This window comes from Nicotiana tabacum, chromosome 2, assembly GCF_000715075.1.
Source record: "Nicotiana tabacum cultivar K326 chromosome 2, ASM71507v2, whole genome shotgun sequence".
In the NCBI taxonomy this organism is placed as follows: domain Eukaryota; kingdom Viridiplantae; phylum Streptophyta; class Magnoliopsida; order Solanales; family Solanaceae; genus Nicotiana; species Nicotiana tabacum.
In genome coordinates this window covers 86,039,013-86,111,101 of record NC_134081.1, presented here as the reverse complement: position 1 = coordinate 86,111,101, position 72,089 = coordinate 86,039,013, and the positions used below count along the sequence as shown (strand labels likewise).

The 72,089-nt window shown below is 36.7% G+C and overlaps 3 protein-coding genes and 1 long non-coding RNA gene across 5 annotated transcripts; all 4 read right to left on the bottom strand.

The window, feature by feature from the left end:
- Positions 1 to 32,757: 32,757 nt before the first annotated feature.
- Positions 32,758 to 35,250, bottom strand: LOC107816227 (uncharacterized). Its single transcript, XR_012698472.1, has 2 exons — positions 33,306 to 35,250; positions 32,758 to 33,202 (listed from the first exon to the last, which is right to left on the bottom strand). It is a non-coding gene; the product is annotated as an uncharacterized LOC107816227 (long non-coding RNA).
- A 2,339-nt stretch (positions 35,251 to 37,589) lies between these two features.
- On the bottom strand, positions 37,590 to 39,108 carry LOC107816228 (nuclear/nucleolar GTPase 2). The gene is made up of 4 exons (XM_016641927.2): positions 38,827 to 39,108; positions 38,403 to 38,536; positions 38,115 to 38,229; positions 37,590 to 37,863 (listed from the first exon to the last, which is right to left on the bottom strand). Exons 1-4 carry the CDS (start codon positions 38,984 to 38,986, stop codon positions 37,814 to 37,816), a joined length of 459 nt encoding a protein of 152 aa, XP_016497413.1. The 5' UTR covers positions 38,987 to 39,108; the 3' UTR covers positions 37,590 to 37,813.
- Positions 39,109 to 40,062: 954 nt separating this feature from the next.
- LOC107816229 (uncharacterized) lies at positions 40,063 to 43,862 on the bottom strand. 2 transcript variants are annotated; one of them, XM_016641929.2, is made up of 5 exons: positions 43,671 to 43,862; positions 41,723 to 41,923; positions 41,458 to 41,508; positions 40,794 to 40,845; positions 40,063 to 40,464 (listed from the first exon to the last, which is right to left on the bottom strand). In XM_016641929.2, the coding sequence occupies exons 2-5, from the start codon at positions 41,849 to 41,851 to the stop codon at positions 40,271 to 40,273; spliced, it is 426 nt and encodes a 141-aa protein (XP_016497415.1). In that variant the 5' UTR covers positions 41,852 to 41,923; positions 43,671 to 43,862; the 3' UTR covers positions 40,063 to 40,270. The 2 variants fall into 2 exon arrangements, with proteins under 2 accessions (XP_016497415.1, XP_016497414.1); XM_016641928.2 differs by having other exon boundaries at positions 41,723 to 41,904; positions 43,671 to 43,825.
- A 7,091-nt stretch (positions 43,863 to 50,953) lies between these two features.
- On the bottom strand, positions 50,954 to 55,999 carry LOC142167054 (uncharacterized). Its single transcript, XM_075227208.1, has 9 exons — positions 55,885 to 55,999; positions 55,199 to 55,440; positions 54,421 to 54,666; positions 54,160 to 54,333; positions 53,803 to 54,006; positions 53,079 to 53,751; positions 52,334 to 52,845; positions 51,243 to 51,310; positions 50,954 to 51,086 (listed from the first exon to the last, which is right to left on the bottom strand). Exons 1-9 carry the CDS (start codon positions 55,997 to 55,999, stop codon positions 50,954 to 50,956), a joined length of 2,367 nt encoding a protein of 788 aa, XP_075083309.1.
- Positions 56,000 to 72,089: the final 16,090 nt, after the last annotated feature.

Here is a 72,089-nt window from a genome sequence, read left to right as displayed (position 1 = left end):
CGAGAGGCTTGAGAGGTTTATGACTGAGTGAGGCCGATGGCCTAATTTGTGAGGATATTTATGGGATCGGGCTGCACGCCGCAACATGTAGATATCAGCCAAGGGCCTGATTGTGAGGATGAGTATAGATCGGGGTTGCCCGCCTGCAACATACTTTATTATTATAGCACGTGAGTTGTCCGTGCAACACGTGAGTTGTCAGTGCAGATTATAGCGCTTGGGCTGAATGAGCCCCACCAGAGTCTGTACACACCCCTAGTGAGCGCAGGTACCTACTGAGTGCGAGTGCCGAGTGCTGAGTGACTGGGAGGCATGAGTGATTATGAGGTATGCCCGAGTGGCAAAGAGTGATTGTGAGGTATGCCCGAGTGGCACGAGTGACTGTGAGGTTTGTCCGAGGGGCTGTATATGAGTGATGTTTTGCCCGAGGGGTTGTTTATGATTTCATCATTTTTGCTCACCTTTGCATTTTTCCTCTGTCTGAAAACAGTTGAAAAATATCTTTAAATGATTTTTACTGGAACTGGGTTAAACGAGATGTTTTGATTCAAATCCTGATTTTAAAAGCATGTGGTATTTTACTGAGATTTCTCGATATGAATGTTATATGCTTTATTGCACGTCACTACTGCTCAGTCTTTATTTATTGTTATTACTTACTGACTTGGCGTATTCACGTTACTCCCTGCACCTTGTATGCAGATTCAGGTATAGCTGGACACGGTAGCGGTTATTTATTGTTCTGGTTGTAGATTTTCTTGGAGATAACAAGGTAGTTTTTTGGCGATCGCAGCCCCTGCTCTTCTCCCTCTTATCTTCCTCTAGTTGTATTTAGCTATTTTCCAGGGTGAGTTAGCCTTGGTATTGTTAGACAGATTGTAGAAGATGCTTATGACTAGTGACACCCCGATGTCGGGCTTTTCCTTCCGCACTTTTATTTTGATTGGAACTCATTTACGAAGGTTTTTATGTTAAATAATATTGGAATTATCTTTGAAATGAAAATATTATTTTGTTTTAGAAATGAGCCGGCTTGCCTAGTTCCATGATAGACGCCATCACGACAGGGGTTAGTTTGGGTCGTGACAAGATCCGGCCCACCAATACAATAACTAGCCCCACTGAAATGAAAATGAACCCCCCCATTTTACAGCAGCCCTAGTTTTATTTCTCTTTTTCTATTTCGACATTTTGTAGATGGTGAAGGTGCGAATGCGCATGAAGTTTGGTGATTTAGGGTTCGACGAGTTCAAAGGTACCATCTTTCTTCATGAAATTGTTCCTTTAGTCGTATTTTAGTTGATTTGTTGTGCAATTTTGTTGAATGTTGTTCTAGCTTGTATATGGTTTGTGTTCTAGGGTTTCGATTGATTTCTTAAAGGTGGTTTAGGGTTTCTTATTTTTTTATTGTTTACATTTTCTGTTGTTATCTAGACAGAATTGTGAAATTTGACTACTTTTTATTTGTTAGTAAAGCAATGGGTCCTTTAAATCATTTGCATGTCGGACATTTTAGGTATTGTTTGTTATGTTGTGAATTCTTTATTAAGGGAGGCCCCTCATAGTTCCACTTTAGATGTAGGTTTTGTTTTTCTTTATTGTGTGTGTGTGTGTGTGAGGGGGAGTGGCTCATATGTTGTTGTCGTATATGTTTATTCGTATTTTTTATGCTTTTTTTGATACTTCCTTTGTTTGCTTACTTTTTTTCTTTCTTTTCTTTGTTGCATGCTTGCAAAAAGTTAGAGATGGTATTAATTGGCTTAATATTTAATTATGGTGGTGATTGGGTTTGCAAGCCACAAGTACTATATCCAAAGAAAGTGCAGCACATTAAGAAAGGGTGTGACCCAGACCTTCTCTCTTTTGTTGATTTAGTCAATGAGTTTACAGAAAGTTTGGGGTTTGTAGGGGTTCAACAACCAATAGTTGAAGGCCCTTCTGGTACATTTTATGATATTGAAGGGGATGAGGGGATTATACATTTGTTAAAGCTAATTTGTATTTAATATATTCAACCTGTTTGTTGTTAATGAATGTGATCTCCATTGCATAGTATTTCCAATATTGTACACCATAATGTATTCAGTTGTGCTATGGATGAGGTTGGCACTAATTGTAGCTTGAGTTATATAGGGTCTGACTCTAGTTCTGATTCTGATGGGTATGATTCTGAAGAACTAAAATTGTTAAAATCACAAAAAAGGACATAACTGAACAACTTAGTGAGTACAAGAAGTTGCATAAGGGTATGCTCTTTAAGGATACAATAGAAGCTAGAAAGTGTCTTAAGTTATCTTCTTTGGCCAATAAGAAATAACTGAACTTGGAGAAGAGTGACAAGACTAGGGGGTTAGGTTTATATGCACAAACACAAAAGACTGCCCTTTTGTTTGTTTAGTATCCAAGGAAGGGGGTGCTGGGGTTAAAATTAAGACCCTAAATCCAAACCATACTTATGGCATTTCATTTGATAATTCTACTATTGACTATCACACAATATCTCAATACTTTAAGAGGGATTTACAAGATGATCCAAACTATAAGGTAAGGGAGATGAGGGCTAACTTGAAGAGGATATTTGAGTTAAATATTAGTCATGGGATGTAATGACCTGACTGGTCGTTTTGAGTTCTAGTGCGTTGTTCGGCAGTTTGAGGCCTTGAGTAGCGTTACTTCATGTATTATGACTTATATGTATAGTCTGGTTTGAATTTTGGGAAGTTCAGAGTTGATTCAGAAGGAAAATTCTCAATTCGAAAGTTTTAAGTTGAAAGAGTTGAGTTAAATATTAGTCATGGGATGTAACGACCTGACTGGTCGTTTTGAGTTCTAGTGCGTCGTTCGGCAGTTTGAGGCCTTGAGTAGCGTTACTTCATGTATTATGACTTATATGTATAGTCTGGTTTGAATTTTGGGAAGTTCAGAGTTGATTCAGAAGGAAAATTCTCAATTCGAAAGTTTTAAGTTGAAAGAGTTGACCATGGTTTGACTTTTGAGTAAACGACTTTCTAATAGAGATTTGAAGGTTCCAATAGATTCGTATGCTGATTTTGGACTTGGGTGTATGTTCGGGTTCAGTATTGGGTGGCCCGGAAGTATTTCGGCGCTTATTGTGAAAAGTTGGCATTTTGAAGGTTTTAGAAATTTCTAAGTTGATATGAAGTGGACTTTGGAGTTATCGATGTCCGTTTGGGGTTCCGAGCCTTGGAAAGGTTCGTATCATGATTTGTGATGCGCACGTAAAGTTTGGCGTCATTCTGGGATGTTTAAGTGTAATTCGAACATGTTCGGCGAAGTTTGAACGTTTGTAATTTGAAAGAAATGTTTTGACCGTCAATTCGTAGTTTTGATATTGTTTGACACGATTTGAGGCTTCGACTAAGTTCGTATTATATTTTAGGACTTGTTGGTATGTTTGGATGGGGTCTCGTGGGCTTCGGGTGAGATTTGGATAAAAACCGGATTGAAATTTGGAATTGAGGGATGTTGTTGTTGTTGTTGAAGTCTGGTGTCATCGCACCGACGGAAGGAGTGGACGCAGATGCGGTGGGTCGTCGTAGGTGCGAAATTTGTGGAGGAGACCTAGGAGCTCAGGTGGGAGGAATCTTCTGTACCTGCGAGGTCGCAAATACGGATGAGAGGTCGCAGAAACGGAATAGGCCGAGATGGCCTTGGGGCGTAGAAGCGCTTGTTGCCCGCAGATGCGTGAGCACAGGAACATCACTGTACGAAATGAAATACAACTAAAGTACTACTACATCACTGTACGAAAGGAAATACAACAGTAATGAAAATAAGGGAAGGTGACTCCAAGGCCTGCGGACGCCGAGCAGGCATACCTTGAAGTCTCCGGTAAAAACGGCTAGCAGGAAATCTCTATCGATCGGCATAAGCTGACGTACCTGGATCTGCACAAAAAGATGTGCAGAAGCATAGTATGAGTACACAACAACAGTACCAGTAAGTATCAAGCTTAACATCAGTAGAGTAGTGACGAGACCAGGTCAAGATACCTACTAGGATATGAAATAGACAGTATAAATATATAATACGGATAAGTAATGGAAAGTGAAGAATAACTGATACGGAACAAGGTAATAGCAAGAACTAGTAGTGGAAGTTAACAATAGAAATAACATAAAAGAATCAACTAAAGTGTTACAACGATCATGTACGGACTACAACTGCTAGAATAATAAAGAATGAAGCAACAAGAAATATTCCTTCCTCACCACTTTGCAACATAAAACAAAAACACAACGAGGTACCGCCTCGTGTATAGTGAAAACAAAATGAGGTACCGCCTCGTATTTATATTTCTCAATTTCAATCACAATATTTCCTTATATCGCCGCGTGAGCCTTACATATGAAAATAGGTTTTGAAAACAATTTTCCCGAAATAGCTACGCGCACTTTAGTCCACCTTATGACGCCGCATGGCTTCACGTATTTTCCCTACAAGCAATCACGCACATAAATCCCACCTTATACCGCCGCATGCACATCAACCCAAGCCTTATACCACCGCATGCGTATCAATATCATATCACAATAGCAATTCGCACCTCAAGTGCCCATATATCACAACTTACCAACAACAACAATATCAATGTTTCCTCAACAATAGCCCATGGCTCCAACGCAACATATACGAGAAAAATCGACAACAACAGTTGATAAAAAATGCTCAACAAGATAAATGTTTCAACAATAACTAACATCGTCTCAACGTATTAACGATTTCCACAACTTCAACACCAAATATATCGGCAATGGGAGAAATGTATAACTACAATATTAGATAAGACAAACTTCATAGCAAAAGAGATAATATTCAGCAATGAGTCTCAACTAATGGAAATCAACAAGTAAAGGGATAACATGAACAATTACTTCAACAATGATAATTAACAATGAAGAAATAACATGTAACAATAAAGGAGACAACGAGTTCAACTAAAGCATGAGAGCAATTTAGCAAGTAGGATGTAGAATAAGTACTAAACAAGTCAACTAAGGCATTTAAGGATATTCTAACACAAATAAGGATAATTTGACTATGAGAGTTTAGAACATAATTGGGATTTCAATTAAAGCATGAAAATAGTCTAAGTAGCCTAAACTGATCAAATACTACGTACAACCAGTGTACCCACTCGTCACCTTGCGTACACGGATTTCACTTAGCACAATTGAATCAAACAATATCAATCCTAAGGGGTAGGTAAAACACTTACAGCAATTAATCCAATTCAACACTCGAAAAATAGCTTTTCCCTTAAAATTCGCCTCCACACGGCTCATATCTAACCAAAATCGACTCAATATCATCAGACAATGCTAGGGAATTCAATTACAATAGATAACGTTAAGATTTTTACACTTTTTCCAAAAGTCAACAAAATTCAACTCGGGGATTGCCCGATCAAAACTCGGGTCCAATGGTAGATTCCGTTTACCCATGAACCCATGTGTTCATATATGTGATTAGTTTCCAAATCAGAGCCCAAATTGGCTCTCAAAACTCAATTTCTTATTTTTTTAAAAACTTGACAAAGTTTCATAAATTTCTACTTTGATTCACATGATTTTGATGTTAAAATCTAAGACATGTTGATGAAATATGATTAGAAATAGATTAGAATCACTTACCCAAGGCTTGTAGGTGAAAATCCCCTCTTCAAATCGCCTCATACCGAGTCTAGGGTTCAAAATGAGAGAATGAACTCAAAAATTCCGTCACCCAGCTATTTGATCAGTTGCAGATGTCGCAACTGCGACATGGGTTTGGAATTGCGAACCCTCACAATTGTGAAAAAAGCCTCACAATTGCGGCACTGAAGGCTTGAGGGAACTCTTCGCAAATACGAAGATGGGATCGCATTTGCGACCCCTGTTGCCCTCGCAATTGCGATAATATCATCGCAATTGCGATCCTAGCCCATCTCAGAAGACTTCACAAATGTGAACACTGCGAACCCAGCAGACTTGGCATTCCTTCACAAATGCGAGATCAGAGGCCTGCAGAAAAACCAACAAAATTTGATTTCCAACAATATTCCGCTAAGCGTCCGAAACTCACCCCGAGCCCTCGGGGCTCCAAACTAAACATTCACACAAGTCTAAAAACATCATACGAACTCACTCGCATGATCAAAACATAAAAATAACATCTAAAACTACAAATTAAGCTCTAAAACACAAGAATTTCAAAGAAATTTTCAAGAATTTCTAAAATTACAACTAAGCGTTCGATTCCTATCAAATCAACTCCGAAAAATGCCAAATTTTGCAAACAACTTCTAAATGCCATAACAGACCTATTCCAAGTCCCAAAATCAAATTCTGAGCACAATAGTTAAAAGTCAACCTACGGTCAAACTTTTCAACTTAAAATTGCTAAATTTTGGCAAATCAACACAAATCAACCTACGGACTTTCAAAATCAATCCCAAGCATACACTCCAGTCCGGAATCACGGTACGAAGTTATCGGATTCATAAAAATACAGGTTCGGGGTCGTTTTCTCAAAATTCAAAATTTGGTCAATATTTTCAAATTTAAACTTTTAAGTCTAGAATTCAAGGGTCCAAATCAACCCGAAAGCTTTCCGGAACAAAATTAATCAACCCCGCAAGTCATAAAGATATAAACACACAAGTGTAAAGTAATAAAAGGGGTAACAAAGGCGCAATTACACAAAATGGCCGATTGGGTCGTTACAATTTTGGAGTGCCATTTTCATCATCTTTCATGTGGTAAGTGATTCCTACTCGTTGTGAATTAAATACGTGATTTATATATGGATTTAAACGTGACATTTCATAGAAATTGTGGGATTTGGAAGAAAACCTAGAATTTGATATTTTTAGATTTTTGCCACGAAATTGGACATTGAATTAGGAATAAATTATATATTTGAGTTCGTAGTATCATGGGTAATGTTTATTTTCAAAACTTTTCAGAATTCGGGCACGTGGACCCGAGGGTTGACTTTGTTGACTTATCGAGCAGAGTTGGAAATTATTATAAATTGGTTAATTATGAGCGTTAGAGTATATTTTTATTGGTTTATATGTTGTTTGACTAGTTGTGGATTGATGGGAAACGATTTGAGGTGTTAGATAGGCGTTGGAACCTGTTATGGAACTTCGGAGCGAGGTAAGTCTCCTATCTAACCTTGTGAGGGGAAAACTACCCCCTAGGAGATCTAATTGTTATATGCTACTAGTTGTGGGTGCCACGTACTCACGAGGTTATAAGAGTCCGTACGTAGCTAAAGCATGTTTATGTCCAGGTAGACTTAAGATCTTATCATGTAATATTTAAATTATTTGAACCAAATTTTCTATCTTAATAAATTTAATTTATAATTGAAACTGGCTCGGGAATATATTAGGCCGAGCCTTAACAATTAATGAACAGTAAAAAGTCATGTTTACTTTATGCTCTTGTATCTGTGTTGTATATATGTGACTCGTAAGTCGTTAAGTTTCTTCCTTTCATGTGGATCGGGCCAAACGCCTCGACAGTATATTGAGATACATCTCTGGTTCACGTCGGTCGACCCTCGGCAATATAAACATCACTCTGGATCGGGGCCGTACGACCTAGGCATAATCATGCGTTATATCGCTAGCAGTCAAGATATTCACGAGATTTCCCTTCTATTAAGGCCCGACATTTTATATGGTATTCCTTGTCCATTTAAGATTGGCACTTGATATTTGTAATATGTTGAGATAAAATATGGGATTTGAGAGATTTATATCGTTAAAGTAATTTTTTGGAGGGTTATGTTAGTTACAGTTTTTATCTCATTACTACTGTTGTGTTTCATATCTGTTATAAGTTATCATATTGATTTATTGGACCACTAGTAACTGTCGATGTCGACCCATCGTTACTACTTATCCGGGGTTAAGCTAGATACTTATTGGGTACGCATCGATTTATGTACTCATGACGCTAATTCTTAAAATGACAAGTCGAGTCATTACATTCTCCCCCTCTTAAACATACGTTCGTCCTCGAACGTGCCAAGAATTATTCTGAGAACTTCAATTTACTGGGTGAATTTACTATACATATATTCACGGGTGATCCTTCGTCACGCAATCGACATAAATCCAACAACACCATCTCAGTTGAAGACTATTTCTTTTATCCATACTTATAAACTTTAAAACCAATTTTTCTTACACTCCAAACATTTTCAAAAGATCCGATTTTCATATCAACACACGGTATTAGTCTCAACCGGCTGTAGCAACTCGTGCTTACACTCGCACACATCATACGTTTTCCCATAACCACATCTCTGATCATAATAGCTGTTCATAATCAATTACAGCATCGTCAATTAACCTCATGTTGCTAAAATCTTATTTCAAACCTTCACCTTACTAACAATGAGACACGAGGCATGAAGACCTCATAATTATTTACCCGAATTAACGAGTCACATTTAACGCCACCTGGCACATACCTCGTAGGCTAAAACACAATAAATACAACACCAATATGGCTAACTATGCACAAAAAACACATAAAAGAAATATCAAATAAGCCTAACAGGCCTAACTCCCCATCTCTACTATAATGCAAATCAATTTCACAAAGGCAAATTTAAAACACATGAATTTAACCATAAGGATCTCATCCTGATTCAACTTCCACCGCGGCACGTAGCCCGATTCAAATATATCAATTTACACTAAAAATGCGAGGATCCCATCCTCAGCTCTGAATCACAAGTACTATGCACATCGTACCAACTGAAATTTTTCCATTTCTTTTTTCTTCTTTTAATAAATTACGTCAAACAAATTCACAACACATAATGAACCCCCATACCAGTAGGGCAATCAAATTCAATTATTTTAATCAAACTATCCCGAATTTACGTCAAAACCTACGGTAGTGAGTAATAAAAAGTCACTTTTGGACTCATAGCGCTCAATAGTGTACGAAACAAAATGATAGACACAGGCTAACACCATCAAATCTCCCAACAGGGATAAATATGGGAGTGGAGTACAAATTCACAAACTCACCATATAAGGACCATGAAAGGAGATTTCACCTCTATAATCGGAATCGAATCAAAATAAGAATAGTGCTCCTCTATTATGAATTAAATCATACTTGTAATGACACCATCTGGTGTAACGGCCTCAGCCAATTCATAACAATTATATCAACGGGCCGGGCCTCCCCCTCTAGGGCACCCTCTACCCGCCTGTCCTCCACTCCTAACTGGCTACGCATATGGAGTATTAACTAGAACGGGGCCTGTAGCCTGAGTGCTCTGATAAAACTCGCCTCTCCCAAGTCTAGGAAAATTTCTCATAATGTGCCCAGTATCATCACACTCATAACAACCCCTTTACGGATGCGAATGCTCATACTTAGTCTGTGCCGAATAACTGGAATAACCACTATAAGAACCTCGTGTTGGTTGTGTACTAAAGGTATTAACTGGAGCACTACGAGTACTCTGAATTGCTGACTGGGCTGACCGACTGCTCGAGCCTCCGCCATGATGAGTGCTAGATGCAGAGTAGAATCCACTAAATCCTCCAGAATTTCAAGACCTTCTTGCCTCCTTATACTCCCTTTACTCATTCCTAACACGTTCTAACATTCTGGTAATCTCTACTACTTGCTGAAATGGAGTATCGGACTGCAATTCTCGAGCCATGCATATTTTAACATCATAATTGAGCCCCTCAATGAATCTGCGGACTCGCTCTCTGACTGTAGAAACCAAAACGAGTGCATGACGGGCTAACGCACTGAACCTGATAGCATATTCTGACACCGCCATGGTGCCCTGACACAACCGTTCAAACTCTGTGCGCCACACATCCTGGAGAGTCCGGGGAACAAACTCTTTCAAAAACATCTCTCAAAATTGATCCCAAGTTGGTGGTGTTGCATCGGCTGGTCTACCCTCTTCATAGACTTGCCACGACACGTGCCTTTCCTCGGCCCCGACCTCTTGCGGCCCTAGCAAAATGCGCGGGTGTCTGCTCAGTTGACCTGGTAGCACGTGTCCTCACTCTCTGTGAGAGAATAGAGATACAGAGGCTCAAACTCCAAAATCAACAAATTCTGCACGATAGGAATGAAAGAAGTGAAAATTTTCCTATACGTTCTGTAGCCTCTCGAAGATAAGTACAGATATCTCTTTACCAATATGCAAGACTCTACTAGACTCGTTCGTGACTCGTAGAACCTATGAACCTAGAGCTCTGATACCAACTTATCACGACCCAAAATCTTACCACAGGCATCGTGATGTCACTTAGTCTCTAAGACTAGGTAAGCCAATTACAATTACATTTCGAGCTATTTTTTAAACATATAATTTAATACAAGTGTCGAAACCAACAACGAAAATAATTATAACAACCTCCCAAGACTAGTAATACTGAATCACGAGCTCTAACTGAATACATGCAATAATCTCAAGGATCGAATATACAATACTGTTTGAATAAGAGTTGACAGTACAATAAAATGGAAAGACTCCAAGGGATTGCGATGAACAAGCAGCTCTACCTTGAATCCTTGCAATCACACTCTAACTCTGCCCGAGTCCGATATCTCCAATACCCGGCTCTACAAAAAATGTGCAGAAGTGTAGTATGAGTACACCCCGATCGGTACCCAGTAAGTATCAAGACTAACCTCGGTGGAGTAGTGACGAGGTACAGTCAAGACACTCATTAGTCAAATAACCTGTGCAATATAGCAGTATACAATAGTACTGGAAAACAACTAGCAATTAAAGCAACAAAAATCAACTAGTGATATAAACAACAAGGCAACAAGAACACCATAAGTATTGCTCACGAATAAGGAACATAAGTACAACCAATTAATCAAGTCCTTCAAATATAAATCTTTCATATATAATTCTTTCGAATAAATACCTTCAGAATATACTTCTTTAAAATAAATATCTTTCGAATATAATTCTTTCAAATAAAAGTCACCATGTGACACCTCATTTCATAATCATAAAATACGGGTCTCAGCCCACTTTCATATTTTTGTAACACGGGTCTTAGCCCACTTCCATATTTCCACGGCATCTCATGCCCATATTTCTATCACAACCGCACGGACAACTCACGTGCCAAAATATCAATATATAAGATCCGCACGGACAACTCACGTGCCAATAAGAAAATCATCATTTATTCACGGCAACTCGTGCCCACATCTCATTGCATAACTGCACGGACAACTCACGTGCCAATATCGTAATCATTATATACCCACAGAACCTCGTGCCTATATTTTATATCACAACCGCGCGGACAACTCACATGCCAATAACATATTTCGTCCGGCAATAGCCACAGGCTCACAATTTCAATATGTATCAGACTATTATCAAATTTACTGAATTAACAAAATAAGTTGCACAAGATATAAAAGTAATCACAAGAAAATCACAACATCACGTAAAAATCACTAGCACAAAACCCCCCACACCATCACATAATATCACTGACAATAGCCACCCTTATCTCTCTTATAGCCACCCTTATCACTCCTATAATAGCCTCCATTATCCCTCTGCCCTGACAATATCAATAGACACTCTTATCGCTCCTATAATAGCCTCCCTTATCTCTCCGCCCTGACAATATCAATAGCCACCCTAATCGCTCCTATAGCCACCCTTATCACTCATATAATAGCCCCCATTATCGCTCTATTTAATAGCCTCCCTGACAATATCCCAACACACATAACAATAGTGAAATGCCACCCTTATGCCCCCATAATATCAACAGTGGGATGCAACCCTTATACGTCGTATAACAGTAACCCAAATCACACAATAATTCACACATAATATTATCACAACAACACAACATAATCAACTCATATTTAAAACTTGCCCGTAGGCCACAACCTTTCCAAAGATACAACGAAATCAATTAAATTCACAACAGATAGCCCGCGGCTCAACACAATGTATATAAAATCTCATAAACAACAACAAGGATGGAAAATTAACTCAGCATAGGACAACACCTTGTTTAATCCAAATTTTTGATAAATATAGTAATGCCTCTTTTTAAACTTATTTAATTAATTATTTGCATATGAATAATTCATAATGAAATTATCTCTAGGAAATGTCAACTCAACAAAAACACGGAATTCACATAAAAATCAAAGTGGCAATTACACCAAATTATCATATAAAAACAAATTCGACAAACAAGAAATGAGGCATGACAAATAAATAATTCAATAAGTGTCAACAATTTTCAATTGAATACATAAAAATGCCTAAGCCTTTAAACCAATAAAATTTGCACATATAATCCCGAGTACGTACTAGTCACCGCGCGTACACGGCTTTCACATTTCACAAAATGGCACATACGACTTAATGCCTAAGGGGTATTCCCCCTACTCAAGGTTAGGCAAGATACTTACCTTTCTGAAGTTAGGCCGATATTCCAAAATAGCCTTCTTGTGTGAAATGATCTACGGATGGCTCAAATCTAGCCAAATTAATTGCATAACTTCATTAAAATTCATCGAAAATAATTCCGAATAATATAATGTCGACTTAAAAATTCACATTAAAAAGTCAACGCATGTCCCGCCTCTCGGAACCCGATAGAATTTTTACGAAATCCGAACACACATTCCGATATAAGTTCAACCATGCCAATTTTATCAAATTCCGATAATGAATCGACCTCCAAATCCTCAATTTAAGGTATAGAAAATTTCTACCATTTTCAACTCAATTCACTAATTTCATGATAAAAACAACAATAGTTTCATGTATTTTAACCAAAATCGAGTTAGGAATTCTTACCCCAATGTTTTCTTTGAAAAACTCTTGAAAGATCGCCTTATTTTTTGACTTTATTCTGGTACCCATGGGTTTGTTCTTCGCGTTCGCGACCATCCCCTCGCGTTCACGATGAACAAACTCCTCAACAACCATTTTCAAACTCTTTCTAGATAGCCTCTAGTATAATAGTCATACATTTTTGTACAAAACTCCAAATGACAAATGGTTTGACTTTCTGAAAACTAAACATCAAGAGCTACAACTTTCATGTTTTGATAATCTCCCAATTGCGAGATATAAGCTTCCAAAGTCAGCCCTATGCAGCACAAATTTCTTCTTCGCAATTTCCAAACTCTTCCCAGACAGCTTGTAGTGTAGCGTATTAACCATAATTTTTTGTACACAACTCCAAATTCCAAACGGTTTGATATTCTGAAAACTAGACACAAAGGATTGCAACTTTCAATTTTGGATCATCTCCAAATTCCTTATAGATTGCAAGATATACGCTTCCAAAGTCAGACGACGGACAATAGGAATTCCTTCTTCGCGAGCGCGAAGAACAAAATCCCAGAAGCTAAATCCTTCTCCGCGAACGTGAGAGGCTCATCGCGAACGTGAAGAACAAAATCAGACATCAGAAAACCAGCATCCAAAGTAGCCCAAAATGATCCGATAATACCCGAAACACATCTGAGGCCCCCGGGACCCCAAACAAATATACCAACAAGTAATAAAACACAATATGAACTTAGTCGAGGCCTCAAGTAACATCAAATAGCACCAAATAACACCTAAACTACGAATCGCACCTCGAATCAAACTTATGAGTTTATGAAATTTCCAAATTATATAACTTGTTTCGAAACATATCAAATCAATCCGGAATGACCTCAAATTTTGCACACGAGTCATAAATAACATAACGAAGCTATTCAAATATTCAGAATCAAAATCCGAGCCCGATATCAACCAAGTCCACTAGCGTTCAGACTTTTGAATATTTCAAAACTTCAACTTTATGATTTTTCGCCTAAATGCTTCAAATTATTCTACGGACTTTCAAATCCAAATACGAACATACGCCTAAGTCCTACATCACCATACAAAGCTATTGGAATCATCAAAATTCCATTCCGGAGTCGTTTACACAAAAGTCAAACTCCAGTCAACTCTTTTCACTTAAGCTTTAGAAACAAGAGTTGTTCTTTCAAATTGATCTCGAATCATCCGAAAACCAAACTCGACCCTGTATGCAAGTCATAGCACATATTATGAAGATTCTCGAGACCTTAAGCCACCAAACGAGACGCTAATTCATAAAATGACATGTTGGGTCGTTACAATATTCTAGTTGATGTTAATGGTTCTGCCTTAATGTTGTCATTTTTAATTACTTTATATCTTACTAATATTGTATGTATCCATGATTTAAAATACATTAAATTCTTTATTTAATAAAATTTGTGATTTCAAAAGTAATAAAATAAATAATAGAGTTGGTAGTTCACCGTTGGCTTGCCTAACTGCGACGTTGGGCGCCATCACGACCTATAGTAGGAATTAGGTTGTGACATGGGAAGTGCAAGAGGGATAAGAGGATGGTATTGGAGACTCTAGATGGCAGTTTTACTGATAAATACAAAAAGCTTGAGGCGTATGCTATTGCATTAAGGGAAAGTAATCCTGGAGTGATATTGTTATCAATCTTTCAAAAAATGCACTTGGAGAAGGAAAAAGGAGATTTCTTAGGATGTATATTTGCTTTCAAGCAATGAATATGGGTTTTAGTTTGGGGCTTAGACCATATATTGGTGTTGATGGCACATTTTTTAAGGGGAAGGCCAAGGGAATATTGCTAGTTGATGTTGGTCAGGATAGTAGCAATCAATTCTACCCTTTGGCATGGGCAATTGTTGACAAGGAAACAAAGGCAGCCTGGTTTTGGTTATGGAATTGCTCAAGAATTCTTTGAACCTCAAAGATGGTGAAGGGATCACTTTCATGTCAGACATGCAAAAGGTAACTTTTCTGTTTTATTGTATTTCTTCTTTCATTTACTTTGTTGTTTTATGCACACTAGCTGATACAAGTTTATTTTGTTTGGTTTGAAAATATGTAGGGATTAACTGAAGCAGTCAGAACTGTCCTTCCAGAAGCACACCACAAATTCTGTATCAGGCATGTTGAGGCCAAGTGGTGCATATCATTTAACACTGGAGAAAACAAGATGCTGCTTTCGTGGTGTGCATGGGCCACATACGAAGAAGAATTCAAAGATCAACTTAAGAAATTAGGAGAACTGAAGAAGGAAGCTGCTGAGGCTTTGTTGAAATATCCACCTCAAACTTGGTGTAGAGATTACTTGGATATTGTATGCAAGAATCAATCAGTTGATAACAACCTGACTGAATCCTTTAACAAATGGATTCTGGATGTTATATTCAAGCCAGTAATTAAGATATTGGAGGATATAAGACTCAAGGTCATGAACATGATAAGGATACATGAAGATGAAGTCAAGACATAAGCTACTGAATTCAGTCAAAAAAGTATGGAATTGCACAGTGAATATTTATAGATTGCTCAATGTTGTAAAGTCAATGCCAATGGTGACTTTGGGTATAGAGTGTTTGAGGGAAGTGATAAACATTGTGTTAGGCTGGATTAGGGGAGGTGTACTTGCAGGGCATAAAACCTTAGTGGAATCCCATGTCCTCATGCTATTGTAGCTATGTTCTATAAGAATATAGACCCACTAACAGGAATGCATTGGTGGTTTAGCAAGGAGGCATACTTATTGACTTATAAACACAAGCTGCAGCATGTTCTAGGTGAATATTTTTGAAAAATTAAACCTTTCTAAGCAATGGAACCACCAGATTTTTTGAAGAAGGCTGGCAGACCAAAGGTTAAAGGAGACAGGCAGAAGAATGAGGCAATTAAAAGGCAAGGAGAGTGGTCTTTGTCCAGAATGGGTAGGGTCTTGACTTGTGGTAAATGTGGACAATCAGAACATAATGCAAGGACTTGTGGCATGGTAAACCTATCATATTCAAATTTATTTAGTTGTATTTGTGTATATTACCTCATTTAACTTCTTTGTTTAACAACCATCAAAGGGGAAAGGCAAGGCAAAGCAGCCTCAAAAGAGGCAAAGATCTTTAATAGATGAGAAAACAGAAGAAGATATAAGCTTATCAGCACCTTCGGTATCTCAACCTAGTCAAAGTAGAGAATTTACCTTCATGCCAACACCTACAATTACGAGAGTTGGGTAGTCAAGCAAGAATCTAGATGCTAACATCCCAGAATTTGGCAACAATTAAGATGTTGTTGTTAGGCCGATGACTATATCAGAAATTATGATAAGACTTCAAATGAAGCAAAAAATTAACTATACCAACTGGGACAAGGTCAATTAACTTCACAAGTGATACCAATGATGTTAGTGATGCCACATATCTTTCATGCACACCACCATCACTTACCTGGAAGGGACAATCTGCTACAACTGGGAACCACCTAGTGAGAAGCTAAGGCAACAGAGGATTGGGAAGCTGCAAGCAAGGAAAGGAAAATGAACTTCAAGTTGAGATTGTTTTGTTTTTTGGAATGTAATTAGTGCAATCTGACAGTAGATTTGTATTATTTAATGGTGTTTCATGTTGTTGGTACTAAAACTTGAAATGGATGTCATCTTATAACTTAGTTGTATAAGTTTTTAGGGTTATAGAATGACATCCAATTATCAGGGACATGTAGTTACTGCTAATGTCAATGATGTTGCATTTATTGTGCTATTGTGTTGATCATGATTTTCAAGTTATGATAGTTGAGCTCAAAAGGAACACTCCAATTTGGAGAGGTGATAATGGGAGTAGTAGTGAACTTGAACCTTAGCAATTCAAAGCTCTCATGTAATCATCATTGAAGTGAAACTTAACATCTTTCTCCAATAGCTTGCACTACGGGTTCACCACTTTAGAGAAATTCTTGATGAAACGCTAGTAAAATCTCGCATGGCCTAAGAAACTCCGCACGCCTTTCATCGAAGTTGGAGGTGGAAGTTTAGAAATCACCTCTATCTGTTATGAGATAACTAGAATTAAACATAAGAGAATACTCGACATGAGATGACCCAACATGATATAGAAGCTTATGCATGCGACATACGGGCCTATAAGGCTGACATGATCATTTGTATACTCAAAACATAGGCCGACAATTCCATACAAGTATCCATATACATGACATCTATCTACAAGCCTCTACGAGTACATAAATGTCATAAAGTTCGAGATATGGCCCCACCATACCAATCAATACATATCCAAATCATACTGGCCAGATAGGCAACTCCGGAGCAAGTTGAGTGCACCAACACCTTCCGCGGAGCTGATAGCCTACTAGGAGGACTCTCAACCTACCTATCGAGACTTGCGGGCATGAAACGTAGCGTCCCCAGACAAAAAGGACGTCAGTACAAATAAAATATCGAGTATGTAAGGCATGACAGTAGTATATAAAAGACATGAAAGAAACATGGAGTAAAGAACTCAACCTGTAATTCTTGAATAGCTCTGTGAATCATGAAAAATTTATAATACCTATATGTGCGTATAAATTCCATACCATGCATAGGTATATGCGTACATAACATCATCAAGCCTCTGAGGGCATCCCATCATATCATCCCAGCCACTGTGGGCAAAATCATCAACGTATACCAGTTGATCATGTGGTGGTGCGTATATAACGCCATAACCTTTTCCCATATCCCATATACATATAATATACGCGTATATAATGCCATCTAGTCACGGGTCAATGTATATATATGAATGCAATGCAATGCATATGTAACGACCCGACTTGTCATTTTAAGAATTAACGCCTCGTTCAGTGACTTAAGGTCTCAAGCAGTTTCGCAATATGTATTATGACCCGTGGGTGTGGTCGAGTTTGAATTACTGAAGATTCAGAATTAAATTAAAAGAACAATCCTTATTTAGAAGCTTAAATGTAAAGAGTTGACCGGAGAGTTGACTTTTGTGTAAACGACTCCGAAATCAAATTTTGATGATGTTAATAGCTCCGTATGGTGATTATAAACTTAGGAGCTTGTCCGGAAAATTATTTGGAGGTATGTAGTGGAATTAGGCTTGAAATGGCGAAAGATGAATTTTTGGGAAGTTTGGCCGGAGGGTTGACTTTTTGATATCGGGATCAGAATTTGATTTTGGAAATTGGAATAGCTTCATTGTGTCATTTCTGACTTGTGTGCAAAATTTGAGGTCATTCGGACGTGGTTTGGTAGGTTTCGGCATCGTTTCTGGAATTTAGAAATTTTTAAGTTCATTAGGCTTGAACCCGTGTGTAATTCGTGTTTTTGGTGTTGTTGAAGGTGATTTGAAGGTTCGACTAAGTTCGTATGATATTATGGGATGCGTTGGTATGTTTGGTTGAGGTCCCGAGGGCCTCAGGTGTGTTTCGGGTGTGTTTCAGATCATTTTTGGCTACTTTGGATGCTGATTTTCTGATATCTGGTGTTGTTCTTCGCGTTCGCGAGGAGCCTCTCGCGTTCGCGAAGAAGGATTTGGCTTCTGGGATTTTGTTCTTCGCGTTCGCGTAGAAGGAAATCTCTAATGCAATGGTCTGACTTTGGAGGCTCATATCTTGCAATCTATAAGGAATTTGGAGATAAACTAAAGTTGTAGCCCTTTGTGTCTAGTTTTCAGAAAGGTAAACGATTTGTCATTTGGAGTTGTGTACCAAAAGTTATGATGGATAAACTACAGGCTGTCTAGGAAGAGTTTGGAAATCTCTGTTGCATAGGGCTGACTTTGGAAGCTTATATCTCGCAATCTATAAGGAATGAGGAGATGATCAACATACGAAAGTTATAGTCCTTTGTGTCTAGTTTCCATAAAGTTAAACCATTTGTCATTTGGAGTTTTGTACAAAAGGTTATGACCATTATATTAGAGGCTATCTGAGAAGAGTTTGAAAATGGTTGTTGGAGAATTTGTTCATCGCAAATGCGATGGAAGGGTCGCGAATGCGAAGAACAAATCCCTGGGCAGCAGAATAAAGTCCAAACTCGTTTCATTCTTCCATTTTTGGACCGAGGAAGCTCGGGTGAGGCAATTTTTCGAGAGTTTTTCAAGGAAAACATTGGGGATAAGAATTCCTAACTTGATTTTGGTTAAATTACATGAATCTATTGTTGTTTTTATCACTAAATTAGTGAATTGAGTTGAAAATGGTAGAAATCCTCCAGATTTTAATTTAAGATTTGAAGGGCGATCCGTTATCGGAATTTGATAATTTTGGTATGGTTGAACTCGTATCGGAATGAGTGTTCGGATTTCGTAAAAATTTTGTCGGGTTCCGAGGGCGGGCCCCGCGCTGACTTTTTAGAATAAAATTTTAAGTTGGTATTTTATTATCCGAAATTATTTTCGATGAATTTTAATGAAGTGGTACAATTAATTTGGATAGATTTGAGCTGTCCGGAGGTCAATTCAAGCAAGAAGGCGATTTTGGAATATCGGCATAACTTCAATAAGGTAAGTATCTTGCCTAACCTCGAGTGGGGGAATTACCCCTTAGGCATTGAGTCTTATGTAGAAATTGTGTGATTTGAAAGCTGTGTACGCGAGGTGACGAGTATGTACTCAGGCTTATATGTGCAAATTTTATTGGTTTAAAGTTTTAGACATTTTTATGTATTAAATTGGATAATTATTGGCATTAGTAAATTCTTGAATTATCACGCCTCATTCCTTATTTGTCAAGTTTGTATTTTATATAATAATTTGGTGTTATTGTTACTTGGATTTTATGTGAATTCCGTGTGTTTGTTGATTTGATATTTTTCTTGGAATTAAATTCATGATGGAATCATTATCTGCAAATATTTATTAAATAAGTTTAAATTGAGGAGTTAATATTATACTGAGTATTTATCACCTCTATTAATTGTTTTGAGGTTTTATATACGTTGTGTGGAGCCTTGGGCTATTTGTTGAAGAATTTATTGATTCTGCTACATATTTGGAATTTGATTTTGGTCAGTGGCAAATTGTGATATGAATTGTTGTATTGTGTTATGGTTTAAACACTCTCCTTGATGTTATTTATGCTTCCTACCTTGCTTGTTAATGATATACATGTGCTTGGTAAGGAAGAGTGTAAAGCACGAAGTGTGATGTCATGCTATTTCATATACATTATCATGTGAGGGAGAGTGTAAAGCACAAAGATGCCTTGCCATGTCGTGCCATTTGAGAGTATAAAGCACGAAGGTTGATGCTGTGCCATTAAGAGTGTAAAGCACGAAGGGTGATGCCGTGCCATTTCATTTATATTATCAGGTGAGGATGAGAGTAAAAGCACGAAGGGTGATGCCGTGCAATTATTTTGATATTATCATATATTCATGGCACGAAGGGTGTTTCCGTGCAGGCGAGGATGAGAGACATACATTATATTGTGATGTCATTTTATTGTGTATACATTCATGCCTTTATCTTGAGATGTTATTGTGCACTTATGTTTTCTATGTGACTTGTAGTCGTTGTTTCTTTCTGTGTGCCTCCACTTTATTTCTTTTCTTGTTATTGACATTTCTCCCACCTAGTTGGTATTGTTATATGTATGCACGGTGAGAAAGATATAAATGCACGAAGGGTATTACCGTGCCAATTGATTTGATCTACATATATATATTGGGTGAGAATGAGACAAGTGCACGAATATATATATATATATATATATATTGGGTGAGAATGAGACAAGTGCACGAAGGTATTGCCGTGCCATTTGATGTGATATGTTGAATATATTTCTCACGCCAGGAAAGTTAAATGAGGTGTCACATGGTGACTTTTATTTGAAAGAATTATATTAGAAAGATATCTACTTGAAAGAATTATATTAGAAAGATATTTACTTGAAAGAATTATATTAGAAAGATATTTACTTGAAAGAAGTATATTTGAAAGATATTTACTTGGAAGAATTATATTTGAAAGATATTTACTTGAAAGAATTATATTCGAAAGATATTTATTTGAAAGAATTATATTCGAAAGAATTTTAATGGAAGGATATTTATTTGAAGAACGTATATTCGAAATATATTTATTGAAAAGGATTATATTCTAGAGACTTTTATTGAAAAACTTATAGGTAAAAGATGTATATTGAAGGGACTTGATTAATTGGTTGTACATGTGTTTATTATTCATTTGAGTAATATTTATGGTGTTCCTGTTGCTTTGCTGTTTAAATCACTAGTTGATTGGTGTTGCTATCACATCTATTTGTTTTCTATTATTTTTTTATGCTATATTGCACAGATTATTTGACTAGTGAGTGTCTTGACTGTACCTCGTCACTACTCCACTTAGGTTAGTCTTGATACTTACTGGGTACCGACCGTGGTGTACTCATACTACACTTCTGCACAATTTTGTGCAGAGCCAGGTATTGAAGATATCGAATTCAGACAGAGATTAGAGTATGATCGCAAGGATTCAAGGTAGGACTGTTTGGTCATCGCAGTCCCTTGGAGTCTTTCCATTTTATTGTACTGTTAATTTCTTATTCGATCAGTACTATATATTCTCTCCTCGAGATAATTCTATGTATTCAGTTAGCGTTCGTGACTCAGTACTACCAGTCTTGGGAGGTTGTTATATTCATATTTGTTCTGCTGTTGGTTTTGATTACCTATTTAATTCATATTCAAAAAAAATGGCTTCGAAATGTAATAAAAATCGGCTTACCTAGTCTTAGAGACTAGGTGCCATCACGACGCATGTGGTGAGATTTTGGGTCGTGACAGCATAATGAAGTAGGTCAGTAAGATTTTTCGGAATGTCATAAGATCAATATGCCTTCGGATAAACTTTAGCAACTTACGTATTTTTCTGATACCCATGAACATAAGATATAATAATAGGACACATGGAGAATCAAGAACATAGGCATCCCTAGTACTTCTATGAATATAGTCATTTATGAAAGTTCTGCGTTTGCACTTTTCGTTTGTATTGTATGGATCATGCCAAAGGGAAAGAATGGATAGCCTTAGCATACCTTAACTCCATTGAGTACTTAATACCTTCCAAGTAATTCTTCAAACAACTCAACTCAATTTACCATAGCATAAGGAGATTCAAAATCAGTGCTAAGTCCACAACTTAAACTTGTAGCTCGTTTATATAAATTTGGACAGCATCTCCCCTGTAAAAAGAGCCTCCTCCAATACCATATACCAACAACAATGACCAGAGAAATCCAACAATACATAATTATCAATAACAAGATACCATATAACAACAAGTCACAACTACTTCACGACGAGTTACAAGCCCAATTGGAATCTGTATACCCCATATCACCCCTTATAGACTTCTTACTTTAATTTACTAGTATCATTCACAAGATAATTAAGTCATTCATTAATGATCCCAGCCTTATATCATATATTTATAACAAAGAAAATAATCCACAACTCCAACTATCCTCAATTAGCAACTTTATTCACTAGTTCATGTCTAGTCCATCCATTTAACTTAATCAACATCAAGATAACCTTAAGCACATAAAATAACACAATATAATTACCTCCTATAGTGGATTCAAGTCGAGATCCATGTTATATATAGCTTACAATAGCCCAACACACCCCGATCACTTCATGCCCAAAACAACAACTACAGTAGCGTCAAACACCCCGAAAATATTACAAAGAACGACTAATCCATCATTTTGCCATTATGTGGTATTTCTCCAAACTATTTCTCCCCCCAAACTCCATTAAACAGTAGCAAAATAGACATCCCAAAAGCAACACGAAAGAACCCACAAAACAGTCCACTACAAGTCAAATAACTCGAACTCACGGCTTCCGATCACCGTCCCGTGAGTTCTAACTATTAGGAAATGAATTTATCAACCTTTATTGATATTTAAAAGCTTAAATACAGAAAGTAGGCATATTCGTAACTATTAAATACATTCCAAAACTCAAACTACAAAGAAAAAAATAGGCGATATAGCGATACTTACGTCGTAGGGATCGTTTTAATGTTATCGCTTCTTGATTTCGTGCCCGGGATGATAATCTTATTTAACGCCCTTGTAGAGAAATTAAGGGTAAGGTTAGGGGTGTTATTTGGTAGTTCTCTCTGGAAAAATGGAGAAAGAGACGAGATAAGTGATGTAAATAACCCGTTTGTTTTAAAAGTCAAAAAGGTGCTACTTGGCACTCTGGCATTGGCCATTCTTCCGACGCTTATATCTTTTTATCCCGACGTCATGTGAACAAACGGTTAAGTGCGTTGGAAACTAAATTCCAAGATATTCAATTTTGTATATAATATGTCCCAAAAAGACCCCATATAGCATACAAAATGTATTGCTCAAAAAGATCTGTTACCAGGCAAATCCTTACTCGGTTTTTCCGCAACTTTAATCCGATTTTCCCAAACTTTATATTTCATATCCAAAAATCATACATAGTCATATAATGACTTTAAACTCATTTAAATCATGATTAACAAGTCTCATATTCATCTCAACTTACTTAAGACTTCGGTAAACCTTTCTTATCCTTGTAGAAGGATTTCATCCTTTTTGAGCTTACATTAGATAATGGTGTAACATGTCCCCTTAGAAATATTTGTCCCCGAATGATAACTTTAAAGGCTTGCGAAAATGGACGTAACATCATTAAATTATTTTATATACTTTCAAAGAGGATCTCATTTTCAAGCTTACATCAATTGACTTACGACGTACTTTCACGTACAAAAAATGGGGTGTAACATCATTCCCCCCTTTGGAATATTCGTCCTCGAATGTTAACTGATACGCTTATCATTCTCATAACCTATGGCTCTTATGAATACTTTAATATTGTCATTCTCCATCTAGGTAACTGTTCTATGAATAAATCCAATGGCCAGGGCATTCTCTCCTTTAGGACTCTTTCTCACGCCATGACTCGTGGTCAGAATTCTTCTAATCTTGTAACTATTTCTATCTTCTATCATACAGTCTGTACGAATTTGTCCTTGTATGTGCGACTACGCGATTCTTCTCTCATTTTCCTCCAGCTTTTAGCCAATCTCTAGGCCTCACTTTATGAGTATATACATGACTACGACAAGCTATCCCTCTGGGCATCTATAGGTATAATGAAGTTCTTCGCTTGGTACTTTGTTGAATGTACCACCATTGCTATATTTTGTTTCCTAGCCTTGGTTATCTATCCTTATGGCTTTAGTACATCTAGGTAGGTCATATCGTACTATAACACTTACATCGGTTTATTATTACCGAGGTCTGCTACCTAACTCCCGGTTACTCTCTCACTTCTTATCCCATATGTATAAATCTAAGTCCTTTAATGCTTCCTTATTACTGTTCATCTAAAGAATGGCATCATAACCTCCTCTTATACTTTGGAATTTTTATCCATATATTGTTGATTCACCTTAATGTTGATCTATATCTACCACTGATAACTTGAGACCTCTTATGTAATACATTGTCACTAGGGCTCACGTCTCATCGGGGAACATCTGAAATGATTTTTCTGATCCACCTAGGGGTCATACTATACTTCAATAACCGTATTTCATAGCATCCTGATGTGATTCATCTTATATGGGTATTCTAATCCCATGCAATTCATGAAATCCCTTTTCTTAAAATCATTACTCATTCAAAAGCCTAAATGTCATCCTCTTATCTATCACCATTACACCCTTATTCTACTACATGGCAGCATTTCATCTCTCCTAATTGCTCATATTCTTAGACTCCTCTGAGTTCCTTTAGACTGTACCGAGCTTTCTATATCTTATGGAAACCATCAGCTCTCTTGTTTTGATAGGCTTAATCTCGAGGCCTTACCTGTTCTCGTCACCTTCTCACTCACCTTTTCATAACCTTACTCTTGTCTACCTAAACCTTGTCGCTCTATCATACTTTAGCTTGTGACCTACATGTATCTATTTATACTACTCGCAATCTTCCTTTAAATTGCTAGCACCATAGATTTCTTTTCGCGCCTTCTCAGTTGTCTTTAAATGTAAGCAATTACTTTTCCTGGTCATTCTGCCACTTGTTGCATGAATACTTGGCTTATCTTGTTGCCCACGAATACTGGAATTTCCTGTAACTCATATGATCTCAAATATCACTTTTGGTTTTTACTTCCCATTCATTAGCCACGATGGTGCTACTTTCTTATGGAGTTTATACAATATTATTGTGAGACTATTGTTACAAGACCATTTCTTCTTTATGTCACTATGCTTAGGTTGAAGCCTTATTCCTTATTTCCTCAGCTAGTCTTTCGGGGTAGTACATAGTGGAGACCCTCTGACTCCTGTAAAGCTACGAGCTTATCACATTGCATACCCGAAGGAATCTTTGATGTTCTTACTCACCTATAATTTTCCTTAGTTACATACCTCCGGGCCCTTGTGCTCGTAGGGTTGCTTCTGAAATGAAATTTTGAATGTCTCCCCAATGAAACTCTCTTTTATTTCTGGAACACTTATACAATACCTTTAACTACCCTAACTCTTATCTGAAAATTTTTCAATAATTACGATCTCGTTTCTGCGAGACTGGATTCCCTATGTTGGGGTTCACTATGTTTATCTTGCACGATCTGTTGATTTATTTGTATCCTCTTGTCTAGCCATAATTAGACTCTTCCTGAATCCACTACAGACTACTCGTTGGTCCATTCTCATATCTATATTCTACGTAACCCCTCTTGGGTTATGTCATTTGTCTTAACTTACCTCTCGTACTGGCTCCTTATGTATCGAGTGTTCATTTTCACTTATTTATCAGTATCATCTAGTGCGGAACCCTTACTGTCTCTCCTCGGCGTCATGTTTGCATAATTTTCTGGAGTCGTATCATATATGTAGGATCTGATTAAATCCAATCTCATTCCCTTCACCTTTTTACCGCATTCTTTCTTTACTATTCCATAGTTACCTCTTCATCTTTGGCGTCTTTTCACGTCTTTACTGGCATCTTACCCACCTTGCGGTAACCATTCTGTACCAAGGATAACTAAAGTTCTTACGCACGAGGGTGACACCTAGTGTAACTAGCACACTTAGTCCCTTAAGCTTAACTTTGCTCACAGTGCTCGCTTTAGGGAAGCGTCTTCTTGAATGACCTTTAAAGGTTATTCTTCTGTTCTCTATTCTATTATCTTCGGAATGTGATCTCTAAAATTCTCATGATGTCGGCTATTGTCAAATAATTCGGTCCCTAATTCATATTCATTTTATCTTATTCACCAGCTTATACTAATTTCTATTACTCCGGGGTCTAACGTTTCCTTCTGGTAATCATGTTGGAGTCACCAACTTATTTCTCGAAAGAAGGATATGACTTTATGGATTATACTCTTCTATTGTTTCAAGGCATGTCTTCTCTTGTCTTTTCCTTCACTTGACTATAAACTCCGTCATCGTGTCATATTTTGATTTACCGTTATCACCCATATATCACATCTTACTTATGATGCTTCATTTACTCTCTTCTTATTCTTTGGATAATATTTTTGTCTATCACTTTATTCTGAAAACTTCAACAAAACGTGCTTTCACTTTTAGCTCCCCTTGCTTCATCTCACTGGCTCTTCGGAATGCCTAACATTCTTTTTTTTGTTTACTCGGGGCTGGAGTCATACTAAGGTAAATATTTATCCCTTCTAGGATTCCACTGCCTATCTTCTGAAATTTCTGAATATTCTAGTATTCATATCTGACTATACTATTCTTGAGTTCACCATTTGGGTGTCTCACAAAGAGATTTATTACCATATTTGCACTATCTTCGGAAATGTTAGCTAATGATAACAATCCATCCACTATTTTTGGGTTACTCTAACCCCAGCTAGATCCTGATATCATATCTTTCTCTTAAACTATATCTGCTGGCTCTCATAGGGCATAATTAAGATGAGTGTGGCCAATTGTATATAACTTTATTATTGTTGAAAGTAACTCATAATGCTTGTATTTCTCTGTCTGAATTGCAAATACTGATAATCTTCATTAACTAGGTACCTCGTGCCCTTCTTCATCTTGCTTCTTTTACTTGCCGAAACTTGTATCTACCTTCTGATTCTCTTATTTCTTTTTACCATATGGGTGGATAGATACTCTTGCCTTAAGGCTCCTTATAAAAAAGCTTACACATCTTAGTACACACATGATCTGCTGAAGACCTCACATTTATTTATCATAAGCATGATGCAAAATCGAGTTCCTCTGACTTAATTCTTCCACAACCAAGTTCAATCTCTTACCAACTGTCTTTCTGAACGTTGGTATCGTTGTATTACAAATAAAATAAAATTTAGGAGTTTGAATTCTTAGAACTGAGCTCTACCACATGATCTAGAGTAAGAAGAAAGAGTGACAGTCCTAAATGCCCTGTAGCCTCCTGCTTATAAGTGTGGTTCACAACACACCCATAAATAAGACTCTACTAGGCACGACTTGTAGACTCCCTAGGACAGAACTGTTCTGATACCACTTTTGTCACGACCCAAACCGTAGGGCCACGACGGGTACCATGTGCCTAACTCAATTGAGTACCAATGTAACGTATCCTTCTTATCATACTATCATGGTTAAATGAACCGGAAAGGTCGTCATGAGATAACTAGAATTAAACATAAGAGAATACTAGACATGGGATGACCCAACATGATATAGAAGCTTATGCATGCGATAAACGGGCCTATAAGGCCGACATGATCATTTGTATACTCAAAACATAGGCCGGCAAGGCCATACAAGTATCCATATACATGACATCTGTCTACAAGCCTCTACGAGTACAAAAATGCATAAAGTTCGAGATATGGCCCCGCCATACCAATCAATACATGTCCAAATCATACTGACTATATAGGCAACTCCGGAGCAAGTGGAGTGCACCAACACCTTCCGCTGAGCTGATAGCCTACTAGGAGGACTCTCAACCTGCCTATCGAGACCTGCGGGCATGAAACGCAACATCCCCAAGCAAAAGGGACGTCAGTACAAATAAAATACCAAGTATGTAAGGCATGACAGTAATATATAAAAGACATGAAAGAAATATGGAGTAAATAACTCAACCAGTAATTCTGAATAGCTCTGTGAATCATGAAAAATTTATAATGTCATGCATGTGCGTATAAATGCCATACCATGTATAGGTATATGCGTACATAATATCATCGAGCTTCTGAGGGCATCCCGTCATATCATCTCAGCCATTATGGGAGAAATCATCAACGTATACCAGCTGATCAGGTGGTGGTGTGTATATAACGCCATAAACTTTTCTCATATCCCACAAATATATATAATATACGCGTATATAACGCCATCTGGTCATGGGTCAATGTACATGTATAAATGAATGCAATGCATAATGAAGTAAGTCAGTAAGATTTCTCGGAATGTCATAAGATCAATATGCCTTCAGATAAACTTTAGCAACTTACGTATTTTTCTGATACCCATGAACAGAAGATATAATAATAGGACACATGGGGAATCAAGCACATAGGCACCCCTAGTACTTCTATGAATAGAGTCATTTATGAAAGTTCCGCGTTTGCACGTTTCATTTGTATCGTATGGATCATGCCAAAGGGAAAGAACGAGTGTGAGTACCTGGAAATTTCACTGTGATGTTGTACTTTTGACATGCATATTTGACATGTATACATAGAGATGTCCCATTCCTCATGCTAGGTATACTTGACATGTTCATACTAGTGTTGGCCTTTATTTGTGAACTTGAAAGCATGTCTAAATTTCTGTGCTGTGATCGAGTTGAATATGGAAATTTATCTGAGTTGTTACTGTTCTTCTCATTGTGATATCTGTGTTTCCATTATATTGGTTCTGACTGTATTCTTCTAAGCTCGTCATTACTTTCAGCCCAAAGTTAGTCATGTTACTTATTGAGTACATTGGGTTGGTTTTACTCATACTACACTCTGCACTTCGTGTGTAGATACATGTACATCTTGATATGGTGATTGCTAGATTTAGTGCCAGTATCTGCTCGGACACTTTGAGGTAGTTGCTATGACGCCCGCAGACCTAGACTTTCCTTTTTTTAATTATATTTAGTACTGTTCTATTTCTCAGATAGTTGCATTAGAGTTTCCGACTGTGTTTGTCACGCCCCAAAACTGAGGAGCGCGACCGGTGCTCAACCGAGCAAGCCTGTTAGATTTCATTATACCCAAACTCATCCACGAATAGAGATAATACATATTTTCATTAATTAGACAAAAATGTGTTCATGTCTATAATACCAATTCATTTCCAATAGTTTCATCATTGTTAAAGTCTCAAATAGACAAGTAATACAACCACAACATAACATAGTTTGTCTTTCCCCAGTACCAATACACAACCCACACTATGTCTACAGAGCCTCTATAGATAAAGTAGAGTACAATGTTAATGCTGGCAACAAGGCCCCGGCTATACCTCAAACCGAATACACAAAGTACAAAAGATACATGACCCCGGGATGAAGTGGGGCTCACCAAGACAGCTGGGAAGAAGGTGTACTGCTATCACTGATCAATATCTCCTGCTGTGGAACCACCTGCATCCATTTAAAGATGTAGCGCCCCCGACAAAAGGGACGTTAGTACCGTCGAATAGCACTAGTATGTATAACTAAACACCCTCTCAATAGAATAAAAAATAATACAAACAAGATTATCATAATAGTAATGAAATCCTTAATCAACATCAAACCTCAATTTAGGATCAAGATAGTGTTCAAATTAATTTCCATATCTCACATTGAGAGATTTTTAGTATCGATATACCATTGTCCACAATATGGGGGATTTTGTCTAAACTTCCCTAAAGTGAATATTTGAGTTTTGAACATCGATTCAGAGTCGGAATTGAGTGAAATTAATATGGTTGGACTCGTAATTGAATGGGTTGTCAGATTTTATGGGTTGTGCTGAGTTCCGAGGTGCGGACCTGGGTATGACATTTTGGTTGACCTTGAGCAATTGATTAAACATTCGACCTTTATCATTTGGGTTTGTTTCCTTTGGGATTATTTGATGATTTTGAGTTACTTTTGGCTAGTTTCGAGCTATGTTTTGACAGTTCCGGTAGGTCCATATCGTGATTTGGGGCTTGGGCGCATGCCCGAAATCAAATTCCGAGGTCCCTAACCTGAGATATGGAATTTTGAAGAAACAAATTAAAATGTTTAAGTTCGAATAGAGACCGGATGTCTAATTATGTGAAAACGAGCCCGGAATAGAATTTTGTTGATTCCAACAGCTCCGTATGGTGATTTTGGACTTAGAAGCGTGTTCAGAATTTTATTTGGAAGTCCATAGTTAAATTAGGTTTGAAATGGCTAAAAACAAGAATTTAAATTTGGAAGTTTGACCGATGAGTTGACTTTTGATACCGGAGTCGGAATCCAGTTCCGAAAATTTTCATAGCTCCGTTATATAATTTATGACTTGTGTGTAAATTTTGAGGTCAATCGGAGTTGATTTGATAGGTTCCGACATCGAATGTAGAAGTTGAAAACTCTTAGTTTCATTAAGCTTGAATTGGGATGTGATTCATGATTTTAGCATTGTTTGATGTGATTTAGAGGTTTGGCTAAGTTCGTATGATGTTTTAGGGCTTGTTGGTATATTTGGTTGAGATCCCGAGGGCCTCGGGTGAGTTTCGGATGGTTAACGGATCAAAAATTGGACTTAAAAGTTGCTGCAATTTTCCCTTCTGCTGTATATTCTGGGCTGTGATCGAGCCCCAGATCGAACCCTGATATCGAGCCCCAGATATCGAGCCTACGATCGAGGCCTGAGTCGAAGCCAGGGACGGGGCTCAGTATCAAAGCCACGATCGAAGGCCCATGCTCGATGCCCTGATCGAAGGCCCAACCTCGATGTCCTGATCGAAGGCCCAACCTCGATGCCCTGATCTAGGCCATGACCGAGGTCTAGGCTCGAGCCTGTGATCGAAGCCGCGATCGAGGCCCAGTTCGAGGACCAGTTCCGAAGGCTGCTGGGCAGTTTTATAAAAAGAGGGCATTCGTCCCATTTGCCATTTTTGACGTACTTGAGCTTGAGCAGAGACGACTTTCGGCAGATTTTCAAGGGAAAAACATTGGGGGTAAGTGATTCTAACTCGGATTTGGTCTACATATACAAGTATATCATTGTTTTCACCATAAATTAGTGTTTTGAGATTTAAATTTGGGAAATTTTTAGAAATCTCATAGAAACGAATTTTTGAGATTTCGGTATCGATTCGGAGTCAGATTTGAGTGAAACTGGTATCGTTGGACTAGTAATTTAATGGGTTGTCGGATTTCATAACTTTCGCCGGATTCTGAGATGTGGGCCCCGCGGGCGATTTTTTAATTAATTTCGGATCTTTTCTTTAAAATGTAGTATTTTCTTATAGAATTGATTCCTATAATATTTAGTGATTGTATCGAATTATTTTGGCTAGATTCGAGCCAGACGGAGTTGGATAATCGTGAAAAAGGCTTTATAGTGAATTAAATTGAAGCAAGACGAGGTAAGTCTCTTGTCTAATCTTGTGAGGGGGAAATTACCTCATAGGTGATTAAAATTAAACAATTGTTGCTAAAATTGTGGGGGGCTACGTACGCACGAGGTGACGAGAGTCCGTGCGTAGCTACTATTAATGCTAAAGTACGGGTAGTTTAGGACTCAAAGCATGCCTTACTTGTGTAAATTGTATTCTTTGATTAATTAATATTAATTGATATATATGAATATATTGTGAATTGTTAGATAAAGATATTAAATGATGGAAATCTCATATGCTTAATTTTTGTTTAAATCAATTAATTGTTAAAAGAAATTGTTCTCCTCCCAAATCTATCTTATAATAAACATACTCTCCTTCCGGAGGCACATAAGAAAATGTTCTCCTTTCTTGTGGAGCGGGCCGAACGCCTCGGCAGGATAGATGCATCTATGGATCGCGCCGCACGTCCCTCGGCAGTGTACACGACACTTTAGATCGGGTCGTACGTCCTCAGCAGAAATCATGCTTAATAATAATAATTACCCGATACTTTAATAATTTATTTCAGCTTGTGAAGCTAATTAAAAAATTATTAGAATTTAATGAATTATTATTCTTGCTTGTTAAGGAATTAATTGTTACTCCTGTAAATGAGATTTAATTGATAAATTAGGAATTATTTGAATTAAAGGAATTTAATTAATATATTGAGAATTGTTACATTTGAAGGAATTTGATTATTTCCGCTGATTAAATAAATTATTATAAATTCTGTAATTTATGCTGATTTAAATATTCTAATTTTATTTCAGTTATTATTGACCCATAGTGAGTGTCAAAGTCGGCCATCTCGTCTCTACCACTTCGAGATTAGGCTTGATACGTACTAGGTACATGTTGTTTACGTACTCATACTACACTTGCTGCACTTTTTGTGCTGGACATGAGACAGGTACTAGTGGAGGACCTATCATCACATACCCACGTCATCCCGAGGCATAGTGGTGAACTGCCTTTCTGAGCCGTTCTGCAGCTACCAGTGTCTCTTCTTATATTTATATTCTGTCTATTTCATTTCAGACAGTATTTGGAGTTTTGTATAATCTACTAGATGCTCATGCACTTGTGACACCGGGTCTTGGCACACACATTGGTAGAAGTTGGTATTTTATTATTTTCTTGGAATAAAAGTTTAACCAATGTACGATTGACTTATTAGTTGGCTTGCCTAGCTGTAGTGTTGGGCGCCATCACGACCTATAGGTGAAATTGGGTCTTGACAACATGGTATCAGAAATAAAGACATGAAATCAAAAACTTCATTCAAAAATACTACATAATGTCCATCAACACAAAAATAAGTACTTCATCTAAATTAATTCTACAAACATCCATCCGATGAAAAACATAATGCGCTTGACTTATTTAGAGGTTCACTTCATTAAGAAAGCCGCAACAAATCCAACAAATAGCGTATATGAAATTATAATGAACATCTTCAACTTCAACACTTTTTCTTCCAGCTCTCTTGCTTTGTTCGCTTCAACAATATTTATAGCCACTAATGCATTCACTTTTTTCATCAGTGTGTCCCTTTCAATATTGCGTGCATCCAATGCCATATTCAAGGTATTTAGTTGAACATGAGCAACATCAAACTTCGACTTGAAATTGTTAATTACAACCAACGCTATGTCCGGTAAGACTTTGTCTTTCCATTCCCAAAAACCACATGATTCATTCTTACAAACACAATCCAAACAACATATAATGAGAAAACTAATAAAACTGAAATTTTGTTTAAAATGTCAAAATTAAATAAATCTATAGATACATATCACTTACTTCAGGTTTCGCGCACTTATAGAATCTCTTACCGGGATTGTAAACAATGGTTGAAGTGAAGTGGTTGGCAATATCACCACAAAAGCACCTCCTTTTCGAAGAACAACTAGATTCAGACATTGAGTACCCATTTATCCACTTATAAGACAATCTAAATTGATAAGGAAAAAAGAAACAAAATCAAACTAATACAAGCGAATTCAAGTTTAAATACAGGGGAAACACCCAAATATGGAGGAAATAAGTTCTTCAGTGTTAGGGAGGAAATACGATTATGAAAGCGACGAGGGTTTTCATTTAAATGAGGCTGGTGTAATTTTGTGGGTTATTTTATTGGGTGGGTTGGGTCTTAACAGGGATGGGTATTATTAGTTGGGTCTGAATATTTGCACAGGGAATGACACATTAGTAGGGACCCAAAAGTACCAATAGTATAACGAAGGACTTCTAAGTATTATAATCAATAGTACAGAGGTATATTTGACTCTTTGCCGTATATCCTTGAAATATAATAAGACCTCATTTGTTTTTTGTTTTTTAAGATTAAGACATCTGAATCTGAATACACATCTGAATATCAAGATGTGCATTAAGATTAAGACATCTGAATCTAAATACATATCTGAATATTAAGATGTGTATTAAGATCTGAATACTAAATGAATAAGACTGTTTGTTTTTTAACATCTGAATGTCATACAGACCTATTAAGAGCCCGTTTGGATTAGTTTAAAAAAATAGCTTTTCAACAGAAATAGTTTTTAAGCCAAAAAGCAATAAGTTGGGATTGCTCAACTTATTGCTTTTGGCTTGTTTTATTTAACTTATTTTAAGCATTTTTTGACTTTGTCAAATACTGAAAAAAGCTAAAAAGAGGTTAAAAGTTGATTTGATCAGCTTAAAAGCCAATCCAAACACCCTCTAAGACTCATTAAGTGGTTATGAAGTAAAAAAAAAATTTAATGATTAAAATTAGACTTTAAAAACACACTTAATGTTTGAGATCTGAATGATTAAAAGATTCATATCGTCATTAAATGCAAACAAATGAGGCCTAAGACTATTATTACTTTTCCTTTTTTTTTTCATCGGGCAATGCATACGTTATGCTAGAGTTCCCTAATTACATTGCATCTCAACTCTGTGACACTACACTACACAGTGTTTACCAGTTATTTAATCGAAATATATAACGCACTTCTAATTATTCGTATCAGTAATACTTTGTGGAAAAGAATAGAAGTTTCAGACTATGCTTTCTACATAATGACATGAAGGAAAAGCAATTTGGTTTTGAAAGAAGTCTAGTTCCCTCTTAGGATTGAGTTCTTCGTATACATTACGTTCTCCAGACCCCATGATATGGGATAATACTGGGTATGTTATTGTTGTTAGAACTCTAGTTAACGGATGACCCAAAATAGAAAAAGAATTCCAGAAAACAGAGTATTTAGCTGTACAACAATTAAGCAAGTAAATCTGTATTAATACCTTGTGAGATCATCCACATTCATTATTAATTGCCACCACCTCCTACCATTATCAACTATTATCATGCCATCCACCACCACCACAACTTCCTCCTCCTTAATCATAGCCGCTACCATTATCGACAAATACCATCCAGAATCCCCGCTACCCCCACCACCATCATTCTCAATCACAACTACAAACTCATCTACCTCAACTAACCACCCCATCATCATCAACAACCATAGTCGGCACTACCTACCATTATAAACTACCACTACCTTCCTCAATCACAACCACCACTACCACCACCACCACCAACCAACCATCATTATTAATTATTACCACTTACCGCCACCATTTTTAACCATAATCGACATTACTGTCAATTACCACTAGTTACTACTCAAAATACCACCATCAACCAAAATCACCACCAACCACTACATCTAGTCGGCATTCACAAGCACCACCGTTAGCCATCACCGACACTAACTACCATATTTTAAAAAATATATATTTTATTGATAGAATATTAGATTAATTAGTATTTTATGTTTATTAATTCAGGATCATCTCCACTAATATATCCCAACAACTTGAGCTCCTGCTTTTGTGAATTTTTCATAAGAGTCCCTCAAGGCACAGGCCTATAGACAGTTTTTACACATCGGTTATCACCAAAAGTAACTTTTAAAGATCATTGCAGTAAAACAAAAAACAATAGTCTAATTAATACTCTTCTCTAACTCTGACTAGTTCAATTTTCAACAACTGTAATCTAGAAAGGAACAAAACTTACATACAGTCAGAGTGATGTTTTAAACAGCTTGTTTTAAATCTTTTGTTCATAAATCTGTACGAAATAGAACTGCAAACTCAAAGTGTTTAGGGATATATATATATACTTGTTTGGTGCAACCACAGTCCGGTTTGCCTTTAAACGCTCACACTTTTCCCATCTTGATCTTTCAATGTGATCAGTGGTCGAGGCACTGTACATTTGTTCAACTACAAAAATTCACAGAGAAGAAAAGAAATCAAGAAAAACTAATGAAACTAAAAAGGTAAGAGAAAGTAACAAAAGCAATGCAATTTATTTTACCTTATTAGCAACAATGGAAGTTTTAGGTGAAGAAGAAGAAGAAGAAGAAGAAGAAGAAGGGGTTGAAAAAGATGGTGAATTGTGGACTTTAAGACCATAAAACGGTGACAGCTCTATTTTCTTGGTAAATTCATTTCTAAAAGAATTACTACTAGCTGTTGCTTTTAATTAAAAAATGAAACACTTATCAAGCAGCAAGAAGGAAAATTACATTAAACTAGCTACGATGATGAATTTACTAGATAGTCTTAGACAAAATGCTGAAGAGGGAGAAAGTTGACAACTAAATACAGTGCTCATCAGATGTAAATTAAAGGTTTTACATTTCAGTAGAATTAGAACAAGACATACCTTAATTGGCATCTTCACAAAAACTCAAACTCATGTCTTCGCAACTCACTTAAAGTTGGGGAATTTATGTATGCCTAAGTAAGATAAACATAGTATTCATCACCTTTAACTCTAACTCTCAGTTAGGCCCAAATAGGTAATAAAATCAGATAAAAGAACTCCCAACTCATATCAGACTATTTTTTTTTGGGCATCAAATTAAAAGAGAGACAATATTATTTTACACCGTTTGTCTCGTTATAAAATAGAAAACCGTTCGCGCCTCTATAACTTAACTGTTCTCATCAAGAAGATGATCAGACAATATTATTTAACACCATCTCTGTGACTTTTGTGGGAAGCTAATGCACTTTTAGAGGGTAAATTTCACAAATGGTCATATAACTATGACTTTTTTTCACTAAAGTCATATAACTTTGTTTTCTCACTCAAAAATCATATAATTATAATTTTTTTTAATTGGATTATTATTTATTAGACTGAAAATAAAAAATAAAAATCACAAAATAAGAAAGTACTACTAAAAAATTATATTTTTCGATCACTATGATTTTTGTGTGAGCTAGTAAAAGTTTTATGATTTTTGTGTGAGAAAACATAGTTATTGTGGCGTTGATGAAAAAAAATCATAGTTATATGATTTTTGTGTGAGCTAGTAAAAGTTTTATGATTTTTGTGTGAGAAAACATAGTTATTGTGGCGTTGATGAAGTTATATGATTTTTGTGTGAGCTAGTAAAAGTTTTATAATTTTTGTGTAATAAAATATAATTATGATGTCGTCACTAATTAAACTAAATAGAGGTAGTTTCGTCGGCATTAATGCACTTTTTAGTGACGAAGCCACACAAATTGATGACAAATTCTTTGCACTTTTTATGACAAATAAGTTCGTCATAAATATAGTATGTATTTGGGGACGAAAAAAGATTTTGTAGTTAATAAATCTTTATTTAGCAACGAAACACAAAGTTGTCTTTGTATATTATTAGTGATGGTGTTTTAGGGACGAAAGATTGACCAAAAAAAAAAACAAATCGTCACAAAAAATAAAATAAAATTGGTGACGAAAAGTGAATCTTAGGTGACAAAATAATTCATCATAATCAAATTTGTTGTACTGATTTTCTTTTGCATAAAAAATATATTTCCTGAATGATTGTTGAGTGAAAAATATTTTCCTTACAAAATAGATTATATAAAAAAACAACAATAATATCAGTAAGTCGAAAGTGTTGTGATAATACTTTAGAGTTGTAAAGATCAATAATGTATAGAATGATAAACAAGTTGCTTATGCAAGCCTCTAATTAAGGGGATATTCTGCTTAACAAATTATAGAAAGATGGAGAGGAGAAGTAAGAAAAAGAAGGCAAGCATATGCGCATTATGAGTAATAAGTAGAACAGAGTTCTCTTGCTTGTGTTATACTAATTGCTCTGCTTTTGACTCCCCTAACATACTGAAATATCTTCTAATTTACTTGAAAAAAAACTCAATCACCTAAACTTATTTTGGCTTCTCACTTCCATCTTCAGTTTCATAATCCTTGAAAATGCTGGGACTTTGGTTTGCTTAGGCGTTTACTTGGAAAACATGTTGGATTTAGATGGTCCCCCTCTCTTAAGGGCATCTGCAATAAGAATTGTTGTTTAGTGGACGACGAAATTTCACACAGTATAGTCAAAACAAATTATTTTAGATAGTTAAAGTGTTTAACTAAGTAATTAGGAAAAAAATAGTAGTAATTGTTTTGGATAGAACCACAAGAAAAAAAGTAGCGTCCCCCTAGAATCACTTTTGGAAAGCATGTCCAAACACAAATTGAAAATCACTTTTCAAAATAAGACACTTTGCCTAAAAATTTTGCATCCTCATTCATACCTTGACACACATCATTCTTGGCTAATGATGCAAAATGTTTTGGGACTTTCCTCTTTGTTTTAGGTTCAAAAGCATCAGCAATGGGCTCACTGTCGAGAGAATGAACTCTTCCTTTCTTTACAAAGAAAAAAGATGACTAAATTAGTACACACAACGCAGAATCAAGCATGAGTGCAGCAAGGTTTAGCTCGTGCTTTTTTTTCCAATCAACTCAAAACTTATCAAACTGACCAAAAAATCTAAAAAGTTCATAAAGATATAATCTAAAGGGAAAGACACAATGCATACCTTGTGGTGATCACTCAAAAGGGACATGGGCAATTTCCTTTCATTCAATATAACATTGTAGTTACTGGAAATCCGATTTTGGATTTCTTCCCTAAAAAATTCCAATTTCTTCTGACTGATCACCCGAGTATTGACTGTAAAATCCGAAAATCATATCCTTATTCAGATGTTTCAATATAATTCTTCCATATATGACTTTTTTGTGATTGAGACAAGAAACCAAGTACAAATCCATTATGAGCAAATTAATCCGCCGAATATAACAATTAAACAATTATACTGCGTGCATGCTTTCCAATTAGTTTGAAACTTTTCACCAATAATGTCAATTCGACCAACACGAGATTAATTGGTTCAATATTTTAAACTGGATTTTGGATATCCAGAAGTGAAAAGTGTCAAAATATTTGTGAATAGAACATACTGAACCAGCGGGGATCCGGTTGTATCCGCGTTGACGGAAGTTTCTGTGACTGAAAATCGTGCTTTATAATTTTGCCCTTCCGGTCACACTTCGGCCTGCTATTATACATCTTCAGCCGCCGATTAGTGGCGACACTACGTTGATTTTTCTTCTTCCCCATTTTTGATCGGTGAAAATAAAAATGGCGGCGTCTGAAGCCCTTAGATTATTCAGTACTAACGCACAGAGAATGTAAACGGAGAGTTATTCCCTTTTTTCTGAAAATTACACTAAGCGCTTCTAAATTTGGTTTATTTATCTTTTTGCGTCATAGATATTTTCATATTTGCTCTTTTTTCTCGGGATACCCTAATTTTGGAATTTTTCGAGTTCGGAGAAAACCAAAAAAAAAAAGGCGACAAATGGAATGCTCAAAATAGGGAGTGATAAAAATCTTCTTACAAACTTATTTCCATTTATAGGAGTGACTTTACGGTTTGCCTCACACAAGTGGTAGTTTCTTTTTGTGTGTGTTTGCAATGTAAAATTACAATATACTTTTGTCATTTTTTCCAAAGTAAGATATTTTAAGTATTTTCTTAGATTTACATTCAATGAAAGAATTGTGCAAGAAAGGGCACAAAAATATTTCGTAAGTTAAAAAAAAAGGATGTAACTGAAAAATAAACACGAGCACGATATCTTGTAACTTCATTAACTCATCCTCTTATCCTCCATTTTCTTTTATCTTATAGAATGGTTCACAATTTGCAATAAACAGAATTCAATTTTTTTATTTAAAATCTATTTTGCCTCTGAAACATGTTGGTATACTTGGCAATTGAGTTCATAACAAGTTGAAATTATTTTGGAATTCCCTCGGGCGGGACATGTCATGTCTTTTCGATTAGCACAATTTGCACTAAAACTGTTCTGTTGCTGGTTCGCTTCCCCATTGTGCCTGCAGCACCAAACTCACCAACACTGCGCTGTTCCAACTTCTCATATTAAAGCTTTCAAGCATCTGTTATTGGTAAGAACAGAAATTTGATTTAACAATTTATTCTCATCTGCTGATAGTTTTCACTCTTTTTTCCTCCCTTTACATTCCTGCATCAGAAGGACTATATTGGATATAGGAACGAGAAAATGCTAGGAGAAATAACAGAGCAATCTCCTTTTGGATTCTGGTTCATCTATGCGACATGTAGTTGCGAGTCAGAGCACTTGTCCCTTGCTTCAGAGTAAGAAATGACATTTTGTAACCTACCAATTCTATCTGCCATATCTAATTGCTAACAATTGCGAAACATCTGAGTTTCTGAAGCAAGTATTTGGTTTAGGTACTAGCAAGAAAATACCAGCAATGCTACCCATTGCTATGTTGTAATGGCTCCGCTTCGACTCCTCTATACATTGTCAAACATAGTTAAGTATCTTCTAATTTACTAAGAAGCTCAGCTACCTAATCTTCTTTTGGCTTCTCTCTTGCATCTTCAGTTTCAGTATCCTGCAACAACCTGAACTTAAGTATCTTATGAAGCTGTGTTACAGGCTTGACTTGCTTGGACTCGGTTTCCTTAGGGTCTAATATGCGTCTTCCTGGCAAATGGTTGGATTCAGATGGTCCTGTGTCTTCGTGAACCATGGAGGGAGCATCTGCAAAAAGAACTTTAGCTTAATGATAAAATTCCAGATTGATTCAAATATTTTGTGCTTTTTTGTTCTTCCGGCTAATTTGGAAAATGTAAGACATGCAAAGAGGCTTAAGTTCCAGAAACTCCTCAATTCATATGTACCCAGGAAAGAAAATTCCACGGTTCATAGTCCGCAATGTGCCTAATTTTGTCTCAAATTGACATTCATATGCACCAGGGGAAGCGACTAAGATAATCAGATAAATATCTCATGCCTTCCAAACATTTTCAAGAATCTCTTGTACTGTCAATAAAATATGTTGGTACAGACTACAGAGGAGCGTGGCTCACCACTTTCACTAAATACAAGGCATGTCCCAATAGTCTCATCATACTGTCCAATCTGCAAAACAGAAACAAAGACCAATTGAAATATCATATACACAGAGAAAAGTTGAGAACTATGATAGCAGAGACAAGATGGAACAAATGTTATTACAAAATAACATGTTCAAAAGAAACAACATTTTGTGATGTGCAACCAGAATTATTACACCCACTATCCATTATATCTACTTTGTTTTCCCTCACCAACTCTTTTTCTCTAGAATGATCTCAACTAAAGAATCACCAGAAATAAGTGGGGTTGAAACAGATAAAATATATTTGTATCCTCTTATTGATGGAAGACACAACTGTGTGGGCTGAAACTTATAAGGTTTTACTTAAGTGCAATATTGACTATCTTGCAAGAAACAATGAGACAATAAAGTGTCTGTAAGTGTGGCGCACTACTGTGGTGTAAGGGTGTCAGTGGGCATCAAGATGTTTGACCACTGTAACGACTAATGCCACTACAAAGATATAGAACTTGATAAGAATGTGGTGAGCATGATTATAAAGTTCACACAAGTTTTGGACTTCACTCAGCCATTGAAGCCAACTATACTGGTGCAGATAAATTATTATGTCACAGAAAGGGAAAACTAAGCTGTTTTCAAAACCATCAACTCACCAGCTTGATTTTGCCATCAATGGTCAAGATGGGATTCAATGTGTCAAGACCCTGAGAAAAATAAATTGAAGGAAAATAATCAATTGTAATATTTTCATAAAAGCACCACGAAAAAACCCAGTTGTAAAGAACTATGGAACAGTTGAAAACCATGAGTATCTGAAGAGTGAAGAGAAATAAAAAAGAGGGGGTTACACTTTAGTTTGAATCCATAAGAAAATTAAAGCAATTAACTAAAAGGTAAACTTGAGCTAGAAAATCATACAGAGAGAACATATGGTGCATTTGGGGGAATGTGAACTTCGGAGGAAATGCCATCCAAATCAAGCAATACATACTCTGCTTCCTCCTCCTCCACCATGTTATTGTCACAGAGTGATTGGTTTCCCATCATTCAGCGCCAGCAGAAATAACACCACCAAGAAGTGCAATGGATGTTACACGCAGCTGCAGCAAAAGAGAAAAGCTGAAACGAGAAAAGACAGAGAGTAAACAGATGAAGATAAAAACCCTAATTTTTCATTGTACTACAACTTTATATGTACACTAGTGGTGGCTAGTTCATGCCAAGCTCAATGCAAAACATAAAAAATACAGACTTGAAGTTTAAAAACATGTCCATTGGTGTAGTTAAAATTTTGCTATACTACTTGAAGTTTGGTGTACTATTTTATAATTTTTCCTCACAGAACATGACTCTTAATTGCCAACCAGTAATACCACCTTTTTGACAAACCTCTTGATTGCAAGGATTCTCTTTTTCTTTTTTATTGGATGAAGAGAGCAACGGAATTAATTTTAATGGCTTAGAAAGCTTTCGCAGATAATTTTAGCTCTTTGGAGTTCAAAAAACCTCTCTTAGCACTCTTTTGTGGGAATAAAATGATCTCTTTTACTGAAGGTGTAATAAAAGCACAGAATACAAAGTGAATAAATTGTCAAGAAAATATGTACTAAATGCAACACTGAATGAAAAAGTGAAAAATTTAGAAGCATGGAAGGAGGAGAGATAGTGCGTTGATCATCAATAAAGAGAAGTGTAGTTTTTGTGAGAAAACAAAAATATGCAAAACACATACATGGAATGCGATTTGAATGCAATTTGCTTATGTCATAAGTTAATTGAGCTAACGAGCCGTCTGGCAGTGGCGTTAGCACAAATCGCACTGGACAAATGAGTTTTATCAAACTCAATGCTGGAAGGCAACTTATGAATCTCAATTGCCAAAAGCGACTTGTAGGTCTCAATGGATGATTGTGTTTTACTATTTCCAAGATTCTGACCATGTTGCAGAGAATATTCATACTCTAACAACAACAACAACAACAACAACAACCCAGTATAATCCCACTAGTGGGGTCTGGGGAGGGTAGTGGGTACGCAAACCTTACCCCTACCTAGCGTAGAGAGGCTGTTTCCGATAGACCCTCGGCTCCCTCCCTCCAAGAACTCCCCACCTTGCTCTTGAGGTGACTCGAACTCACAAACTCTTGGTTGGAAGTGGAGGGTGCTTACCAGTTACCACCAGAGCAACCCAAGTGCAGTTCAAAATTGTGATTAATGAAAAGCATTCACAGCCTGCTATTTATCTTTTTAGATTCCTCACATGCAGAGAATATTTCGTACTAAAACGCATTCACGAATTGCAACTATATGAAATTACTTGTCAATGCGTATCAAATTTTACAGTTCTCAGGCTTTTTGCAGTGGCATATGAGCAGTCGATTTGTAAACTGCATTTCATAATGTGTTTTATTTTTATCTTTGATAGGTTTTAGATAAGTTAAACACATCCTCTCTAAAATACCCTGAACATTATGGACTTAACCAAAACAAGGATATGCTTTTCTTCAACCAAAGATTGTCATTAAATACCGGAAAATGCTAATTTAAACCAATAATTAGTGTCACCTAGTAGGGAAAATGCTTATTATAACTATCTTACAACTGATATATTTGCACTTTGAAATTTTCAGTTCTCTAAAATAATTCGAGTAAGGATATTTAACTGTCCGAACATAGTACAAATTCAAAGCCACAACATAAAAACCAAAATGATAATTCAAAACAACATAAACCTATTCGGACAGCCATGGCTAGAAGAAAAAGAACAGAAGTCGTCGAGTCGAGCAGCAAGGGTTTTAACAAAATTATCCCTAATTTATCAAAGTGGAGAATAAATTAACTCTAGAATATCAGAGGAAGAACATACCTTTCTTTCGTAGTGAAATTCGAATACAAAATGAATGGAGTTGATTTCACTTTTAGGGCTTTTTCAACGACGCCAAGGTTTGAGCTTGTTGTTGGATGTAGAAAATATTTGCTACAAAAAATCAGTCAAAAACATCGAAAATCGGTTGCTATGGCGGAGGTAAAAGGGGGAAAGGTTGTCCAGGAGGATTTTACACTCTATTATGACCGCAATTTCGGGTTTATACGCCAACTTATAAGCTTCAGAAACAAAATGTGACTTATAAGTCGCATATTATGTATGAGACTTGTCAGAAATGCGTATACTGCCGCCCCCGTACACTTCCTTTTTACCATGAAAAAGGGTTGTAGTAATTTGATTTCTCATTGGTCAAGAACTTTTAGTGGAAAAAAAGAAGACAAAAGCTTGTTCAAGTAGGAATCAACTCAAGATTCAAGAATAAGAAGAAAAGTCACATTCCTTAGTAAATTTGGATACGGTTTCTTCCTTTTCGTACCTATATATATATATATACACACTTAGGGTTGTACAAATAAAATCGACAAAATATATCAACTCGATAATTCGAGTCAAATCGGGAAAAAAAATCCGACTATAATTTGATTTGATTGATTTGGTGTTGGAAAAAAAAACGACGATATTTGGTTTGGTTTTAACTAAAAAAAATCAAACCGAAATCAAACCAACATGATGTTATATGTATAGAAGTTTTAAATATATTTAATACATGAAAATATTTATTGTAATGTAGTTTTTAAATATTTCTTAAGTTTTTTCATAATTTTATTTTTTAATGTATTATTTCAAGTTTGGGCTTATAATTTTTTGATGCTCCATTAAGTTTTATAGTCCATAAATATTAGTAACTCAAATAAATCTTAAACCAAAATCAAATCAATACTAATGATTTATAAAAAATATTCAATTCAATTATACTATGAATGAAAATAGTGTTGGATATCTATTTTTTAGTTTTTCATGGTTTAGATAAAATGCATAACTTATTTTTTTTTCTTTTAGTGTTTAGTCATGTAAATAATAGTGGTTATTAGTCGTACTTATTTTAGCAACTTATTAGTAGTTTTAAATTATGTTTGTTTTCATTATGGCTAATTAATAATATTTAATTTCTTTAATGCGTTTTACTCATCTTATTGTTAAATATTGTAGTACAATGCCATGAATCATCTCATATTTATGTTATTTTATTAAAAATACTTTATATAGTTCTGTCTTACTAGGATTACAGAAATATCTAGAGCACAAATTCTATATTTTGTGTTATGAAGACTTTATGATAAAAAAAACCTGAAACAACCCGAAAACCCGAGAAAAATCGAGATTTAAAAACCCGTCTTTTATTTATTTGGTTTGGTCTTTAGATTTAATAACCCGATATAATTGGTTTGGTTTGGTAATTAGAAAATCCGAATCAACCCGACCTATATACACAAACCTAATGCATATACATGAACATATCAAGAAGAAGCAAATTAAACAAGCATTTTCTACTATATTTTTGCAGCTGAAGTAGAAAAATAATGGTTAGACTGAGAAAAAACTCCAATGTTCCCTGCTAAGGAGCCGTTATTTCCTAAATTTGACATCAAGGGTAACGACGGCCGTTATAGTCGGAATAGGCTCAGTTTAACTTTAGATTCTTGATTATCAAAGGCATTGTGTGTCTTGAACCGGAAATCTTTTATTCATGTTAGAACAATTTATAATGGAATTTGAAATCTCGATTTCTTGATAGATATTGAACGGTTTTCCCAGAGGCAAAGCCATGATTTTAACTTTATAAGTTTTAAATTTTTTAACTATGATTTCATGCTCTAATAACTGAATTCTAAATTTAATGTTTGTACATACTTAATAAATTTCTTAACACAAATAAGTTATTTGAGCAAAAGCTATATATTGGGTTCAGCCGAACCCTGCTCTGACCTCTAGCTCCATCTCTGATCTCGCCTCCAATCCAAATGATTTCTATCTTCCCTTATTAAGATATTTCTTGTTATTAGGAGTTGGTCGAGAGGGATCCATTTATTATGAAACATAAAGAGAGCTTTCAAATATTCCAAGACCTGACTTTCTCATAATTATTTCAATATTTAAATTTATCAATAATATTTTCGAGTATTCTTTATTTACTTAAATATATCAAATAAAATTAAAGTGTCGCAAGAATCACATTATATCTATTCTCCTCTTTATACATTAGTTTTTGCTCTATAATATTTTGATTTTTTGCATTTAGTCTTTATCTGTAATACGAATATTAGCGTATTATTGTATTATTTTTCTAAATGGATGGTGTAGAATTAGTTCAAAGATTAAACATAAAAGTTCTTTTATTATATGCCATACATCTATTAATAATTGTAATGATTATTATTTGCGTACAAATATTTCCGTATTATTTTCAATAAGAAATTAAATTGAATTCTTCTTCCCGTTTGTATTTAATACGAAAGTTTAATTTTTTATTAAGATTACTATATAAGAAGTTAAATTATATCTTTATATATTTTATTTATTTCTCGAAATTATTGTTTGTGTTTTTATCTTATCCATATAGCACATAGTATGACCATATGAATTATTCAAAAACTTTCTCATCTCAAAATATATATTTATATTTATATTTATATTTTTTTCTTTTATATAATAGTTTTCTTAAAAATATATAGATATTTAATTATTTTAAATAACTAATTATTAACTAAACTAACTAATTTTGTCCTAAAATTCAATACTTGATGAATTTTTGTTGTGACACTTGATATCACCACATTGATTTGCTTCTCCTATTCTATATAGATATAGAAATAGATTATTGAAAAATTCCCCCTTTATCCTACAAAATATCTATTTGCCCTTGCTATTTTTATTTTCTCCTTTATGTAATAGGAGTCTTTTTTTATTATATATGATATTCTTTTATTAGGTATTTTATTTATAATCTAAATGATCTTATACCTTATTATAAAGGTAAAATGACCTTCGAGCCACCTAAACTTGCACCCGTTTGTCATACCGGTATATAAACTTAGAACATTTCCATTTAAACACTTCAACTCATACATTTGCCCAATATTAAACCCTTTCATCCATCTGACCATATCGCGTATATTATAAATATGCATACGTAGCCATCTAATCAACAAAAGACCACTAATATTACTACACGTCAGGGGGCACCAACTCCATCCCCCCTCCCCCCCCCCCAAATTTTATAAGTCATACTTTTTATTTCTTTATCTTTCTTCTTACCGTAGCTCGTCGAACTCCATCACAGGTAAGAACTAATATTTTTCACTTATCTATAATACAACAAGAAGAGACTAGAATAAGCAAAGAATGAAAAGAAGCGGCGAAGAATAACTCTCGCCGATGGCTCTAGAGGCTTCGAACAATTGAATTTCTTGTAAATTTATAAGTGGGTTATTGGGTTTAAGAATATTGGAGATGGGTTTCCACTGATCTCTGCTTTTGAGTTTAAAAATTACACCTTTTGAAATAAAGTAAAGAATCCTATAAGGATTAGTAAAATTCAAGAAAGGAAAGTCTAAATTGACGAGGAGATTTAATCATCTTCTCCACCACCACAGCAACATAGATCAGCCCACCTTTCACCATTGACACCTACACGCAAGAAACCCTCCACTATTCTATCGCCTCCAACCTTGTCCATCATTTTTTTTCACAGTCATCACTTAACACCTATTTCCAACTACCTTAATCACCGGTCACAATCATAGAAAAATTAAAGCTTGCTATTACGTCATAATTACCAGCCATATAATGAAATGCCTCTCGAAAACACCTTCAAGTTATCCCCTGGAACCACTAGTAATAACACATTTTCTCTAAAAAAAAAAAAAAAAAAAAATTGGGGGAAGAGGATTTGGAGGAGAGGAGGAGAAGGAAGCAGAGGAGCGAGCGATTGGAGAAGATGGAGGAGTTAGGGGGGATTCAAGGGACATAAGGAAGAAAGAGTGAAAGGGAGTGGTATTTGGCTACTCCTATTTTACAGAAAGAGGGAAGGGTGACGGAAGAAACGAGGGGCTTGGATTTTTCCTTTTTTTTTTTGTCCTTTTGTTCTTTTAATCAACAAATAGATCAAGAAAATTATACTTACGCGCCCCTTTCCACATAGGTGTAGTCAATGGTTAGAGTGGTTTATAATATTCGTTTCAACAAGTAGGAGTGCTAAAATGGAAAATTCCTAAGTTTATGTACCGGTATGACAAATGAGTGCAAGTTTAGGTGGCCCGGAGGCCATTTTACTTATTATAAATTATAAATAGAATAATACTTTTATAATTTTGTTACAAAATATAATCATGAATATAACATGAAATAAATAGCTATTAAAATTATATTTTCTCACCTAGATTTGAAAAATAATATTGGAACCTCTTACAACAATACTAGTATCTTTTCTTTTTGTCAATAAGATTGTACAATTTATGTATAGCTAAAAAAAAGTTATTTTTGCCCTATTTGTACAAATTTTCCAATAAGGAGATTTAATTGAACAAACTTACCTCCCTTTATCTTTGTCCCTACACTTTCTCTCTTATTTTTAATTTTGATTGTCATTAATAAAAATATTTTCTAAATAATAATTTAAATTTTATTTAAAGTATAAATAATAATCTGTTAGAAATTTATTATAAAATCTACCTTTACTTTTATAATAATATTTTGTATTACCTACATTGAGTAAATTATTATAAAATCCTCACCTTCTTTATTTTTAATTGTGAAAATAATTTTTTGAGCTTTTATTGCTATTAATAATATTACTTGTCACACCTCCTTTTTTACGGGAAAATACGTTTTTTCAATTTAAGTGACATTATTGAAATGAGACTATTTATTTTAATTTTTAAGAGAATCCCCACTTGAAATGATTATTTAAGGTGTACCAAGTCACCGTTTATTTTAAATCCCAAATCAAGGAATTTTTGATTCTGTTTAAGTCCGCGAAATCAGAAGACCATGTAAGAAATTCTGTTTATTTTAAATCCCAAATCAAGGAAATTTTGACTCTGTTTAAGTCCGCGAAACCAGAAGACCATGTAAGAAATTCTGTTAATTCGGAAAAAGGTGTGAGACACTCCCGAATTTCATGGTTTTTGCACGGACGCTTTACAATTACACTCGGCTTCATTATCTGCGTATTACACGTTTTAAGCCTATTGTGCGTTTTTACCTTTTACCACATTTATTATAATTTTAGTATTTATGGAATTATTTTAAACAAGTTACGATGTCGTACACTTATTATTTTATACACATTGTAAATCGTGTCACGTGAAACGCACCTGCAATTTACGACATGTTTTAATTTTATTATTACTTTGAAGTTATAAGGCCAAGTCATGCGAACATGCACTCGGATTTGGAATTATGTATCATGACTATGCCACAGGAACCGTACCCATAGTCACAATAATTTTATTAATCGCGCCTATAGTAAGTTACGATATTTTTGAATTATTTTTTAATTTTTTTTAGAGATTATTGTAAGGTCATTAATTATGAAATAGTTGTAGAAAAGCGTGAAGAGAGTTAATTATGGAAAGGTAAGCTACCTTTATAATTAAAGAGGAAAGTGGGCCTGGCGAAGGATTTATTTGACCCAACCATTCATTTATCAAATTGGCCCAAACTAAAAGAGCATACTATTTTTAAGCCTAATCTAATTTTCTGATTTTCTAAGACAACCAAATGGCCCAACTAGGTTAAATACTAACCAAACAACCCATTAATTAATAAAAGCAACTCAAATCTAAAATAATCCTCACAATCAACTTATCAAATTCATGCCAACTCTCTGACATCTTCACATTCAAACTGAAGAGCGAAACTAAGGACCCGTTTGGTCATGAGTTTTGCCAAAATAAATTTGGGATTTATTTGGCAAACATCTGTTTGGCCATAGATTTTATCCATATTTTGGCAAAATTTCAAATTCCAAATTCAAAATTCCAAAATCACCTCAATTGCTGATTTTGGGCCAAAACATGACCGTTATATTTTTTAAAATTTTTAAATATTACCCTGAACTTTTATAGTTTGTAAAAGAGCCACATTTATTACGACCAACTAAATATTTGATGAATATGCTCCCTTATCAACTCAATCCTTTGTGCATCTTACTTTTGCTTCTGATTTGTAGGCTAAACGACTTTCTGAATACTCATATCAATTAACTTTTTCTTTTTAATTAGAAGCCGTAGTTCTCTAATGTGATTTCATTGTAATTAATGATTTATATAGTTCATTATAAAAATAATAATTTTGTACCAAACTTATTTATGTTCATGACTATGGTTTGTGATAATGGTACTATTGGGTATTTGTGATAGTTTTTAGAACTTGTAGGGTATAAGTCATGCTTCATGTTTTTTCAAATAAAAAGTGAAATATATTTTGAAAAATCATGTCCAAACACATTTTCATCTTCAAACCAAACTTCACCCAAATCAGATTTTTCAAAACAAATTTGGAAATCTATGACCAAACGCTAGCTAAAAGAATACAAAATATTAAATCTTAATAAATGACTAAACTATATCTAGAACTAATCAAATGAACTAGAGAAAAAGAATTTAAACATGAGGGGGGGGGGGTTGTGACTGTTTTGCGGCAGTTTTGAGGTGAGTTTTTTGGATGGTTATCAGCTCGGTTTTCATGGCTACTATGCTGCGTTTTTTCCAGCTGAATTTTGGGTTGTTTCACGGGGGAAAGAGCTGGGTTTAGAGTTATTTCGGGGCTGTTTTGTGACTGATTGCAGCTAGTTTTTTATGCTTTGTTGGCTGCGTTTTTGACGAAGACAGAGGTATTTTCATGGTTGTTTGAGTAGCTATTTTGGTGAAGAAAATAGAGCTCTTTTCCGCTAGTTTTTATGGAGTTTCAAGGCTCTTTCGTGGTGGTTTTAGATTGGGAACCTTGGGTGTTTCTAATGAAAGTTAGCGGCTATTTTTGTGGTTTTTATGGCCGGAGAAGATGGGTTTATCAACTGCTATTGATCTAAATCAAATGAAAAAATTGACTCCCCCTTTTTAGTGTGGTTGCCCGCTCCTTTTAGGAAGAAGAGGAAATTCTCAAGTCATTTAGGTTTTTTCTAATTTTTGTTCTCCCTCCCACATATCCTCAACGTGAATATTTTCAAACGCATGAGATGAACATGATGACCTCTTACTGTTACATGAATAACTAAATCCATGAAATACTAATTCTACATCTATTCGAATTCACTTTCCTTTTTAAACATTGACGCTAGAAGAGACTAGCATCAAATTAAACAAATCGCTAACATTTATGAGTTCAAATTTAATCCATAACCATGGTTCAATTAGATTTTCAAGCATTTCATCCGCCAACGAAACTAGATCAAAGCTAAAAGATCAAAACAGTAACAATAAATTAATCATAGGACGAACACAATTTCATACTAGAATAAATCTGGACGAAAACGTGGAGTTTCAGTATATACCTAACGTATATGAGCTAATCTAACCAAAGCCAGTTTCCAAATAAAGGCCATAACACTACTGATGGAGTTTAGAAGCAGTTGTGAGCGAAGCAGCAACAGAAACAGAGTAATCCCAACCCAATTCAACCTTGAGAATCCCAGAAATGCAATTCAAATAGCAAAAGTTGAATTCCTACCCAAAATCTTTTCAATCCTTTTTGAAGTTTTTATTTCAGAGTTTTGAATCTACCTCATTTTTTTTTGTCGAAAGTAAAATTTTATTTCAACTTGCTCTTTTTTGACTCAAGTAGCAAGTCTCAAAAATAACCAAAAACAAGAAGCTATACATCCATACTGTTGCTTATCCAAAACCACTCGATAAGCGTGATTCTTACTCTATCCTAATTGCTATGACTACAAACTAGGATAACTATTCAGTCTATACAGGTCTCCATTTGCATTTTTGTTGACATGTTATATGCACTTGAATTGTAATGTCTTTAGCTATGTCCTTAGCTTCCCTTTTCTGGTCTTGAAATCTTCTGCTATTCTTTTCCATCCAAATATGATACACCACAGCTGCAAAAACGATCCCTAGGATTATTTTCCTTGGATTTCTGTTATTGACATTGTTTTATAACCAATTCACGTCAGACTCCTAGTTTGTGATGCTTCTTTGGTATCTTAGCCATATCGACATTCCCTTCCACAAGTTTTTTGAGTATTGGCACTCAAAGAATAGATGAGCATGTGTTTCTTCAGTATCCCTTTCACATAGCACACATGACTGGGGAACCTGGATTCCCCATCTTGCGAGCCTGTCAATAGTAGCTAGTCTTTGTTGTACTGCCATCCATAGTATTAACTGGTGTTTTGGCAGGATTCCCTTCAACATAATCAGTGATTTCATGGAACTTTAGGATAACATGGCATAGAATAGATATAGGCCTTCTTTATGCTGAATCTTTCATCAGACACAAAGGAGTCTATCATTGTTAGATTAGAAGCCCACCACTCTCTAGCGGAGAAAATTTTCTTCACTAACTAGCGGCCTATTTTGGCATTGTCATGGTAGAAATATTTTTGTGTTTTATGTAGTGATTGTGGATCCACCTAATTTATAGTTTATCTTTCTTTGCAGTTATAGCCCATAGAAGTTTGGTAGTGCAACCTTGTTCCATAATGCATAGTTGATGATGTTTAGACCATCAGCAGCTCTTGGTTTGCATAGCGTTTCCCAAGCAACAGGAGCTCTACTAGTGTTGTCATGTACTCCAACCCAAAGAAAATTCCTACAAATGCTATTAATTGTCTTAATGGCCTTCTTTGGTATTAAGAATACCTGCGCCCAGTAGGTCTGCATCTCAAATAAAACACTTTTAATGAGTTGTAGTCTTCCAGCATAGGATAGAAACTTAGAAGTCCAGCTTCTGATCCTGTCTACAATCTTTTCAACTAATGGTATGCACTGGTGGGTTATGAGCTTCCTTGTGGACAGAGGTACTCCAGGGTACTTGAATGGAAGAGTACCTAGAGTTAAGTGCAACTCAACTATCATTTTTTCTTTGAAGGCCACATGCACCCCTGCTATATATAAGGAACTCTTTTTCAAGTTTGCTTTAAGTCCAGAGACAGCAGAAAAGTGTTCAAATACTCCCATCATTAGCTTCATAGATATTTCATCTGTCCTACAACACATCAGCAAAGCAAATGTGTAGAACTTGTAGACTTGCAAACTTAGGGTGGAAGTTAAAGTCAGGATTTTGTATGAGTGTCTTTAGGAATTTGTTCAAGTATTAGATTACCAGCACAAACAAATATGGAGACATTGGGTCTCCCTGTCTTAGCCCTTTTTTTGCTTCAAATCTGTTAGTCAATCCACAGTTAAGTAACAATGTGTAGCTAACAGTTATTACACGTTCCATTATCAGGGTTACCAGTTTGTAGAGGATCCCAAATTCTAGTAATACCATTATCAAGAAGCTCCATTCTACTGTCATATGCTTTCTTGATATCAACCTTGATCATGCATATGGAGGAGACTATTTTTTGAGTATATCCCTTGATCAGCTCATGTGCCATTATAACATTGTCAAGTATGTTCCTACCTTTAATGAAGGCAGACTGTGAAGGCCCTACCAATATATCAACAACTAGTTTAAGCCTAGCTGTTAGTATCTTAGCAATAATTTTATATAGTGTGGAGCAGCATGTAATATGCCTAAATTCCTTGACATAAGTAGGGTTCTGAACTTTGGGTATCAAAGTGACTGTCGTGCAATTTATTTCTTTCAACAACTTGCCAGTTTCAAAGAATTGTAGTATAGCTTCTGTGACCTCCTTACCAATAATTGGCCAGAATTCTCTAAAAAATTCAGCAGGGTATCCATTTATACCTGGTGTCTTGTCACTAGGGAGATTCTGCACAACGTGAGCTATTTTCTTAGATATTACATGCTTTAAGAGTTGATGTTGCTGATCCATGATTAGACATGGGCCATTTATAGCTATATTAATATCTATACTAGGCAATTCATTAGCTGCTTCACCCAGTAGATGCTGAAAAAACTGAATGAACTCCTGTTGTATCTGTTTAGGTTCAGAAATTTTGATATGTTATTCATTGTAGATACATGTTACCTTGTTCCTTGCTTGTCTGGATCTCATGTAAGTATGGAAGTATTCGGAGTTGCAGTCACCTAATTTGATCCAGGTGGCCCTGGATTTCCGTCTCAATACTTGTTCATGTACTGCTTCCCATTTATCTATAAGTCCCAATGTACTTCTTTCCTCCTCAAACAGTGAGTTATCAAAGTAGTCTTTATTAAGCTTGTCATGCACCTCCTTCAATGTTTCTCTCAGTTGAATTAGTTTCTTCTCAACTGAAGAGTGTTCCTATTGGAGGCCTCTAGTCTGCATCTCCACTAACTTTAACTTCCTCCATATTGTGTATATTGTGTAGCCTTGAATCTGTTGATTCCATATGGATTACAACACCTGTTTGTATTCTTGTAGCTGTATCACTGTAGACAAGAGTCTAAATAGCTTTTTCACTTTCATTCTGGTAACCTCTGTGGTTATCATAATTGGTGAATTATCTGAACACCCTGGCAACATGTAGATAGCTTCCACACCATTGTATTGTTGAAACCAATCAGCATTTCCAAACGCCTAATCAATGTGGCTGTAGATTCTGATGTCTGCATCCCTCTTGTTACTCTATGAGAATTTGCAGCCTCTCTTAGTAATTTGCCCTACATCAATATCATCAATAGACTGTGGGAAATCAGTTATCTCTGCTTGATGAACTGGGGCTCCATTCAGTCTATCTTCTACATGTATGACATTATTGAAATCACCTATTATAAGCCAAGGTCTATTAGTATGTATGTTCCTCAGGCTTCCCCAAAGTGGAATTCTGTCATGAATAGTGTGCAATCCATATACAAATGTTATATAGCTGGAGAAAGATGAGTTATTATCAGTGACAAAGCAGTACATCATCTGACCAGAACAATCCAGCACTGTCACTTTAACATTTGCCACTCTCCATCCTATCCAAATTCTACCATTTGGTGCATATGCATAGTTGTCCTTGAACTTTCAATCCACACCAAACTTCCTTTGTATTGCTTTTACTCTATGTCGTTTAACACTAGTCTCTAGGAAAGCTACATATCTACTTTATTAAGCAATTGAAACTTTTTGAATTCCCGTTGTTTATGGGACTTATTCGGTCCTCTTATATTCCAAGAGACAATGATCATGGAGGATTCTGTGGTATAGGACTAGTACTCTCAGTTGCATTTTGAGCTTCACCTCTACTAGAAGATAGCCCATGTTGACTATTATTTGATGGCCTTTCCAGAATTGTCAAGGGTGCAAATGGATTCCTTCTAGATAATTCCTCACAGTTGATATCCTTGTGGCTCTTCTTGCCATATGATCCTTGAAATACAACAACATGTTTACCTTGATTGGTAACTTATATCTCTACTACTGGTTCCTGTTGTGTAGGTTCCTATTGAGGTAGAACAGTAGTTGTGCTATTTTCTGTATCATTTGGTTTGGGCTTCCATTCCCATTTTGCCTTCTTCTTTCTTTTCCTTTTATTCTGTTTAGGGTCTTCCTCCTGCTGTATGGCTTGTTGGCAATCACCTGTATTGTGCCCAAATTTATTACAATCCATACAAAGTTTTGGTTTCCATTCAAATTTCACTTTTTGCTCCCAGCTGCTTCCATCTGGTTTCTCAATGGTTAACTCATCTGCTTCCAATACTGGATAGGCAGCTCGGGAAGACTAACCTATATAGGAATGATCCTCATTGATTTGTTTTGATTCTGAAATTCAAAATCCCATTCCTTCAAGACCATGGGTCTATTGTTGAAGGTATAAGGTCTATTTTATATAATTACAATTTTATCCTCCATTGATTCAAATCGAAATATAAAATAACTATCATCATAAGAAATACCTTCGGAGTAGTCACCAAGTTCCAAACCCCGTAGACGATTTTGAACATTTTCTTAAACGGAGGGTTTCTCCTAGTACATACCCAATTAAAGATGTTTTCAATCGCTTACACTGTTCTTCTATCTATTTCGGGTTCAACTTGGCCACTTTCACTCTGTATTTGATCACCGGAGGATAGAAATCCAGCTGCATGCCGTGTGTTTGTGTTCTGTTACCTTTAACTACCTTTGTCATGGTCTATTTTATACTCTGAGACCCAGTTGAGTAGGTTAATTTTCTCGTCGATGTCAGCAATCCTGGTTCAATTACTGGTGATTCCTCTTTCTCCGGTGGAGCTTGCATGACAGTAGGGGCACTCCCCATGCCTGCCATCCAAATGTAACAGTTGCATTAGGGCCTATTTCTGAGGAATGCCAGTTTCAGGAGTAATCATTCGATTTCTATTATCTACTGGGAGTGGTGAGTTTATAGAGAGGGGAAGGTTGTTATTCCGGTGAGTCATTGCGAACGACGTAGGTTAGCTACCCTTGCTCAACTTTCGCCAGAGCCTCTCTCTCTACATTTCTCTCTTAGGTTAAAGTGACACATTGTTTAATTACTAACTGCAAAAAACTCATGTTAGATTCAAATTTGCATTTCAAAATCCTTGTGTGTGCTTCTGAGATTTTTTTTAGATCCCCCTCAATTGCGTGTGAGTGTGTGTGTAGGGGTTAGTGAAGGAGTCAATGAGTGAATTGGGTGCTTATTTGTGTGTCTATTCCCTGATTGTGAATCCGAGTGGGTGTTTGTGTATAAAGATCAACGTGAGGGTCTGTAGCCGTCCGATTGGATGAGATGAAGGGTGGGGATCAATTTGAAATTAAACGTGGTCGTTTGGCTTTTTTAGAAGTGTGCGGACTGAATCAGGTAAACAGGCTTGGGTTTGGACGGGGTTGAGAGGCAATTGGGCTTTTTCAAAAATTGGCCCAATGCCAAAACATGGCTATTAGCCTTTCCTTTTTTTCTTGTTGTGAATTCACAAATTGGCCACTTATTTAGACAGTCCAACTTTGAACCAATTTTGTAAAATTAACTTACTTTCCTATTTTATCTAACAATTGAACTTGTGAATTAACCAATTAACTAATTACTTGAACTAAAAATGTAAAATGATTAATAAATTTTGTGATTTTTATGTATTTTAATAATGCAATTAAAAGGTGGTTAAATCCTAAAAATACAACTAAAATGCTAGAATAAAATAGCATAAAAAGATATTTTTTTTTATATTTTTGTGATTTAAAGTGCTTCTAAATCTGCATAAAAAATGCAAAACAAATTAACAAAACTAGAGAAAAAATCTAAAATTTTATAAAAGAAATTAAAACTATTTTTGGACTATTTTAGGAGTAATTTAATATATGGACAAAAATTACGTGCTCCCATTACTAATACGAGCAGATATTTTACGTATCTTTTTTTGTTCTGCTCATTTTTTTCATTACTCATATAGCTAATTATTATTTAAAAAAATGTAGCTAATAAATATACTCACTTGATTACTATGTATTTTTTTATTTTTCTATTTTAAAAATGACAACATTATTTATTATTTATAGGCACGTCCGAAGTAACACCAGCTGAATTGCAGCTCTCGCGCCTCTCTTGTCATATACACCTATTTCTCTTCCAAAGCAATGCCCACTGACACACAATTTCAAAAAGTATTAAGAATACCTGCGCCCAGTAGGTCTGCATCTCAAATATAACACTTTTAATGAGTTGTAGTCTTCCAGCATAGGATAGAAACTTAGAAGTCCACCTTCTGATCCTGTCTACAATCTTCTCAACTAATAGTATGCACTGGTGAGTTGTGAGCTTCTTTGTGGACAGAGGTACTCCAGGGTACTTGAATGGAAGAGTACCTAGAGTTAAGTACAACTCAACTATCATTTTTTCTTTGAAGGCCACATGCACCTCTGCTATATATAAGGAACTCTTTTCCAGGTTTGCTTTAAGTCCAGAGACAGCAGAAAAGTGTTCAAATACTCCCATCATTAGCTTCATAGATATTTCATCTGTCCTACAGCACATCAGCAAAGCAAATGTGTAGAACTTGTAGACTTGCACACTTAGGGTGGAAGTTAAAGTCAGGATTTTGTATGAGTGTCTTTAGGGATTTGTTCAAGTATTACATTGCCAGCACAAACAAATATGGAGACATTCGGTCTCCCTGTCTTAGCCTTTTTTTTGCTTCAAATCTGTTAGTCAATCCACCGTTAAGTAATAATGTGTAGCTAACAATTGTTACACGTTCCATTATCAGGGTTACCAGTTTGTAGAGGATCCCAAATTCTAGTAATACCATTATCAAGAAGCTCCATTTTACTGTCATATGCTTTATTGATATCAACCTTGATCATGCATATGGAGGAGACTATTTTTTGAGTATATCCCTTGATCAGCTCATGTGCCATTATAACATTGTCAAGTATGTTCCTACCTTCAATGAAGGCAGACCGTGAAAGCCCTACCAATATATCAACAACTAGTTTAAGCCTAGCTGTTAGTATCTTAGCAATGATTTTATATAGTGTGGAGCAGCATGTAATATGCCTAAATTCCTTGACATAAGTAGGGTTCTGAACTTTGGGTATCAAAGTGACTGTCGTGCAATTTATTTCTTTCAACAACTTACCAGTTTCAAAGAATTGTAGTATAGCTTCTTTGACCTCCTTACCAATAATTGGCCAGAATTCTCTAAAAAATTCAGCAGGGTATCCATCTACACTGGTGCCTTGTCACTAGGGAGATTCTGCACAACATGAGCTATTTCCTCAGATATTACATGCTTTAAGAGTTAATGTTGCTGATCCATGGTTAGACAGCCATTTATAGCTATATTGATATCTATACCAGGCAATTTATTAGCTACTTCACCGAGTAGATGCTGAAAAAATTGAATGAACTCCTGTTGTATCTGTTTAGGTTCAGAAATTTTGATCTGTTGTTCATTGTAGATACATGTTACCTTGTTCCTTGCTTGTCTGGATCTCATGTAAGCATGGAAGTATTCGGAGTTGCAGTCACCTAATTTGATCCAGGTGGCCCTGGATTTCCGTCTCAATACTTGTTCATATACTGCTTCCTATTTATCTATAAGTCCCAATGTACTTCTTTCCTCCTCAATCAGTGAGTTATCAAAGTAGTCTTTATTAAGCTTGCCATGCACCTCCTTCAATGTTTTTCTCAGTTGAATTAGTTTCTTCTCAACTGAAGAGTGTTCCTGTTAGAGGCCTCTAGTCTACATCTCCACTAACTTTAACTTCCTCCATATTGAGTACATTGTGTAGCCTTGAATCTGTTGATTCCATGTGGATTACACCACTTATTTGTATTCTTGTAGCTGCATCACTGTAGACAAGTGTCTAAATAGCTTTTTCACTTTCATTCTGGTAACCTCTGTGGTTATCATAATTGGTGAATTATCTGAATACCCTGGCAACATGTAGACAACTTCAACACTATTGTATTGTTGAAACCAATCAGCATTTCCAAACGCCCAATCAATGTGGCTGTAGATTTTGATGTTTGCATCCCTCTTGTTACTCTATGAGAATTTGCAGCCTCTCTTAGTAATTTGCCCTACATCAATATCATCAATAGACTGTGGGAAATCAGTTATCTCTGCTTGATGAACTGGGGCTCCATTCAGTCTATCTTCTACATGTATGACATTATTGAAATCACCTATTATAAGCCAAGGTCTATTAGTATGTATGTTCCTCAGGCTTCCCCAAAGTGGAATTCTGTCATGAATAGTGTGCAATCCATATACAAATGTTATATAGCTGGAGAAAGATGAGTTATTATTAGTGACAAAGCAGTACATCATCTGACCAGAACAATCCAGCACTGTCACTTTAACATTTGCCACTCTCCATCCTATCCAAATTCTACCATTTGGTGCATAGGCATAGTTGTCCTTGAACTTCCAATCCACACCAAACTTTCTATGTATTGCTTTTGATCTATGTCGTTTAACACTAGTCTCTAGGCAAGCTACATATCTACTTTATTAAGCAATTGAAACTTTTTGAATTCCCGTTGTTTATGGGACTTATTCGGTCCTCTTATATTCCAAGAGACAATGATCATGGAGGATTCTGTGGTATAGGACTAGTACTCTCAGTTGCATTTTGAGCTTCACCTGTACTAGAAGATAGCCCATGTTGACTATTGTTTGATGGCCTTTCCAGAATTGTCAAGGGTGCAAATGGATTCCTTCTAGCTAATTCCTCATAGTTGATATCCTTGTGGCTCTTCTTGCCATATGATCCTTGAAATACAACAACATGTTTACCTCGATTGGTAACTTGTATCTCTACTGCTGGTTCCTGTTGTGTAGGTTCCTATTGAGGTAGAACAGTAGTTGTGCTATTTTCTGTATCATTTGGTTTGGGCTTCCATTCCCATTTTGCCTTCTTCTTTCTTTTTCTTTTATTCTGTTTTGGCTTTTCCTCCTTCTGTATGGCTTGTTGGCAATCACCTGTATTGTGCCCAAATTTGTTACAATCCATACAAAGTTTTGGTTTCCATTCAAATTCCACCTTTTGCTCCCAGCTGCTTCCATTTGTTTTCTCAATGATTAACTCATCTGCTTCCAACACTGGATAGGCAGCTCGGGAAAACTAACCCATATAGGAATGATCCTCATTGTTTCGTTTTGAATCTGAAATTCAAGATCCCATTCCTTCAAGACCATGGGTCTATTGTTGAAGGTATAATGTCCATTTTGTATAATTACAACTTTATCCTCCATTGATTCAAATCGAAATATGAAATAACTATCATCATAAGAAATACCTTCAGTGTAGTCACCAAGTTCCAAACCCCATAGACGAATTTGAACATTTCCTTAAACGGAGGGTTTTCCCTAGTACATACCCAATTAAAGATGTTTTCAATCGCTTACACTGTTCTTCTATCTCTTTTGGGTTCAGCTTGGCCACTTTCACTCTGTCTTTGATCACCGGAGGATAGAAATTTAGCTGCATGCCGTGTGTTTGTGTTCTGTTACCTTTAACTACCTTTGCCATGGTCTATTTTATACTTTGAGACCCAGTTGAGTAGGTTAATTTTCTTGCCGATGTCAGCAATCCTGGTTCAATTACTGGTGATTCCTCTTTCTCCGGTGGAGCTTGCATGACAGTAGGGGCATTCCCCATGCCTGCCATCCAAATGTAACAGTTGCATTGGGGCCCTGAGGAATGCCAATTTCAGGAGTAATCATTCGATTTCTATTATCTACTGGGAGTGGTGAGTTTGTAGAGAGGGGAAGGTTGTTGTTCCGGTGAGTCATTGCGAACGACGTAGGTTAGCTACCCTTGCTCAACTTTTGCGAGAGCCTCTCTCTCTACATTTCTCTCTTAGGTTAAAGTGACACATTGTTTAATTACTAACTGCAAAAGACTCATGTTAGTTTCAAATTTGCATTTCAAAATCCTTGTGTGTGCTTCTGAGATTTTTTTTAGATCCCCCTCAATTGCGTATGAGTGTGTGTGTAGGCGTTAGTGCAGGAGTCAATGAGTGAATTGGGTGCTTATTTGTGTGTCTATTCCCTGATTGTGAATCCGAGTGGGTGTATGTGTATGAAGATCAGCGTGAGGGTCTGTAGCCGTCCGATTGGATGAGATGAAGAGTGGGGATCAATTTGAAATTAAACGTGGCCGTTTGGCTTTTTTAGAAGTGTGCGGACTGAATCAGGTAAACATGCTTGGGTTTGGATGGGGTTGAGAGGCAATTGGGCTTGTTCAAAAATTGGCCCAATGCCAAAACATGGCTATCACCCTTTCCTTTTTTCCTTGTTGTGAATTCACAAATTGGCCACTTATTTAGACAGTCCAACTTTGAACCAATTTTGCAAAATTAACTTACTTTCCTATTTTATCTAACAATTGAACTTGTGAATTAACCAATTAACTAATTACTTGAACTAAAAATGTAAAATGATTAATGAATGTTGTGATTTTTATGTATTTTAATAATGCAATTAAAAGGTCGTTAAATCCTAAAAATACAACTAAAATGCTAGAATGCAATAGCATGAAAAGATAAATTTTTTGTTACATTTTTGCGATTTAAAGTGCTTCTAAATCTGCATAAAAAATGCAAAACAAATTAATAAAACTAGATAAAAATTTCTAAAATTCTATGAAAGCAATTAAAACTATTTTTGGACTATTTTAGGAGTAATTTTACATATGGACAAAAATTACGTGCTCACATTACTAATACGAGCAGATATTTTACTGTATTTGTTTTTGTTTTGCTCATTTTTTTCATTACTCATATAGCTAATTATTATTGGAAAAAATATAGCTAATAAATATACTCACTTGATTACTACGTATTTTTTTATTTTTTCATTTGGCAAATGACAACATTATTTATTATTTATAGGCACGTCCGAAGTAACACCAGCTGAATTGCAGCTCTCGCGCCTCTCTTGTCATATACACCTATTTCTCTTCCAAAGCAATGCCCACTAACACAGAATTTCACAAAATATCCTACGTGGATGCTGTGGTTTGTGAGTCCAGAACCCATTTATGGTTTTTTAGACAAGTGTGACGAAAATGTGTGTTTAAAAAAAAGAGTGACATTTTTATTTAATGAACTTGAGGTTGTCTTATAAAAATCTTACTGGTTCTTTGCCTGCTTCTTTTAGGGGTTCTGAAATTAGGAATCTTTGGTTGAATAATCAGCTTAAAGGGTTATCAGGTACTATTAATGTGATTGAAAATATGACACAATTGTCTCAAGTTTCGTTACATGCTAATTCTTTTACCGGTAGTATACCTGATTTGTCAAATTGTGAGAGTATATGTGATGATCCAAAATGTCATCTTTAAATTTAATAATTAATTTTGTATTCTAAGATCTCGAAAAGCACTATTTATCACTCCTCGACTTACGTGCTCAATCCGTAAAATTTCATAGAAAGTCTTTATGTGAAAAATGGATTTAAAATGTGGATTAGAGCTTTAAAACTTAATTGAGTTTACTTTGGTCAACATTTTGAGCAGACGGACTCGGATCAGTATTTTGACAGTTCCAGTAGGTATGTATCGTGATTTGAGACTTGGACGTATGCCCGGAATCAAATTCCGAGGTCCCTAGCTAGAGATATGGAATTTTGAAAAAAAAAATTAAAATATTTAAGTTCGAATAGTGACTAGATGTCTAATTATCTGAAAACGACCCCGGAATAGAATTTTGATGATTCCAACAGCTCCATATGGTGATTTTGGACTTAGGAGCATGATCGGAATTTTTTTTGAAAGTCCGTAGTGAAATTAGGCTTGAAATGGCTAAAATAGGAATTTAAAGTTTGAAAGTTTGACTGGGGAGTTGACTTTTTGATATCGGGGTCGGAATCCAGTTCTAAAAATTTTCACAGCGTTGTTATGTCATTTATGACTTGAGTGCAAAATTTGAGGTCAATCCGACTTCATTTGATAGGTTTCGACATCGAATGTAGAAGTTGAAAATTTGAAGTCTCATTAAGCTTAAATTGGATCATGATTCGTGATGTTAGTGTTATTTGATGTGATTTGAGGTTTCAAATAAGTTTGTATGACGTTTTAGGACTTGTTGGTGTTTTGGGTTGAGATTCCGAGGGCCTCGGGTGAGTTTCGGATGGTTAACGGATCAAAAGTGGGACTTAGCTGCTGCAAAAGCTGCTGCAATTTTTCTACTGGAAATGCTGTCAAAATCGGGCTGCCTGTCAAAATCGAACTCCCTGTCAAAATCGAGCTCCCTGACAAAATCGAGCTCCTTGATAAAATCGAGCTCCCTGTCAAAATTGAGCTCCCTGACAAAATCAAGCTCCCTATCAAAATCGAGCTCCCTGACAAAATCGAGGTCCCTGACAAAATCGAGGTCCCTGACAGATTAACGGATCAAAAGTGGGACTTAGCTGCTGTAATTTTTCTGCTGGAAATGCTGTCAAAATCGGGCTGCCTGTCAAAATCGAGCTCCCATTCAAAATCGATCTCCCTCACAAAATCGAGCTCCCTGTCAAAATCGAGCTCCCAGTCAAAATCGAGCTCCCTGTCAAAATCGAGCTCCCTCACAAAATCGAGCTCCCTGACAAAATCGGGCTCCCTGACAAAATCGAGCTCCCTGACAAAATCGAGGTCCCTGACAGATCTAGCTCCCAAGATCGAACTGGACAGATCTGTAAGTTATAAAAACAGTGGCATTCAACATTTGCCATTTTTGACAAACTTGAGCTTGAACAGAGGCGACTTTTGACAGATTTTCAAGGAAAGACATTTGGAGTAAGTGATTCCAACTCGAATTTGGTCTATATATAAGAGTATATCATTATTTTCACCATAAATTAATGTTTTGAGATTTAAATTTGGGAAATTTTTAGAAATCTCATAGAAACGAATTTTTGAGATTTCGGCATGGATTCAGAGTCGGATTTGAGTGAAACTGGTATCGTTGGACTCGTAATTGAATGAGTTATCGGATTTCATAACTTTTGCCGGATTTCGAGATATGGGCCCTGCGAGCGAATTTTTAATTAATTTCGGAATCTATTCTTAAAAATATAGTATTTTCTTATATAATTGATTCCTATAATATTTAGTGATTGTATCAAATTATTTTGGCTAGATTCGAGCCAGAGGAGTTGGATAATCGTGGAAAAGGCCATATAGTGGATTAAATTGGAGCAAGACGAGGTAAGTCTCTTGTCTAATTTTGTGAGGGAGAAATTACCTCATAGGTGATTAAAATTAAATAATTATTGCTAATTATGGGGGGGGGGGGTACATTCGCACGAGGTGACGAGAGTTCGTGCGTAGCTACTATTAATGCTAAAGTCCGGGTAGTTTAGGACTCAAAGCATGTCTTACTTGTGAATTGTTAGATAAAGATATTAAAGGATGGAAATCTCATATGCTTAATTTTTGTTTAAATCAATTAATTGTTAAAAGAAATTATTCTCCTCCCAAATTTATCTTATAATAAACATACTCTCCTTTCGGAGGCATATAAGAAAATGTCCTCCTTTCTTGTGGAGCGGGCCGAACGCCTCGGCAGGATAGATGCATCTATGGATCGCGCCGTACGTCCCTCGGCAGTGTACACGACACTCTGGATCGGGTCGTACGTCCTCGGCAGAAATCGTTCTTAATAATAATAATTACACAATACTTTAATAATTTATTTCAGCTTATGAAGCTAATTAATAAATTAAAAAATCTTTGAAATTTAATGAATTATTATTCTTGCTTGTTAAGGAATCAATTGTTACTCCTGTGAATGAGGTTTACTTGATAAATTAGAAATTATTTGAATTGAGAGAATTTAATTAATATATTGAGAATTGTTACATTTGAAGGAAATTTGATTATTTCTGCTGATTAAATAGATTATTATAAATTCTGTAAATCATGCTGATTTGAATATCCTAGTTTTATTTCAGTTATTATTATTGACCCTTAGTGAGTGTCAAAGTCGGTCATCTCGTCTCTACCACTTCGAGATTAGGCTTGATACTTACTGGATACACGTTGTTTACGTACTCATACTACACTTGCTGCACTTTTTTGTGCAGGACCTGAGATAGGTACTAGTGGAGGACCTATCATCACATACCCACGTCATTCCGAGGCATAGTGGTGAGCTGCCTTTCTGAGCCGTTCTGTAGCTACCTGTGTCTCTTCTTATATTTACATTCTATCTATTTCATTTCAGACAGTATTTGTAGTTTTGTATAATCTACCAGATGCTCATTCACTTGTGACACCAGGTCTTGACACACACATTGGTAGAGTTTGTGTTTATATTTTCTTGGTTTTAAATTTTATCAATGTATGTTTAATTTATTAGTTGGCTTGCCTAGCTGTAGTGTTGGGCGCCATCACGACCTACAGGTGAAATTGGATCGTGACAACATGGTATCAGAGCACTAGGTTCACGTAGGTCTCACAAGTTATGAGCAGACCTAATAGAGTCTTGCGGATCGGTACGGAGACGTCTGTACTTATCTTCGAGAGGCTATATGGTGTTAGGAAACTACCTTTCTTCATATTCCATCGTGCAATTGATGTAGTACTAAATATCCTTCTCTTATTCTCTCACAGATGGTGAGAACACGCTCTAATGAGATTCCAGACCAGGGAAGAGCTACTCCCCCAGTTGCTAGAGGCCGAGGGAGGGCTCCAGCCCGTGGTAGAGGGCGAGTACGTCCCACGACTATTCCGGTTATGCCGCCAATGGATCCAGCAGAGAATCCCATTATTGAGGAGCAGGGTGAGGTGCCTGTGGCATAGCCAGCTCCGGTGGACTTCACATCTGCACCGGGATTTCAGGATGTCATGGGTCGTATGCTGCGATTCATGGACAGTATGACTCATGCCGGTTTATTTCCGGCAGACCCAGCCACATCTCAGGCGGGCGGGGGAGCACAGACCCCTACCGCGCAAGCTCATGGACAGGCAACTGCTATATATCAGACCCAGGGTGCACTACCCGTAGGTGGAGCCCAGCCAGTGGCAGCAGCTATACCTGAGCCCAGGCCAGCTGTAGCCGCCGATCCTCAGAAACTATTGGACAGATGGACTAGACTACATCCTCCTGTCTTCAGGGGTGAGCGACATGAGGATCCACGAGATTTCATTGATCGTTGCAAGGATAGATTGTACAACATGAAGATATTGGAATCCCATGGGGTTGATTTCGCTACTTTTCAGCTAGAGGGTAGAGCCCGTAGATGGTGGCAGTCTTATGCTCTTGGCAGACCAACAGATTCTCCTCCCATGACTTGGGACAGGTTCACCCGTATCTTCTTGGACAGGTATATTCCACCCTCCTAGAGGGAAGAGTTACGGTTTCAGTTTGAGCAGTTCCAGCAGGGTCAGATGTCAGTGACTGATTATGAGGCGAGGTTTTCTGAATTATCTCGCCATACACTAATGATACTCCCTACTGAGGCGGAGAGAGTGCGAAGGTTTGTAGCCGGTTTACATACTGGTATTCAGGCCACTATGGCTCGAGAGGTTGAGATAGGTACTTCTTATGAGCGAGTTGTGGAGATAGCCCGGAGGATTGAGGGTGTACGTCAGCGGAGCCGAGAGCAGATTATGAGAGATAAGTGGTTCAGGTACTCTGGAGAGTTTAGTGGTGCTCCGTCCGGGGGTAGAGGTCAGTTCGTGAGGGGACAGTCCAGCAGACCCCTATATCCGGTACCACCACCTCCTCGAGGTGCTCCAGTACGACCTTATTTCAGTGCTATACCAGAGAGTTCTTATTGCCCACCAACTATTCAGGGTTCTTTCCGTGAGTATTCAGGTCCCCAGGGCCAGACACTTAGTCAACAACCCATCGCACCGAAGAGTTGTTACGAGTGTGGGGATCTCAGTCACATGCGGAGGTTTTGCCCCAGGCTTTGAGGTAGACCAGTACAACAGGGTCAGCAGCCTATGCTTACCGGACCAGTTGCTCCACCAGTAGTCTGACCACCGAGAGGTGGAGGAAAGGTGGGTAGGGGCCGTCCTAGAGGTGGAGGTCAGCCAGGCAGAGGCCAGACAATTGGCGCTCCAGCTCGGTTCTATGCTTTTTCGGCTAGACCAGATGCAGAGGCCTCAGATGCCGTGATTACAGGTATTATTTCTATTTATGGCAAAGATGCCTCAGTATTATTTGATCCAGGATCTACGTATTCATATGTGTCATCTCTATTTGCTCTATTCTTGGGCGTTTCTCGTGAGTCCTTGAGTACTCCTATTTATGTGTCCACTCCTATGGGCGATTTTGTTGTTGTGAACCGGATCTACCGGTCCTGTATTATTACATTCTGTGGTTATGAAACTAGAGCAGATCTCCTATTGCTTGAGATGACCGATTTTGAAATTATTCTGGGCATGGACTGATTATCTCCATATCATGCTATTCTAGATTGTCATGCCATGACTGTTACCTTGGCTATTCCAGCATTGCCAAAGATGGAGTGGAAGGGTTCGCCTGTTAGTTCATTTAATTGAGTTATTTCTTTTATAAAGGCTCAACACATGGTTGAGAAGGGTTGTTTAGCTTATCTAGCCTATGTTCGGGATACTACTGCAGAGACTCCTGCTATTGATTCAGTGCCTGTAGTTCAGGAGTTCCCCGATGTATTTCCGTCAGATCTTCCAGGTATGCCACCTGATCGTGATATTGATTTCTGTATTGACTTGGCTTCAGATACCCAACCTATATCTATCCCACTGTATCGTATGGCTCCGAAAGAATTGAAAGAACAGCTTGAAGAGTTACTAGCCAAAGGGTTTGACAGACCGAGTATATCGCCTTGGGGTGCACTGGTATTATTTGTGAAAAAGAAGGATGGAACAATGCGGATGTGTATTGATTATCGCCAATTGAACAAAGTCACTATTAAGAACAAGTACCCGTTGCCGCGTATTGATGATCTATTTGACCAGTTGCAGGGTGCTAGGGTATTCTCTAAGATCGACTTGAGGTCGGGGTACCATCAGTTGAAGATTCGGGATTCAGATGTTCCGAAGACTGCTTTTCGTACTAGATATGGTCATTATGAGTTTCTGGTGATGTCCTTCGGTTTAACTAATGCCCCGGCAGCGTTTATGGATCTGATGAACAGAGTATCCATGCCATATATTGATTCATTTGTCATTGTCTTCATTGATGACATTTTGATCTACTCACGTAGTAAGGAGGAGCATGAGCAGCATATGAGAGTAGTGCTTCAAACATTGCGGGAACAAAAGCTATATGCTAAGTTCTTTAAATGTGAGTTTTGGCTAGAGTCTGTAGCATTTTTGGGACATATCGTATCGGGCGAAGGTATTAAATTTGATCCCAAAAAGATTGAGGCAGTTCAGAATTGGCATCGTCCCACTTCGGCGACAGAGATCAGGAGTTTTCTGGGTTTGGCAGGTTATTATCGTCAGTTCGTGGAAGGTTTTTCATCTATTGCAGCACCTTTGACCAAATTAACCCAGAAGGGTGCTCCATTCCGATGGTCTGATGATTGTGAGGTGAGCTTTCAGAAGCTCAAGACATCATTGACTACAGCACCAGTGTTAGTGTTGTCTTTCGGTTCGGGGATGTATACAGTGTATTGCGACGCTTCGCGCGTTGGCTTGGGTTGTGTATTGATGCAGGAAGGGCAAGTTATTGCATATGCTTCACGTCAGCTGAAGCCCCACGAAAAGAATTATCCGGTACATGATTTGGAGTTAGCTGCGATTGTTCACGCTCTTAAGATTTGGAGGCATTATCTTTATGGGGTGTCTTGTGAATGGGGTGTCTTGTGAAGTTTACACTGATCATCGCAGTTTGCAGCATTTGTTTAAGCAGAGGGACCTAAATTTGAGGCAGCGCAGATAGCTGGAGTTACTAAAAGATTATGATATTACTATCATGTATTATCCGGGCAAAGCAAATGTGGTTGCAGATGCCTTGAGTAAAGGCGGAGAGTATGGGTAGTTTGGCTTTCATTTCAGCAGAGGAAAGGCCATTAGCCTCAGATATTCAGTCCTTGGATAACAGAATTGTGAGGCTGGATATTTTAGAGCCCAGCCGAGTTCTTGCATGTGTTGTGGCCCAATCTTCATTATTTGAACAGATCAAGGCTCGCCAGTATGATGACCCACACCTGGTGGTTCTTCGTGAAACGGTACTACGAGGTGGTGCCAAGGAAGTCACTATTGGTGCAGATGGTGTTCTACGACTCCAGGATCATCTGTGCGTTCCTAATGTGGATGAACTGAGTAAAAAAATCCTGGAGAAGGCACACAGTTCTCAATATTCTATTCCTCCAGGTGCTACGAAGATGTATCGTGACTTGAGGCAGCATTATTGGTGGCGACGAATGAAAAAGGACATAGTTGAGTATGTAGCTCGGTGTCTAAATTATCAGCAAGTTAAATATGAGCACCAGAGGCCAGGTGGCCTACTTCAGCAGATGACCATACCTGAGTGGAAATGGTAAACGAATTACTATGGATTTTGTAGTTGGGTTGCCGCGGACCTTGAGGAAGTTTGATGCAGTTTGGGTGATTGTTGATAGGTTGACTAAGTCGGCACATTTTATTCCTGTTATGACTACGTATACTTCAGAGAGGTTGGCCCAGATTTATATTCAGGAGATAGTTCGGTTGCACGGTGTGCCAATTTCCATCATATCAGATAGAGGCCCTCAGTTTACTTCACATTTTTAGAGAGAAGTACAGAGTGACTTGGGGGCTCGTGTAGAGCTCAGCACAACCTTTCATCCGCAGACCGATGGACAATCAGAGAGGACAATTCAGATTTTGGAGGATATGCTCAGGGCATGTGTGATTGACTTTGGAGGTCAATGGGATCGTTTCCTGCCTTTGGCCGAGTTTGCTTATAATAACAGTTACCAATCCAGCATCGAGATGGCTCCATTCGAGGCTTTATATGGTCGGCGATGTCGTTCACCTATCGGATGGTTAGAGCCAGGTGAGGCTAAGTTATATGGTACTGATTTGGTAAGGGATGTCTTGGAAAAGGTAAGGTTGATTCAGGAGCGACTTCGTACAGCACAGTCCAGGCAGAAGAGTTACGCAGATCAGAAAGCGCATGATTTATCATTTTTGGTAGGCGAAAGAGTTCTCTTGAAGGTTTCGCCGATGAAATGAATTATGAGATTCGGGAAGAAGGGCAAGCTGAGCCCAAGGTTTATAGGCCCATTTGAGGTGTTGAAACGAGTTGTGGAGGTTGCTTATGAGCTTGCATTGCCTCCCAGCCTATCGGGAGTTCATCCGGTCTTTCACGTATCTATGCTCCGGAAGTATCATGTCGACCTATCACATATGTTAGACTTCAGCACAGTTCAGCTAGATAATAGCTTGGGTTATGAAGAGGAGCCAATTGCCATTGTTGATAAACAGGTTCGCCAGTTGAGGTCCAAGAGGGTTTCTGCAGTAAAAGTCTATTGGAGGGGCCAACCAGTCGAGGAACCGACTTGGGAGGCCGAGGAAAATATGCGGAGCAGATATCCAGAATTATTCAGCACTTCAGGTATAATTCTAAATCCGTTCGAGGACGAACGTTTGTTTAAGAGGTGGAGAATGTGATGACCCAAAATGTCATCTTTAAATTTAATAATTAATTATGTGTTCTAAGACCTCAAAAAGTACTATTTATCATTCATCGACTTGCGTTCCCAATCCGTAAAATTTCATAGAAAGTCTTTATGTGAAAAATGGATTTAAAATGTGGATTAGAGCTTTAAAACTCAATTGAGTTGACTTTGGTCAATATTTTGAGTAGACGGACTCGGATCAGTGTTTTGACAGTTTCAGTAGGTCCGTATCGTGATTTGGGACTTGGGCGTATGCCCGGAATCAAATTCCGAGGTCCCTAGCCCGAGATATGGAATTTTGAAGAAACAAATTAAAATGTTTAAGTTCGAATAGTGACCGGATGTCTAATTATCTGAAAACGACCCCGGAATAGAATTTTGATGATTCCAACAGCTCCGTATGGTGATTTTGGACTTAGGAGCATGATCGAAATTTTATTTGGAAGTCCATAGTGAAATTAGGCTTGAAATGGCTAAAATAGGAATTTAAAGTTTGAAAGTTTGACTAGGGAGTTGACTTTTTGATATCGGAGTCAGAATCCAGTTTTGAAAATTTTCACAACTCCGTTATGTAATTTATGACTTGGGTGCAAAATTTGAGGTCAATCAGACTTAATTTGATAGGTTTCGACATCGAATGTAGAAGTTGGAAATTCTAAGTTTCATTAAACTTGAATTGGAGCATGATTCGTGATTTTAGCATTGTTTGATATGATTTGAGGTTTCAAATAAGTTTGTATGATGTTTTAGGACTTGTTGGTGTTTTGGGTTGAGGTCCTGAGGGCCTCGGGTGAGTTTCGGATGGTTAACGGATCAAAAGTGGGACTTAGCTGCTGCAAAAGCTGCTGCAATTTTTCTGCTGGAAATGCTGTCAAAATCGGGCTGCCTGTCAAAATCGAGCTCCCTGTCAAAATCGAGCTCCCTGACAAAATCGAGCTCCCTGTCAAAATCGAGCTCCCTGTCAAAATCGAGCTCCCTAACAAAATCGAGCTCCCTGTCAAAATCGAGCTCCCTGACAAAATCGAGCTCCCTGTCAAAATCGAGCTCCGTAACAAAATCGAGCTCCCTGACAAAATCGAGCTCCCAAGATCGAACTGGACAGATCTGTAAGTTATAAAAACAGTGGCATTCAACATTTGCCATTTTTGACGAACTTGAGCTTGAACAGAGGCGAGTTTTGATAGATTTTCAAGGAAAGACATTTGGGGTAAGTGATTCCAACTCGGATTTGGTCTATATATACAAGTATATCATTGTTTTCACCATAAATTAGTGTTTTGAGATTTAAATTTGGAATTTTTTTAGAAATCTCATAGAAACGAA

What these genes read in the sequence shown, in the direction of transcription:
- LOC142167054 (XM_075227208.1), bottom strand. Translation starts at nt 55,999, where the DNA reads ATGGGGAGTGCCCCTACTGTCATGCAAGCTCCACCGGAGAAAGAGGAA. An exon ending in CCAGACAAGCAAGGAACAAG is followed by an intron (nt 53,752 to 53,802) that starts GTAACATGTATC and finishes GAACCTAAACAG; the next exon opens with ATACAACAGGAGTTCATTCA. An exon ending in TAACCCTGATAATGGAACGT is followed by an intron (nt 52,846 to 53,078) that starts GTAATAACTGTT and finishes GTTGTAGGACAG; the next exon opens with ATGAAATATCTATGAAGCTA.
- LOC107816229 (XM_016641929.2), bottom strand. Translation starts at nt 41,851, where the DNA reads ATGATGGGAAACCAATCACTCTGTGACAATAACATGGTGGAGGAGGAG. An exon ending in ATGCACCATATGTTCTCTCT is followed by an intron (nt 41,509 to 41,722) that starts GTATGATTTTCT and finishes TATTTTTCTCAG; the next exon opens with GGTCTTGACACATTGAATCC. An exon ending in CCTTGTATTTAGTGAAAGTG is followed by an intron (nt 40,465 to 40,793) that starts GTGAGCCACGCT and finishes TTCTTTTTGCAG; the next exon opens with ATGCTCCCTCCATGGTTCAC.
- LOC107816228 (XM_016641927.2), bottom strand. Translation starts at nt 38,986, where the DNA reads ATGGGGAAGAAGAAAAATCAACGTAGTGTCGCCACTAATCGGCGGCTG. An exon ending in TTTTGAGTGATCACCACAAG is followed by an intron (nt 38,230 to 38,402) that starts GTATGCATTGTG and finishes TTCTTTGTAAAG; the next exon opens with AAAGGAAGAGTTCATTCTCT. An exon ending in CAAGAATGATGTGTGTCAAG is followed by an intron (nt 37,864 to 38,114) that starts GTATGAATGAGG and finishes TTCTTATTGCAG; the next exon opens with ATGCCCTTAAGAGAGGGGGA.